General features: G+C 49.4%; 2 protein-coding genes across 2 annotated transcripts; both read left to right on the top strand.

The window, feature by feature from the left end:
• The first annotated feature begins 7,987 nt into the window (after positions 1 to 7,987).
• LOC105464079 (late lactation protein A-like) lies at positions 7,988 to 12,069 on the top strand. Its single transcript, XM_024787451.2, has 4 exons — positions 7,988 to 8,347; positions 8,980 to 9,050; positions 9,555 to 9,665; positions 10,517 to 12,069. The coding sequence occupies exons 1-4, from the start codon at positions 8,244 to 8,246 to the stop codon at positions 10,861 to 10,863; spliced, it is 633 nt and encodes a 210-aa protein (XP_024643219.2). The 5' UTR covers positions 7,988 to 8,243; the 3' UTR covers positions 10,864 to 12,069.
• Positions 12,070 to 27,273: 15,204 nt separating this feature from the next.
• LOC105464108 (odorant binding protein 2B) lies at positions 27,274 to 30,506 on the top strand. The gene is given in 7 exon segments (XM_071077423.1): positions 27,274 to 27,458; positions 27,724 to 27,794; positions 28,080 to 28,188; positions 28,926 to 28,977; positions 28,980 to 29,096; positions 29,521 to 29,548; positions 30,049 to 30,506. Coding segments are annotated over 7 exon segments (642 nt in total). The 3' UTR covers positions 30,129 to 30,506.
• The last annotated feature ends 38,209 nt before the right edge of the window (positions 30,507 to 68,715 follow it).

The raw sequence follows: 68,715 nt of genomic DNA, 5'->3' as shown, positions 1-68,715 counted from the left end.
CCAGAGATATACACCCTGCCGAGGACAGTGTACAGACTAGATGTCAAAGCACAGATATGCTCAGGTCAAGCTGTTCAGATAGAAGCAAACACATTTCCCAGACCCCAGCAGCATCACTCTCCACCTGACTGCACCCTGGTCCCATTTATTCTCGAACCCATCTCTCCCAGACCCGACAGCATGACTCTCCACCTGACTGCACCCCGTCCCTTTTATTCTCGAACCCGTGTCTCCCAGACCCCACAGCTTGACTCTTCACCTGACTACACCCCGTCCCGTGCATCCCCGCACCTGTGTCTCGGCCCTCACTCACTCCCTCACTTCCTCGTTGGGTCAGGAACCAACAATCCACTGTGTGCCTGGTGCACTGAGCCTTGTCAGGGGCCTCTGGGACGAATGCCGGGACACGCAACTGGGAACTCCCAGTGCACACGTTGCTCTCCTGCAAGATGCTTGGCTCTTATCTGCGGGAGCCGACACCCACCCCTACAACTGACTGCACGCTTAGAAAAGTCACAGAAGGCCCCTCACCAACCCAGCAGCACCGAAGCCACATCCCACTTGCCTGCTGGCTCCTGAGCCTCCCACTCTGTGATTACTTGCTCCTTCTGTTCCCTGCCTTGAATCCACTGGTTCCTCTCCACACGGGCCTCTTTCCTGTCACCTTCCTGTCAGCAAGCACATTTCCTGTCATTTTCCTGTCAGCAAGCACATGTGTCCAGCCTGATCTTGCTGATGTGCTCCAGCTGGCCCTGGACTCGAACCGCGCTGCTGCAGCTTTCCATCAGTGTGGCATCTGCGAGTTACCTCCTGGGAAATGCCAGGTGATGGTAACATCAACTAGGAGGCACCGCTGAGAAGCAGAACGCATAGGTGCGGTGCCCAGAATGTCACGTCCTTGAACAGATGCTCCATGTCTACTCTCCTGGCAGAGCTTCGTTGTAGGAAGGCGGCCATTCCCCCAGTGCTGCTACTTCCAACACCAGGGAAAGCAAGCCTCAGAAACGAACGATGTCAAAGAGGCAGGACCCACCAGCAGGGCTGCCGGCAGCCGGATGACCACAGCCCCAGCGTTCCCCAGCCACCATTGCTGACAGCCCAGGCTCCAGAAACGCACAGCTTCAACCTTTGGAATAAAAACCCTCCCAAGCCAACTATTATTTTCAACAATGGGATTGGGGAGTGGGGTGTTCTAACCCTGCCTCTCTCGACAGCACAGATCATCAGATCCCAGTTCTTATAGGATTGGGGAGTGGGTGGGGGGATTCTAACCCTGCCCCCCCTTCATAGAAAATAACTGGGGTCTGATGATCTGTGCTAGGTCAGCACTTTGCTTCCGCCACATGCAGTCCTCATCAGCACCAGGAAAAGTCAGAAGCGTTGAGTGATGACACCAATACCAACACGTGCGGTTCTGACAGCTCCGGTAACTGGCTGCACAGATACAACCCGACAGTGGTGAGATCCACGGACATCACCAGTTTTCCCAAGGATTGTGTTCCTGAATCTTCTGCGTTCGGAATAACGGTCTTGTTTGCCAGGGCTGAGCCATGCTTCCCTCTCACCTGTCCTCTGCCTTCACCAGCTTCGTGCGCGTTTCTAGGCAAGTGTTTGTGCAGGTGCTATCACTTATTTCCACAGCGAGAATATACACAGACACCATACAGAAATGGGCAACCCCGTTAGGAGCTGTGCAGGGACATCTAACTCATCAGATGAGCCAAATTCCTGTTGCCATGGAAATTTAACTAAACTAACGTTGCTATGACCTCATCTCTTACTGCACCACTAAAGATCATCCGGGTAGGCCGGGCGCGGTGGCTCAAGCCTGTAATCCCAGCACTTTGGGAGGCCGAGGCGGGCGGATCACAAGGTCAGGAGATCGAGACCACAGTGAAACCCCGTCTCTACTAAAAATACAAAAAATTAGCCGGGCGCGGTGGCGGGCACCTGTAGTCCTAGCTATTCAGGAGGCTGAGGCAGGAGAATGGCGTGAACCCAGGAGGCGGAGCTTGCAGTGAGCCGAGATCGCGCCACTGCACTCCAGCCTGGGCAACAGCGTGAGACTCCGTCTCAAAAAAAAAAAAAAAAAAGATCATCCGGGTAAGAGGAATGTGCCTCTGCATAGCATTCAGCTCAAGTTTACATGTTGGTTTTTCCTGAATATGGTTATGTGAGATAGAAAACAGTAAGATGGGGTGTAACATCTAGTATAGGATCATTGTGTCACCTAGGCTCAAACACTTCAAGATCCTCAGAAAATGAAGTTTAACTCTGGGGACGTGAGTTACATAGTAACTTGTTTTGGATACTGTCTCTTTCGCCATCTAAATGTCAACACCAAAGAAGTTCTTGAGTTCCTTTTGAAATTGAAAGGAATTTACAAACCATAAAAGCCCCAATATTAAAGGATACAATTCAGTCTGTTTAGCATATTCTCAAAGCTGCACATCAACCACTAGTATGTAATTCTGGGACTTTTTCACCACGGACCGAAGAAACCTTGAACCCATTAAGAGTCAGCACCTGCTCCTTCCTTCTGCCAGCACCTGGCAATCGCCAGCCAACTTCCATTTCTCTGGATTTGCCCATTCTGGACACCTGTTGTGAGGAGAATCGTACAGTGCGTGACCTTTGGCGTGACCTTCGGTGCTGGCATCTTTCACGTCCAAGGTGAGTGGAATTCTCACAATGAGTGACCTGTTGACACCTGGACTGTTTCTACTACTTCGAATGCTGATGCTATGAAGATTCTTGCATAAGATTTTTTTTGTAAAAGTGTTTGCAGTTTTCTTGGGCATATGCCTAGGAGTGAAATTGCTGGGTCATCCGGTGATTTCATATTTAACTTTTCTGAGGAACTGCCAGACTTTTCCACATCAACTGTACCATTTTACTTCCCCTCCCACTAGCAATATGTCAAGACTTCAGTTTTCCCAAATTCACCACGTCACTGTCCAATACTGGGGTTTTACCCCTCCCGGTGGTTGTGAAGTGGTATCTCACAGTGGTTTTGATTTCCATTTCTAAGATGATGAATTCTGGTAACCATCTCATGTGCTTTTTAAGGCATTTATATGTCTTTCTTTGGAGAATGTCTATTCAAATCCTTTGTCCATTTTTAAATTGGATTGTTATTAAAAGTTTTTAAATATATTCTTGATATCAGGCCCTCATTGTGACAATGTATCCTGTTCTGTGGGTTGTCTTTTTACTTTAATAGTATCCTCTGAAATGAACATTTTAATTTTGATACTGTCTTTTTTCCTTCAGTTGCTTGTTACAGCTTTAGACGTCTCAGCCAAGGAAACATTGCCTAATCCAACCTAACCGTTTCTCCAGAATTCTCCTCTAAAGGTGTCATGGGCTGAACTGTCCCCTGCCCCCCCTCCAAGATTCCCATGTTAAAGTCACAACCCCAGAAACTCAAAATGTCACTGTATTTAGATACAGGGCCTGTAACTTGGCAATTTAGGTCCCATGAGATCTTAAGAGTGGGCCCTGATCCAGTATGACTGGTGTTCTTTTAAGAGAATTTAGACACGGTCCTCAGTGCTGCACGCACATAAGAGAAACCTGTGAAGACACAGAGAAGATGCCATCTACACAGCATGGAGTGAGGCCCCAGAGAATCCAACCCTGCCCGCACCTTGATCCCAGGCTTCCAGTCTCCAGGAAAAAGGAAACAAGATGCTATTGTCTAAGTCGCACGGTCTGTGGTGTCCGTTATGGTACCCAGCAGACTGACAGAATGGGTCTCACAGTCGGCTCCTTACATTGGATCCATGTTGAGCTTTGCCTGTAGGGTGAGGAAGGGTCCAGTCCATCCTTTTCCATGTGGATACCCCAGTTGTCCCAGCACCATTGAGTTGTGAAAGGAAAAAAGAAAAGCAACCCTTACCGTCCTTTCTCCACCAACAGATTAGAAGATACACTGAAGAATCATGGACAATTTTGTCGGTTTAAGCCAGTGGTTTTCAAACTTTTAAGTCTCAGGAACCCTTGGCACTTTATTAAAGAGCACAGAAAAGCTTTCTCATCAGGCCGGGAGTGGTGGCTGCTCATGCCTGTAATCCCAGCACTTTGGGAGGCAGAGGCAGGTGGATCACTTGAGGTCAGGAGTTCGAGACCAGCCTGGCCAACATGGCGAAACCCCATCTCTACTAAAATACAAAAATTAGCCTGCATGGTGCCGAACACCTGTAGTACCAGCTACTAGGGAGGCTGAGGCAAGAGAATCACTTGAACTCAGGAGGCAGAGGTTAAAGTGAGCTGAGGTCACACCACTGCACTCCAGCCTGGGTGGCAGAGCAAGACTCTGTCTCAAAAAAAAAAAAAGTTAACAATTTAGTTTATTTTACAACGATAAAGTCATTACATCTTAACACAGTCTTAAAGAAGAAACCATTTTCCAAAATAAGCAGCAGCATGACAACAGTTTGTGCTGCTGTGAAAACACCTAACATCTCTGCACCTCAGACAGCAGGGTTCTCATGCCTGCATCTGTGCTCAGTGGGCTGCAGAGCCGTGGCTGAAGTTTATGAAGAAAGTCCGACCCCATGCTGATATACAATTAGGAAGCAGTATCTTCATTGTGTTTTCAGATCATTTTAGGTATTCTCTGCTGCCAAATGTAACAAGTAGCACTTCTGTACAGGCTGTCTGCAACGCAGAGACTGCGCTCTGGTCGACAGGTCTTTCTGCCCCAATTCCTTCTAAGTCCGTCCTTTTACAAGCACACGATTTTGTAATCACACATTGGTTAGATAACACTGGTTCAGAGTTATGAGCAGCTTCCACATTTCGTTATATGTCCAAAAAAAAAAAAAAAACACATCAATATCGTCACTGATCACATGAGAAAGAGGTGGACACGAGATTTTTATATTTTAATATTCCCTGGAAAGCTCAAATGTCTATCATTGGGAATAAGCTAGAGTGACTGTCAGCTTCAATAGGCCCTGGTGCGCCTGAACCAGCCCGGGGCCCCCCAGTGCCGTGGAAAGAGACAGCCGTGGCAGATCTCACAAACTCATGTCCAGGTGAGCTCCCCGCTTGCGCGTGGCAAGGACCACGCAGGGGCATCTTGGGGTCTGCAGGAGGCAGCGGGACTGCGGAGTCTCAGAGCATACTGTCTCCAGCTTCGCAGCTGGGGCACTGCTCTCCAACGCCTGCACCCACGGGTGCTTCCTGATGCACCTCATCCTCCCCACATTACTGTCAGAGTGAGGAATGTGCTCAGCCTCGGGCCCTGAGACTGTCCTCTCCTTACTCAGCCTGTCTTCCCATCCTTGCGGCATCCGGGTCACCTCTTCCCCCGACGGCCTTTTCCCATCCTCTGCCCGCTCTTCCTTCGCGTTGTCTGTCTTTGTCTACATCATTGGCAGGAGTTCCTCGTGCACTCTGCATGCTGAAACCGTGCAGCCGGACACACGGCAGGGCTTTCCCTCCCGTCTGGCTTGCCTCCTGCCTCTGTACAAGACATGACCCTTCCACCACTTTTGAACTTGCCTCTGGGTCACAAAGGGATTGTCCCATTGTTTCTACCAAAGGTTTTTAAAGTTTTGTTTTTCACATTAAGCCTGTTAATCTGCCCGGAATCAACTGTGTGCCGTGTGAGGTAGGAAGCTAAATGGATATGTCCTTTTCATGCGGATAAAAGCTTCATTTATTCCATATTTTCCCCTCAGATGTTTTCGCTGTGCCCCTTATTTTCCGATTCCATTTCCAGTCTGTTTCTGGGCTCTCTCCTGTTCTGTTGACCTGTCTGTGCAGCCTCGTGACAACACCACAGACTTAATGACAGTGGCAAAGGACCTCCCACCCTGCCGGGCGTGTGCCCCCGCCCCCCGCTTCCCTGAGTCACATGAGCTTCTCTTTGGCCTCCATCTGCAGTGTCTGTCACCTCGCCTTTCCTAGTGGTGTTGAACTGCTGCTTTTTTCATTGTTTTCTTCACCAGTCTTGCCAGAGGTCTACCCGTTGCATTGCATTTTCCTCTAAGAGCCAGTTTTGCGTTTGCGGTTGCGGTTCTTCTTTATTTTCTGGTCCATGGATTTCTCTTTCTTATTTCTGTCTTCTAAATTCTTTAGGTTATATGTTACTGTTTTATATTTGAATGCCTAACTTACTTTTTTACCATGTAATAGATGCATTTGAGGCTGTAGACTTGAAGTTTATATTTCTCTTTATGTAACACTCTGTTCGTTGTTGATTCTAGTTTATTGCCTTATAGCTAAAAAGGGCAGGCTCTGCTGTGTTGATTCTGTGGAATTCCCCATATTGCCTGGTATGTGGCCTATTTTTTAAACTATTGTATGTGTACTTAATAAGAATTAAGTATTAATTACAATTAACAATTAAGAATTCTTCATTGTAACAACTATAAAAATATAATTGTTTAGCTGTTGGGGCAGTGCCTTTGTATACTTCACAATTTTGGTTCCAAACCTTCAACATTGGTGTGAACTTTTAAAACCCTCGCCCTCTCTTTCTAATGGAGAAGTACTGGCGTCTTTCGTTCCGACTATGGTAATTTGGAACCTGGCCTTGCTCATTTCAAGGTGAGGATATTGTGTCTCTGCATTTCTGCCTTTCTCCACTATCTTGTTGTCATTGTCCTCTGTCTAACAGTGTTTCGTAGCCTCTGCCCTGGGTCCCAGGCTTCTGCTCTGCAGTGATGCGGAGGATGTCACAGATAAAGTCACCCCTTCCAATGATGGTGTGTCTCAGCTTCTCTCCAGGCTGTGTCGATGTCCTCTTGCCTTCCTATGCCCACAGTGCTCCACTAAGTTATAAGAAGTAACAGCCCTGGGATGTGTCAGGAAGGGTTTCTCAGCCTCCTTTCTGGAATCAGGGAAGCTGCTCCCATCACTGCCAGGAGCTGGACCCAGGCCCTCTCTGCCTGCCTTGAGACTTGGAGCTGACAGGCCCCTGCCTCTGCCCCATCACCAGCCTGTGCTTCTCCTCCATTCCTGGTTTCATGTGAGTGAGTGAGTGTGTGTGTGTGCATGTATATATGTGCACACATGCACACACACACACACACACCCGCCTTGGTCTTGTCTGTCTGACCTATTGCTGCTGTGTGTGGGGAGCAGAGCGGTTCCTTATTGCACACCATGCTCAGCAGTGTGGACACGCTCTTTAAATGCACACGGTACCGTGTTCACACAGGAGGGTCCCACTTTTTCCACGATGAATCTGAGGCCAAGTAACCTGCCCAGAGATGCAGGAAGTTCAGCCGAGACCCAAGCCCATGGGCCTCAGACTCCAATCCGCAATCCCTTTGGCAGTGTGCACGTCAGCGCGTGTGGGATGGCTGGAGGGTGCCTGTTACTGCTGCACACGTGCCCCCAAGGAGGCCTGCACGCCCTTCACTCCCTTCAGTTTCCTTCCAGGTGAAATCTGCAAACCCGCTCCTCTGGACCTGGTCCTGTCCGGATGATCCTCTGGGATTAGCAAGCTGTTATTCAACAGCCTCCAACAACAATGGCACGTTATCTACTCCATTGCAGAACCGGCCGTGGTTTACATCCAGGAAGGGATTGGTCAGTCACCTGTGCCAGGTCCCCAGGGGACCCTGAGTCCAGTGGTATATAGGGCGGCTGTGGGAGGAGTGGCACAGCCTCTCCCAGCCCCAGCAAGCAACCTGTCAGGCGGCCGTGGACTTAGACCCCACAGATGAAGGCCCTGCTCCTGGCCGTCAACCTCAGCCTCATTGTTGCCCTGCAGGCCCACCACCTCCTGCCTCAGATGAGGAGATTCAGGATGTGAGGCCCGGATGGGGAGGGTGGGCTGGAGGGGGCCACAGGGCGAGGCTGACACTGCTGGAGGGAGACCCCATCCCCCCCATCCAAGGAGACCCTCATTTTCAGGTTGAGCATTAAAGCCCTGCCCTGAAGGATGATGAGATGGGACAGCAGGAGTCTGGTCTGCGGGGGCCGGGGTACAGAGGGGCAGGGCTGGGAGGGTGGGGGTCTGGCTGACTTCACTTCTCTCCTGGGGGTGAGGGTTTCTGTGGTCCTGGCCAACTTGCGGGGGCTGGAGCCACATTCAGGTGGGCCTGGCAAGGATGCTGGGTGTTTTCTGGGTGGGTTAGAGTGGGGAATGCTCCCTGTCTCCAGCCCTTGGGGTGCGGTAGAGTCTGGGGGCTGCAGGCCAGGGAAGGGGGAGGCTCTGGAGCGATTGGCCTGAGCCTGAGAGGAGCCTTCTTCAGGTGTCAGGGACGTGGTATCTGAAGGCCATGATGGTGGACAGGGAGCTCCCTGAGATGAATCTGGAATCGGTGACACCCTTGACCCTCATGACCCTGGAAGGGGGCAACCTGGAAGCCAAGGCCACCATGCTGTGAGTGTCTGCCAGCCACCAGGCAGCCTGCAACCTGGTCTAGGGCCTTCCCTTTCCCCACCCAGGAGAGCTCTGGTGCTGGGGATGTGGGCAGACCTGCTGGGAGGCCCCTCTTAGCCCCTCCTGAAATGCTTGAGGGCAAACTGTACCAGTGAGGTGCCTTGGCTGAAGGGGGCCTGAGGCGGCAGAGGCCCCTGTGGGCTATCAGAGGCGGTGCTGGGTACCACCCACCACCTCCTCCGACTAGGGAATGTCTGGTGCCGTGCAGGCCCCTTTGGGAAAAGGTGTTTACCCCCAGCCAGAGTCAGAGCCGGCAGGCAGGGCCCGCAGTCAGAGCTACAGGGAAAGCCCTGAGGGACCGTCCCAGAACAAACCTGCCACACCTGGTGTTTGGGGCCAGGTGTTCACATTTCTAATGTAAATTGACCAGTGGGACAGGAGGGTGGGCTTTTAGTGGAGTCAGAAGGCAGCAAAAGGCTTCCCAGGCCAAAAGCCCACCCCAAGAAGGCACTGGCTGCCCGCCCACTTCCAGCGGGTGTTCCGGCTCAGGCAGGGGCATTGCAGCGCGGTTGCTCCAGGGCCAGGGGAGGCACAGGCCAGGGCCGCTTTGCCAGGGAGCTTCTGTTTTCCAGGATAAGTGGCCAGTGCTGGGAGATGAAGGTCATCCTGGAGAAAACTGACAAGCCGGGAAAATACACAGCCGGTGAGTCCCGCAGCCTGAGCCACAGTCTTTTGCTGCCTTCTGACTCCACTAAAAGCCCACTCTCCTGTCCCACTGGTCAATTTGCATTAGAAATGTGAACACCTGACCCCAAACACCAGGTGTGGCAGGTTTGTCCTGGGACAGTCCCTCAGGGCTTTCCCTGTAGCTCTGACTGTGGCTCTGGTGGAGCCAGGAGCAGGGTCGTATTTGGTTGTGGGGTCCTGCACCCCAACTCCCACCTCTGCAGACCTCGTACCCAGAGGAACCCCTGGTGACTCACTGGTTTGGGATGTGGCCGCCTCTCGGGTGCATCAGGTTCCTGGGAAGTGCGGGTCCCATGGCCTGGGGCTCAGGCCTGGTGGGGACCCTGGGTCGGAGAGCTCTGGGAGGCTGGGAGGGTGCAGGAGCAGTGGGGCTTGCTGGGCCGGGTGCCACACGCTGTCCCGGGATCCTCTCTGAAGGCCCTGGTGGCTAATTCAGGACTGTGCTGCTGTCCTCCTGCAGACGGCGGCAAGCACGTGACATACATCATCAGGTCACACGTGAAGGACCACTACATCTTTTACTGTGAGGGCGAGCTGCACGGGAAGCCGATCCGAGGGGTGAAGCTCGTGGGTGGGTCCCGCACCCACACCCTGCAACCCAAGCCTCCACCCGCCCTCCCTCCTCCCGCGGCCTCCTGCACCCTCTTCCCCATGGGAGAAGCCACTGGGACCCAGGAACCCACTGCAGTTTCCTTAGGATGAGTTTTCCTTATAAAGGCCCCAATTCTCACCCCTGGAGTTCAGGATTTCGGATGCCACGGCCTAGGTCTCTGCAGTGAAGGCAGGAAGGAGCCGCGGCTGTTGGCACAGGGGCTCAGAGGTCACACGTGTCCCACAGCAAGCCAGGCCCTCCCCCGGGGCAGCTCCCTGCAGCGTCATCCTTGAGCGCATTCCTGCAGGGTGTCCAGCAGGGGAGAGGAACCGGGATGCGAGCAGGAGTCTGTGTGGAAAGAATGTTCCAGCTCCCAGGGTTGAATTCCGGATGCCGTGGCTCCCACAGACAGTGACATGTCAGTGCCATCCCTGTCTGAGGACGAGGCCCGTGAAGGCTCCTGAGTTCTCCCTGGATCCAGGGTTGTGCAAATGACAGAGGAATGGGACAGGCAGTGCCCTGGTGACCCCGAGGGGAGAGGCACTTCCTCCAGGGTGGGCCTGTCCTGCCGTCCATCCTCACTCCGGGAGATGCCTGGGGATGGACGGAGAACCCTTCCCATTCTCCCAGTTCTGCAGCCGCGGGAGCCTTCTCAGCTGCGTACGACACCCTGGTCCCACTTTGCCAGCCTGAGGGCCTCTGGGTTCAAGTACCCCCATGGTGGGCGAGGTCCCCCTCCCCAGCCCAGCTCAGGCCTCCAGGCTGTGACGGGGTGCCGTCTGCCCATGCTGCCTCGGGCGCCCACATCTTGTCCTGGCACCAACCTGCAGAGACCCCGAGAACAACCTGGAAGCCTTGGAGGACTTTGAGAAGGCCGCGGGAGCCCGCAGACTTAGCACGGAGAGTATCCTCATCCTCCAGGCAGAGCGGTAGGAGGCACAGCCCTGCAGAGCCCCCCGTGTCCCTGCGTGGGGACATCAGCAGAGCCGCGTTGCATGGGCGTGTAACTGTGCTGCGTCTAATTCTGGCTTTGTCCTTCCTGGGGTGGTGGAACTGGTGGCTGATGAGGGGCCCCGGTCCTGACTGCATTCCTGGGGGTCTCCTGACTTGCCTGTGCTTCCTTCTCCTGCAGAAGCCTGCTCTCCAGGGAGTGATTAGGGTGAGTGAACAGCTTTAGAGGACATTTGAGAAAATCCAGCCTTGGGCCCAGTGGCGCTTCAAGAGACCCTGGGGTCTCTCCCACCCACTGCACTCCTACCTGGGTGGGAGACGCCCCACCTAGGCCAGGCAGGTGGGAGATCTTCTCCTGAGCTGCCGGCACTCAGGCACCAGCCTCTGCTCCTGCCTTGGGAGTGACTCCTGGGAAGCTGAGAAGCCCACAGCGCTGAGCCCGCCTTTGCTGGCTGCTGGTGGAGACGGTGTCTACCCTGCAGCCCCCTGGGCGGGAGCAGGTGGGAGATTCAGGTTCCTCCTCAGCACCACTCACCCTCAGCCGTCCTTGTGACTCCTCTTACCTGATGTGACTCCTCTTACCTGCTCAAAGATTCAGCAAAGTGGCAGGCGTGCCTGTGCTTGCTGTGTTAGATGGGCCCCTTGCTGGCTGCACGAGGGGACCAGAGGTTCGGAGACTCACCCGAGGTCACCTGCCCAGGTGTGGGCAGAGCCAGAATCCCGGACAGCATCGCTGTCCTTCCCACACCCTCCCCTTGGCCTGCAGTTGCCCCCAATGCCTCTTCACTCGGCAGGGAGCTCTGTGGGCAGCCTGTGTGTAGGGGGGTCCCTGCTCCATTTGTTCCAATCTGGAGGCTGGAGCCCCTACCTACAGCCAGAGAGCTTGGTGTGTGCCCCCCGCACCATTGCCCCCGAGAGCCTGCATGTGACCCCCCCACCGTAGTCCCTGAAAGCCTGGCATCTGCCCCCACACCCTAGTTCCTGAGAACCTGCATGTGTCCCCACCCCACAGCCCCCAAGAGCCCATCTCAGTGTGTGCCCCCCACACGATAGCCCCCAAGAGCCAGCATATGCCTCCACCCTGCAGCCCCCTAGAGCCCACATGTGCCCCCACACCATAGCACCTGAGAGCTCACATGTGCCCCCACACTGCAGTACCCAAGAGCATATGCGTTCCCACGTCACATCCCCCCGCCACCCTCCCTGTCGTGGCCTCATTCACCCTCCCCCGCTTACCAGGGCAGGGGGCACCTTGGCTCCTCAGCAGCCCAAGGACGGTACCACCCAGCACATCCATCATTCACAGGAACACGGAAAATCTCCCCACCCCTGCAGAACCCGGCCAGCCGCACCCCTTCCTACCACCCCCCACCTTCCCCCTGCCCTGCGTCCCCTCTCCTGGTTCTCCATAAAGAGCTTCAGACTCCGCCTGTCTGTGGGGTTCCTCGGGGTGGGGGATGCTGGCTGGGTGCTTCTTGGGTGCAGGGAGGGGGTGGGAAGCGGGAGGAAGGACAGGGAACCAGCCTGGGCCCAGTTCTCCATGGTGGGTGCCGCAGGCCAACAGTGTGAGGGGCCTGGAAGGGCCTGGCAGGGGGCTGTGTGCTGGCGACTGGGCCTGAAGGTTCGGGGGTGCTTCCTGCAGGTCAGCCGCCCACGGAGCTCAGGCTCTAGGGGTGGGTGGGGGCAGGGCTCTGCTCCTCGGTCCTGCACAAGTAAGACCAGAAGGCCTGAGACCAAGCTCAGCTGCCATCCCAGAGGGGGACTGGGCAGGGCCACCAGGGCCCTCAGCACTGACGCTGAGTCCGTGAGGCTAGACATGGGGAGAGGGGACAGCAGCTCAAGGCAGGGTGTGGCTCAGGCTTGAGCTCACCGGGGAAGCCATTCCTGTCCTCCGGGGAACCACATCAGCATTGCCGCCAGGGCCTGGCTCCACGCTGTCCCTCTCTGTGCCTGGGTAGGTTTGGGACGGGAAGTTCCCAGCTTGGGGCAGCCACCGGAGGTCCCACCTTGCACAGGCGCCTTTCCTGACCCTGGCGGTTTGTAGAATTTAAAGTTTCTTTCGATGGCGCAATCTCGCAGTGGGCTGGGAGCGAGGAGAGGCAGACTCTTAGTGACCTGCTTCTCCCCAGGAGAGGGCGGCTGTCGGGCAGCACCACACTGGGTGGCTTGCTCCCGGGACAGGACAATAGCCTGCGGAGCTCAGGGGAGGGAGCAGAAAGGGTAGCGGGTGACCCGGCTGCCTGTGGCCAGCTAACATGAGTCATTTCTCTGCTCCAGGGCATAGCGGCTGTCCCTGATTGTCTGGTACCTGGCCTTGGGGCAATGAGGGCTGGTGGGGACTGGCCCCCGAGTGGGGCCATCTGAATAGGGCAGGGTGGCTGTATGGACCAATCAGCTGCTCAGGAAGGGGCCAGCCCCTAAACAGGGCCTCAGCGATAGGTCAAGACTGCATTTTAAAAAAACTCAGTTCTGGCCAGGCATGGTGGCTCATGCCTGTGTTCCCAGCACTTTGGGAGGCAGAGGTGAGAGAATCACTTGAAGCCAGGGGTTGGAGACCAGCCTGGGCAACATAGTGAGACCCCATCTCTACCAAAAAAAAAAAAAAATTAGCCAGGCTTGGTGGTGCACACCTGTAATCCCAGCTACTAGGGAGGCTGAGGTGGGAGAATTGCTTGAGCCCAGGAGGTCGAGGCTGCAATGAGCTATGATCATGTCACTGCATTCCAGCCTGGGTGGCAGAGCAAGACCCTGTCTCAAAAAATAAAATAAAAAATAAAAGAAACCCAATTCCATTTGGGTTCCACTTTCTGCATCTCAAGATGAATCTTGGTTCTTATGAGGTGTCTGAGGTTCTCACTCATAGCAGATGCCACCTATGCCCAGCTCCATCTCCCGTCTGCCGGGCTCCAGGGGTGACATGGCTGCAGCGGGTGTCACCTGCAGCAGGCAGACGTGGCCACGCCGACCGGCACGCCCATCTCAGGTGTGCAAGTCTCTGCACCAGTCTTCAGACGCCACACAGATGAGTGCAAGGAGCTCGTGTGAGCACCTGTAGCTCAGAAAGTGCCCCGTGCCCCACATGACAGCCACGGGGAAGCCAGAGCCCCCCTCTCCCGCAGGGCCAGTGTCAGAGCCCAGGCCCAGGGACAGTCTGGACAACTGTGCAGAGAGGAGAGGATGATGGGGCAGCAGTTACAGAAGACAGGCACCCAACCTGGGTGCACCCCAGAAGAACTCTCATGTGGACCAGAGCATGACTGCGCGAGAGCCAGAAAGGGAGTTTGGAAGGCGCTGGACTGGAATCCACCTCTTAGGGAGGTGAAGCGTCTGGTTCGGAGGGGCTGTTGGGAGAGGACGTGTTCCTGGAGGACTGGTGGGGAAGAAAGCGGGCTGTGAAGAAAGTGGTGAAGAAAGAGGACCGAGGGCCCCTTGGAAGATGTTACGGAAGGTCAGAGGGTGTCCCATCAGCCCTAATGGCTCCGTTCTTCCCAATTTCATCTCAATTCATGTGTCAGCTGTTTCGTTATCCCGCTGCATTATTTTAAAAGTGTCTGCTCTAGGGGTGACGATGACATCCTTAATTCACAGTGGACTTGAAGCAAGCATTGTGTCCTTTACTTAAAACGTGAAGACCTTGTGACGGCACAGGTGCGTCCTCCCTGCTCTGCCTCATGTCATAGACCTTGTGACGGCACAGGGGCTTTCCCTCATGTCATTGCTGACACGCATCACATCTACATATGCTGGAGACGCCACGACACAGCACTGCAGAGCTTGCCTGAAGCCGTCGCACGTGATGGAGGTGTCTCAATTCTTCTCTTAGCTGTTCTCTTAGCTGTACCTGGTGAATTTTCATTCCATATGTTGTGATTTTTAATTTTGGAATTTCCACTTGGTTACTGTTTGCAGTTGCTGTTTCCCTGCTGAGAGCACCTGTCTTTTCGTTCATTCTGAGCACATTTATTTCCCCCACATGCTTCAGTATTGTGGTCACTTCTTTGGCATGTCCCAGTCAGCTGCCTCCAGGTTGGCTAAAAGCCAGTTCTCTTAAAAATGGTCATATTTTCCTTTCTTCGTGTGTATAATAATTTTGGATTGTTTCTTGAAGAGTTTGAATGGTGTATAAACTCTGGGTTTTGTTATATTCCTGTGAAAAGCGCTGGGTTTTGTTTTTGGTTTTTGTTTTGTTTTTTTTTTTTAGATGGAGTTTCGCTCTTGTCACCCAGGCTGGAGTGCACTGGCACAATCTCGGCTCACTGCAAGCTCCACCTCCCGGGTTCAAGCAATTCTCCTGCCTCAGCCTCCCGAGTAGGTGGGATTACAGGTGCCCGCCACCAGGCCTGGCTAAATTTTGTATGTTTAGTAGAGACGAGGTTTTGCCATGTTGGCCAGGCTGGTCTCCATGGGGGAAAGAAAGAGAGATCAGACTGTTACCGTGTCTATGTATAAAGAAGAAGACATAAGAAACTCCATTTTGCGCTGTACTAAGAAAAATTCTTCTGCCTTGAGATGCTGTGAATCTGTAACCCTAGCTCCAACCCTGTGCTCACAGAAACACATGCTGTGTTGACTCAAGGTTTAACGGATTTAAGGCTGTGCAGGATGTGCTTTGTTAAAGAAGTGTTTGCAGGCAGTATGCTTGGTAAAAGTCAATGCCATTCTCCTGTCTCAAGTACCCAGGGACACAATGCACTGCAGAAGGCTGCCGGGACCTCTGCCCAAGAAAGCCTGGATATTGTCCAAGGTTTCTCCCCACTGGACAGCCTGAGATATGGCCTCGAGGGAAGGGAAAGACCTGACCGTCCCCCAGCCGACACCTATAAAGGGTCTGTGCTGAGGAGGATTCGTGAAAGAGGAAGTCCTCTTTGCAGTTGAGATAAGAGGAAAGCATCTGTCTCCTGCTCGCCCCTGGGAATGGAATGTCTGGGTGTAAAACCCAGTCGTACATTCTATTTACTGAGATAGGAGAAAACCTCCTTATGGCTGGAGGTGAGACGTGCTGGTGGCAATACTGCTCTTTAATGCACTGAGAGGTTTGTGTATAGTCAAACATAAATCTGGCCTACCTGCACATCAAGGCACAGCACCTTTCCTTAAACTTATTTATGACACAGAGATCTTTGCTCACATGTTTTCCTGCTGACCCTCTCCCCACCATTACCCTGTAGTCCTGCCACATCCCCCTCACTGAGATAGTAGAGATAGTGACCAATAAATACTGAGGAAACTCAGAGACCAGTGCCGGTGCGGGTCCTCTGTATGCTGAGTGCTGGTCCCCTGAGCCCACTGTTCTTTCTCTATACTTTGTCTCTGTGTCTTATATCTTTTCTCAGTCTCTCGTCCCAACTGACGAGAAACACTCACAGATGTGGAGGAGCCGGTCCCCTTCAGGTCTCAAACTCCTGACCTCAGGTGATCCGCCCGCCTCAGCCTCCCAAAGTGCTGGGCTTCCCAAAGTGAACCACCACACCTGGCGTGGTTTTTGTTTTGAAGCAGGAAGTTATCTGACCTCCAGCTGTAAGCTCTGCCTCCTCTGTGGTGCACAGCAATTCAGTTCACATTTCAGTCAGTTCTTCTAGCCTTTGCTGGGCCGCTTCATATCTTACCTGTGTGTTCATTTTTTAGGGGTTAGCCTGAGATTTGGACGGTTTCTGCATAGAACTTGGGGCTCTCTCTTTGGCTCTCTTCTTCCTTGAATTTCTCTCTTCACTTTCCAGCAGCTGTCATTGCCTAGGACTCTGTCCTCTGGTTCTTCAAGCCAGCAAAATTGCAGGCTGTCTACCAGAGTTTGATCTGCTCCATGTGGCACAGACAGGGCCTGTCCTCCAGATAAAAGCAGTGAGAATGGGAAACTCATCCCGTGCTGTCACCTTCTTCCAGGTGCTGACCGACCTGCAGTGTCTGTTTGCCCTGGGAGAGTGGTTTCCGCATTTTGTCCAGAGTTGATCATTGCTACTTGAGGGAGGCTTGGTCAAATGGGAGCTCCTTGGCCACAATGGGAAGTGGAACTCACCATTTAGCAAAAGAAATGCATTTCACAATCCCAGTAGGAGAGGGCACGCTTGAGCTAAGTAATGGCCTAAGTCACCGATGTCTCCCACTCTGCAGGTAGAGTCACTTGTTACTACCGATGCAGGAAAATTTTACTCAGCTTATCTTGACTGGGAAAAGGTACCATCATGTGTATAGAGTCACTGTAAAGAGAACACAGGAAGGGAGGATCTCTGGTGGGGTCTTCCTCGGCCCTGTGTAGAGCACACTCAGATTGCTCTGCCCTCCAATCTGGCTGTGCTGGGTTGAGGGCCACAACAGGGACATTACCAGCCTGCAATGCAATCTGCCTGGTGTGGGCTGGGCATGCTTCAGCATCCAGAGAAAACCTTCAAGCGAGGAGTCATGGGGCATGCAGCCGAGAGCTGCCTGTGCACACGAGGAGGATGCGTCTGGGAGGACACGGTTGGGGTCTCACATGACTGTCTGTGCTCCACCCCTCAAGTTGCACAGATATACGCAGCCCCATGGGACCATTACTGAAGCTTCATCGGCCATTGCATTTCTGGGCTCCCTTCACCATCTGGATTGTTTGCCCAGTGGGGAAGCTGCACATTCATCTCCAAGGTGTCTGAGACCTGAGTCAGAGCTCTCGTCAGGCTCTGGTCACTGTAGTGGCTTTGTCATGGTCACCACTGGGCAGGGAGGTACCCATGGGTGCTTCCTTGAATCTCCTGAATTTTAGACACACTCCTCTCTGCTCATCCTAAGTAGGAGCCACTTCACCAGCTCACAATAATCAGGGTCAACTACCCACCAATATACACAATCAGGGTCAATAATTACCCAGCAATATATACAATCAAGGTCAATAATTACCCACCAATATATATAATCAGGGTCAATAATTACCCAGCAATATATACAATCAGGGTCAATAATTACCCACCAATATACATACTCAGAGTCAACTACCCATAAATATATACAATCACCAATATACATAATCAACCAGGGTCAATAATTCCCCACCAATATGCATAATCAGGGTCAACTACACACCTATATACATAATCAGGGTCAATAATTCCCCATGAATATGCATAATCAGGGTTAATAATTACCCATCAATGTACATAATCAGGGTCAATTACCCACCAATATATGTAATCATGGTCAACTACCCACCAAAATATATAATCAGGGTAAAGTATCCACCAATATTCCTAATCAGGGTCAACTACTGATCAATATACATAATCAGAGTCAATTACACACCAATGTACATAATCAGGGTCAACTACCCACCAATATATGTAATCAGTATAAAACACCCACTGATATACAGTAACTCCGTTCTTTACCTGCTCATCTGTGGGCATTAGGATCCCAGCATGGCCTGGTGGAACCATCACAGCAGGTTTCCTGGGGCACTCACTGTGCTTCCTGATAGCAGAGCTTTCCCTCTTGGTAACCTAACACTCTAATCTTACATGACCTAAGGCTGCAGGGATGGCAAGTTTATAGCTTTAAATGGTTCTAGTAGGAAAAATAAATGCTTAAGTCAATGGCCCAAGCCCCCACCTTAAGAAGAAATGATCACATTATGCCTAAAGAAAGTAGAAGAAAGGAAATAATAAAGAGAAGAAATTGACAATGGGGGAAGCAGGTGCGATGGGTGAGTGTGCACCCCCACATTCTGAATCCTTGGCCATTTGGGTTCTATGCCAGCTATGGGTTTATTGCTCCTCAGTTTCAAATTTCCTCTTAATTATCCTGCGTGTGACTGGAGCTGGACCCTGTCGATGTTTCTCCTTCGTAGCTGGTGCACTGTTAGGCCTTGTTAACAGAGGGCACAGGGGTCGAGGGAGGAAGGGGCTTCCCTTTAGATTCAGGAGACTTCTTCATTCTCTATCCTGAGGGGCTTGGCTGGCAAGCAGGATGCCAGGTGGCGCTCAGCCCCAGTGAAGTCAGCAGCAGACCCTTGGGTGGCTTTGGGTGAGTTCTTGGGTACCCAAAGTCAGCAAACTTCTCTGCCATCCCAGGACCACAGACATACCCTCTCCAGGGAGGCCTCAGCACCTTCCAGGTTATTCCTACCCCAGTGCTCTGCCTCAGCCCTGGGGTAGAACTGGTAGAAATAACATTTCTGTTATTTCTGTGGTTTTAGAGTCCTCTTTACCTGTTGGTAGCCCCTCTCCTGTTACCAGTTGGGAATTCTTTGCAGTAATTTGCCTTTCAAATGACTGCGCGACCTGTCTCCAACACCCTCTCTGTATCAACCATGGCCTTTACTTTCTGAATTTGGACACGCTGATATCTGGGGCCTTGCTAACCCTGGAGGAAGTGCTTCTTCTGGAGTTGGCTAATTTCTAGAAATAGCAGATGACTTGTCTGTAAGTGTGCCTTCCATATGCAAACCAACCTGTTCAGATCCCACACCCTCCCCAGGGCAGGTACCAGACAGCTAGGGACAGCCAGCCCCTACACCCCAGGGCCCGGGACATTATTGAAACCAGCCCGCCCTGAGCCTGTTTACTCTGCTTCCTCCGTTCCTTCCCGTGGGAAACGTGGGAACCGCAGTGCAGGCTCCGCCCACACTCTCCTCCTGCTCCCAGTTCCTCCAGACAGGCCCTGGTGCTTCCGGGAGGCCCCGCCCCTCGTGTTTCTAGGGGTCTGAGTATAACAAGCCTCCCTCCCAGTCATTTCTATGGCTGTGTCTTCCCCCACCAGCCTGCAGCACAGAGTCCTTTCTTCATATTATATGGGGCCATCCTGGCGTCCCAGCCCCCGTGAATGAGGCCACAACGCCAGCTCAGCCAGTCCTGGAAGCCATCGTGAGAGCTGCTCTCCCGCTCAAGTCCATGTGTGAAATATGGCATTTTGGATACATCGTCACCAGCGAGCCAAGCTGGACACTAGTTAAAGCAGTGAGGACAGGTTTTATTCAGCAACTTCTGAGAGCCGGGGACAGAGTGGTTCCGTGTTACTTTGTGCAGGGGTGAAGGGGTGTTGTGAAGGGAGAGTGGGAGGGGGTGCGGGAGGGAGTGAGGGCTCCAGTGAAGAGTTACAGAGGGCTGGGCAGGGTCAGTGCAGTGGGGCCCGCTGTGTGGCAGTTACGGAAGGAGGACTCTGTGCCCCAACAGAGTCTGGGAGATGGAGGCCCATTTTTCCTGAAGGTCACATTTCTAAGGAATGGCTCTCAGGTCCTTAAGAATGACACTTTTTTTTTTTTTTTTTTTTTTTTTTTTTGGAGTCTTGCTCTGTCATGCAGGCTGGAGCGCAGTAGCACGATCTTGGCTTACTGCAACCTCTTCTGCTTCCCGGGTTCAAGCGATTCTCCTGCCTCAGCCTCCCGAGTAGCTGGGATTACAGGCATGTGCCTCCACGCCCGGCTAATTTTTGTACTTTTAGTAAAGACAGGGTTTCACCATATTGCCCCGGCTGATCTTAAACTCCTGACCTCAATTGATCCACCCACCTATGCCTCCCAAAGCGCTGGGGTTACGGATGTGAGCCACTGCACCCAGCCTGAGAAAGACACTTCTGCATTGCAGGAGAAACACTGACTTCTCAAAGGGGCGAAGGAAGGAGTCACAGGTGTAAGCCCTTTTTAGCAAAAGCTCTAAGAAGGGGCGGCTGGATGCTGGCTGGGACACACAGCAAATTAGCCTGCAGCCCCAGATATCAGCGTGTCCAAATTCAGAAAGTAAAGGCCATGGTTGACACAGAGAGGGTGTTGGAGACAGGTCGCACAGTCATTTGAAAGGCAAATTACTGCGAAGAATTCCCAACTGGTAACAGGAGAGGGGCTACCAACGGGTAAAGAAGACTCTAAAACCACAGAAATAACAGAAATGTTATTTCTACCAGTTCTACCCCAGGGCTGAGGCTGAGCACTGGGGTAGGAATAACCTGGAAGGCACTGAGGCCTCCCTGGAGAGGGTATGTCTGTGGTCCTGGGATGGCAGAGAAGTTTGCTGACTTTGGGTACCCAAGAACTCACCCAAAGCCACCCAAGGGTCTGCTGCTGACTTCACTGGGGCTGAGCTCCACCTGGCATTACTCTCAGGTAAGCATTTAGGGTGCTGGGGCCACCCCAGGGATGCATCTCCTGCTGCTGGATGCCATGAGAGCTTGGTGATCTCCTGTCTCCTGGTGCAGGGGCTTGGGCGGAGCCAATCCATGCCAAGAGCTCTGCCGTGCTCAGTACATATGCACTGGTACGCTCAGCTTGGGTCCACATTGGAGCACGGTTCTCTTCGTGTAAAGCCCCTAGAATATATCCCCACACAACTGTCTCGGGGGAAGATGTCTGAGAAAGCGAGGTCTCGTCTCCTTACACAAAGGAGGAGGTGATGATTCTGCCCAGGTGGGTTCAGGGGGATTGGGGAGGGGATCACGATTCTCACTTCCATCTGAGGTCACATGAATGTCCTAGTTCTGCGTGTCACGGCCCCACTCCTTAAGCAGTGACCCGACTTTCACATAAACACTTGGCGACTTTAGAACCCAGCTCACCGTGCAACCCACACTACTAAATGTGGAGTCGGATTTTCAGTCATTGCCGCTCTGTGGCTGCAAGAATGAAATATTCAAGGCCAGGATGGAACATCTGCAGTGTCTTGCCTGTTACTCAAGCTTAGACCTTGGCATTTCCTTTCTGAAAGCCCCAGAGCAGTCAGGGCAGCCCCCGCCCCATTCTCCTTGCAGTCGTCATTACCATGTTTGTGGCCAAGCCCAGTAGCCTGTTGGCTTCCCAAAGCCTTGGTTCTAGTCGGTGCCACATCCCAATGAGCAACCACAGCAAACAATGTAGGGAATTGTGGTGTCACTTCATGCCATGCCCATGAGAATCCCATTTTCCATCAACGAGATGCCCTCCCTGCATCTTTGCATACCCAAGCAACCTGCACACATGCCCATAGACATGAGAAAGCCCTGTGGTTGGCAAGGGTGGGAAGAATAATTCCAAAGTTCCATTGAGTGTAGGGGAGAAGTCAAATAATTCCAAACGCTTTCCCTCCTTGAGCTGCAGGAGAAAGCCATGAGGAAACGCATCCTCTGGTTGTGGGGCTGGGGCTGGGAATAGTCACACCCCCTTCAGCCGAAGGTGCATGGCATCTTAGAATGCTTTCATTTGTTGGTCAAAAAACCCACAACTGCAACCGAGCATGCAGGGTTTGCTGAGAAAGCCTCAGATGCTTCATTCCAGCTCTTCTTTTCAGTATGTTTCATGGGGCTAAAATGAAGGTTGGCAGGGCTGGCTCCTTCTGGAGGCTCTTGGAGGGGAATCTGTCCCTGCCTTTTCCAGCTTCCAGAGGCCTCCACATGCCTTGGCTCGTGGCCCCTCCTCCACCTTCAAAGTCAGCAGCACAGCCTCTTCTGCTTCTGTTGGTAAAGATTCTCTCTCCCCGCCCTCCTCTCTCTCCCTTCCTCGCTCTCCAGCCTCTCTCCTATAAAGGCCCCTGTGATAACAGTGGGTCCACCCAGATAATCCAGGGTAATTGCTCATCTCAGGTCTCTCACTGAATTATATCTGCAAAGTCCCTTTTACCATACACACATCCACAGGGCCAGGGATGAGGGTGTGGACATCATTAGGAGACCATTATTCAGTGTACCACATGGGGGAAATTGACGGTCAGTAGGATTGCAAGTAAATGAACAGGGTGTTTCTGGGAAGTGATGTGTCCTAAATGGAACACAGCTCAGCGGAGTGACAAAGAGAGGAGGGGCTGCATCTTCCCATTGCGTAGCCCAGAGAGGCTTCTCTGGGGAGGTGATTTTTAGAATTTTTATTTGGTATCTATTTTACATGCTATCATGCTCACTCTTTAAAAGTGCCCAATTCAATGGGTTTCAATAAATTCACAAGGCTGTGAAACCATCACCACTATCTAATTCCAGGAGATCTCCATCATCTTACAAAGGTCCCCATGCCCATCAGCTCTCACCCCCATTCTTCCCTCCCCACCCTGGAACCTCTCATCTACTTCCTGTCTCTGTGGACCTGCCTGTTCTGGACATTTCATAGAAATGGAATCATATATATGTGTTTGTTGTGACTGGTTTCTTTCCCTTAGCGTAATGTTTCAAAGTTTGCTCACGTGGTAGCATGTGTCGGTATTTTATTTCTTTTTATGACAGAATCATATTTCATTGTGTGGATAATACCACCTTTTTTATCCTTTCATCCATTGGTAGACATTTGCATTGTTTACACTTCTTGGGTTTTGTAATGTTGCTAGGGACATTTGTGCATAAATATTTTCGTGGGAACATATGTTTTCATTTGTCCTGGGTGTATACCTGGGAGTGGAATTGCTGGGTCATATGGTATTGAATAATTCTATGTGTAACTGTTGGATAAGCTGCCAAACTATGTTTTTCTGAGCAGCTGTGCCATTTTACATTCCCACCAGTGGTGCATGAGGGTTCTAATTGCTCCACATCCTTGCCAACCCTTGTTATTATCTGGTTTTGTGATTCTAGCCATCCTAATGAATATGAAGTAGTATTTAACTGTAATTTTGATTTGCATTTCCCTAATGACTAATAACATTGAGGATATTTTCATATGCTTATTGGTCATTTTTATATCTTCTCTGAAGAAAGTCTATTCAAGTAATTTCCCTTTTTAAAATTGGGCAATTTGTGTTTTTATGTTGAGTTATAAGTGTACTTTATATATTGTTGATATTAGACTCTTATCAGATATGTGATTTGCAAGTATTTTCTCACGCTCTGTATCTTGTCTTTTCATTCCCTTGATAGTGTCCATCGATGTACAAAAGTTTTTAATTTTGATGAAGTCCAACTTGTCTATTCCTTTGGTTGCATGCTATTTGGGTGTATTGAGAAGAATTCATTGTCAAAGCCAAAGTCACAGAGATTTACATATCTTCTCTTAGAGTTGTACAGTTTTAGCTCTTACGTTTAGGTCTTTGATCCATTTTTGGTGAAAGCTTGTGTGTGGCGTGAGGTCTCACCTCATTCTTTTGCATGTAGACATCCAGTTGTCCCAGAGCCATTTGTTGAAGACTGTTCTTGTCTTGGCATCTCAACTCGTTTTTGTACCTGTGTTTGTGGGGTGTTGATTTTCTTCACTTCCTTGGAATCCTTCTTTACCCAAACATCATTTTCTCTGGCCCTGTGGAGTTCCACCCTCTGCCTGCATAGACCAGTATTTAGCTACAGTCTTGAGGACCCCTCTGCACGTTTCGGGAGCTCTTCCTCTGCACAGTGCTCTCCTGTCTGCTTCCTTGTCTCCCACATTCTAGTCGTCTGCGATGCCCAGAGTCCAACCTGCATCCTGCCCACGCCGTCTGACTCCTTGCTCTGTTGGGTTCCTCTCTCTGTGGTGGCTTGAAATTCCCTACAGGCATAAAGCTGCCATGATCCAGCTGAGCTCGTTAGCTCCCACTCTCAGGGATCACAGCCTGCGCTGTCTGAGTTCGGTGTCTGAACACAAGCGTTTCGCACCTGGGGGCCAGTTTCCCTCTGTTTGTGGTGGGACAGTTAGGTCCATCCCCTGTTCTCCTGGATGCCCAGGTAGAAATCAACGCGCCCTCCTGGGTTATTGCCGCGTCTTTCTGACTGCTTTCTTTGCTTCTGTATTGGGCCCCCAAATATCCTGGGTTATTGCCGCGCCTTTTCTAACTGCTTTCTCTGCTTCTATATTCGACCCCCAAATCTGTGCTCAGTGCAGCAACTGGAGAGACCCCTTAAATACGGAAGTTGCAGCTTTGCCTTTGTCGGAGCTCCCCAGGGTCCTTCACTCAGAGTACAAGCTGAAGTCCTCGTCGTGGTCCTCATGCCCTTCACAGCAGTTCCGCCCTCTCCCCAGGTTCACATATGGCCAGTCTCCCTGGATCATTTGCTGTGGCCACTCTGCCATGTGTTCCTGGAAACCGCCAGTGCTCTCCCACCTCCAGGCTGGCACTGGATGCTCCTGCCACCTGGACTCCTCTTCCAGCTGACGAGCTCGTAACTTGCTTCCTTCAGGTCTTAAATTCGATGTTTGAATGCCACCTTGGCGAGGCTGTTCCTCATCATTTCATTTAAAGGACCAATAACCCCTTGTCCCAGCACTCCCTGTCCAACTTTCCACTTTGCTTTTTCCATAACACTGATTTCCATTTAAAATAATATATAATTCTATGAACCAGTGACCCATAGGATCCAGAGACAATAAATTGAACAGGGATTGCTTGCACAATGAACAATCAGCTATAGAGGTTTAAAGAGAACCACAAAAAATGGCTCAGGATTGCAGGAGGGCAGTTAAGGAAGACATAAATGGGGGCAGGGATCCTTTCCACAAGCCTGGGTTCAGATCTCATGGGAAAAGGTGTGGTTCTCCCAAGGGATGCTAGAGAAGTTTGCTGGGTTGCCCGGCCACAGCTGGCCTATGGTGAGAGCAGAGGCCAGCAGGCAGGGAAATGCAGTCTGCGTCTGGCAAGCAGGAAGCCTCTCTTCTCTCCCAAGGCAGGTGGGCTGGGGCTGGGAAGCCTACAAAAGTCACTGGGAACCCACATGTGCGGATGCCACTGAATCTCCATAGGAAGCCATCTGGGGGGTCCCCTGAATTCAATGTGGTGAGTGCCGCCAGATGTTCCTGACTTGTGCCACTGCCATCTGTATAGTAAGAGAAAGAAAAAGAGAGAAATGGAAGCATCCTAGAACCAGGCATCCTGGACCCAGCCTGGGAGGCACTTTCCCCTACGCCTCTACTAACAAAGCTTAGCATCGCGCCAGGTGCACAAGAGAAGCGCCTGCTGGCTCCAGCTCCATCACCTCGGAATCGGCCATGAAGGGTGCATTTGGTGCTGGAGGCAAGATATTGATAGCTGGCACCACAATTCACTTATTTATTTTGTTCATTTTATGTCCCCTGCACCTAGAATATGAGCCACACGAGTGCAAGACATTTGTTTTATTCACTGATGTATTCCTTGTGCCCAAAGAATGAGAGGTATCTAGAAAGTCTGCAAAAATCAAACATAAAAATGAACTTTTATCATTGTTATTTTGATGGATATTGGAGGCATTTCCAAGATTTGTAAGTAAAGATTGAACCCATCTACTGATTCATATGTGGGAGTGTATCTGTTGAAATGATGCTTCTGAGTGGAGTTGCTGAGTCTTTGGCTCTAAATTTTTCTTTTTTTTTTTTTAAAGCGTTTATGCTCATTGTGGTTTTTAAAATAAACATTTAATCTTGAGACACTGTAGATTCCCAGGCAGTTGTAAAAAGCCACACAGCGCTATCATGTGTATCTTCACCTGGCTTGCTCCAGCCCCAACCCCAGCAATGACAGACCTGTTATCCACTACTGCAATCTGCTCATTTCAAGAATGTCATCTATTGCAATCATAAAATTGTGGGATTGTTGGCTTTTTTTTCCCCATGCAGCGGCATCATTCTCTGGAGAGTCATCCCATTGTTGCATTTATCAGTAGTTTATCCCTTTTTACTTCTGAGTAGTGCTCCGTGGTATGTATGTACCACAGTCTGTTTAACCATTCACCTGTTGGAGGACGTCTGTGTTTATAGATTTGGGCTATGACACATGTACAGGTTTTTGCATTGACATCAGTTTTCATTTCTCTGGGACAAAGTCCCAGGGGTTCTATTGCTGGGTTCTATGCTTGTTGCAGGGTTAGCTTGTTTTTGTTTTGTTTTGTTTTAACCTGTCAAGCCATTTTTCAGAAGCTTTCCAGTTTCCATGCATCCTCACCAGCTTCAGTGTGAGCACTATGATCTTATCTCAGCCACCTTGATAGGTATGTACTGATATATCATGGCTTTTATTTGCGTTTCACTGATGACTAATGGCATTGAGCATCTTTTCATGTGTTTATTTGCCATCTACATCTCTCTAGTCAAGTGTCCCTTCACATCTTTTGTCTACATTCTATTTTTGAAACTGTTGAGTTTTGAAAAATTCTTTATAAAGTATAGAAACTAATTCCTTGTTGAACACGTAGTTTGTCAATATTTTCTTTCAGTCTTTAGCTCCTCTTTTTATTCTCTTAACAGGGTCTCTTACAGAGCAAAAGGTTTTTATTTTGATGAAGTCTATTTTATTAATTTTTCCTTTTATGGATCATATTTTTGGTGACAAATCTAAAACCTCCTGACCCAGCTCCATATCCCAAAAGTTTTCTTATTGTTTTCTAAAGCTTTTATAGTTTTAAGTTTTATGTTTAAGTCTATGATCCATTTTGAGTTAATTTTCATACAGGGTGTGAGACGTAGGTTGTGGTTCTTCTTTTTGTTTGGTGGTTTTGTCTGTGGATGTCCAGTTGCTCCAGCCCATTTGCTACAAAAGCTATCTTTCATTGAATTGCTTTTGCATCTTTGTAAAAACTTAATTGAGTATATGTGTGCAGGTCTGTTTGAGGATTCTTTATTGTCTGTCCCATTGATCTATGCATCTGTCTATCTGCTAGCTATAGAATGAGTCTTGAAAGGGTAGCCTGTAGCAGGGTATGGTGGTGTGCACCTGTAATCCCAGCTACTTGGGGGACAGAGACAGGAGACTCGCTTGAACCTGGGAGGTGGAGGTTGCAATGAGTCGAGATTGTGCTACTGCACTCCAGCCTGGGTGACAGAGCAAGACTGTGTCAGAAAAAGAAGATGGAGGAGGAGGAGGAGGAGGAGGAGGAGGAGGAGGAGGAGGAGGAGGAGGAGGAGGGGAGGATGTATGTGAAGGCCATGGTGGTCGATAAGGACTTTCCGGAGGACAGGAAGCCCAGGAAGGTGTCCCCAGTGAAGGTGACAGCCCTGGGCGGTGGGGACTTGGAAGCCACGTTCACCTTCATGTGAGTGTTGCCCACTGCGGGGCCCCTCAGGCCACTATCTCCCCTCCCCAGACCCACCTGGTGCCCATTGCCCCATCCTGGTTTTGGGTATTGGTAAGAATCACCCCCTGCCTTGGAGGGAAACATCCCGGGCATGCTAAAGCTCGGTGGGGAGCGGGGGAGCAGTGGAATTTTCAGGCGCCAGGTCAAGGCCATGCACCAGGTGAGCTGAGGATGGCCCAGGTGTGTCCTGGGAGCCGCTGCCCACGTGTCTCCTGTTTTCCAGGAGGGAGGATCGGTGCGTCCAGAAGAAAATCCTGATGTGGAAAACGGAGGAGCCCGGCAAATTCAGTGCCTGTGAGCTCCTCCCCCACCCCACCCCCACCCTCCCCCACCATCAACCCCAGCTGCACCAGCCCCACCACAGGCAGAGAGTGCCCGGGCTGCCCTTTTGCCAGGGTCCCAGCCTTGCCCACCTCCAAGGAGGGGCTGGCCCGTCCTTCCCCGGAGGCTAGTGGCCCTGACGTCAGACACCAGGTGTGTCCAGGGCACCTGGGTGACCACTGAGACATTCCTGAGTGTTTCTTCGTGTGGTCCTGAGTGCTCTCTCTGTGAATGACCCATCTTCTCTGTCATCTACAGATGGAGGCAGGAAGCTCATATATGTGCAGGAGCTGCCCGGGAGGGACCACTTCGTCTTTTACTGCAAAGAGCAGCACCGTGGGGGCCTGTTCCACATGGGAAAGCTCATGGGTGAGGGGCCCGCTGGGGCCTGCGTGTCCTGCCCCACGGTCTCTGCCTCCAGAAGCCAGTGGAACCAGCATCACCACGCCCTGGCACGGGGGGAAGAGGAAGCCCCCTGTGCCGGCCTTCATGTGCCGCGCACCGCTGGGCAGGCGGTCCAAGTACCTGAAGTGGGAATGGGGTGGGCCAGGCAGGGACAGACACGGCCTCGGTGACATGAACCTGCCAAGGACTGCTTCTGGGGTCTCCAGTGTAGGAGGGTCACCTGAATGGGGAGGTAGCATCCTAACAGGGCTCTTCATGGCGCAGGGAGCCTCCAGGGTGGGAAGGTGGCCAGTGCCTCTGGGACACAAGGTCCCTCCAGGTGAGGGCTGTGACCCTGCAGCGTGGCTTTGGGAGCTGCCGAGGTCCCCTGGGGTTGCTGAGTGGCTTGGAGAGTCCCCGCCACTGTCCCCCTTCCTGGGGATCTCTCACCTGGGTGGTGGCCATCTGCTCTGTCCCCAGCCCCACCCCAGAGCTCTGGTTCACTCTTGGGCCTCTCCCCCTGTCCTGGTGCTGGGCAGTGGCCGTCTTCTCTGTCCCCCAGTCCCACTCCGGAACTCCCGTCCAGTCTCGGGCCTCCCCTCCCCCTTGTCCGGTGCTGGGTGGTGGCCGTCTCCTCTGTTCCCAGCCCCACCCCTGAACTCTGGTCCACTCTCGGGCTTCTCCCCCTGTCCTGGTGCTGGGCCGTGGCTGTCTTCTTTCGGCATCTGCTCCCTGCAGGGCCATGTCGCTGTCCCCACCTCGGCTCACCTGTAGCCATCTCACCTGCAGGTAGGAGTCCTGACATCAACATGGAGGCCCTGGAAGAATTTAAGAAATTCGTGCAGCACAAGGGACTCTCGGAGGAGGACATTTTCATACCCCTACAGACGGGTGAGAGGACAGCTGTGCCCAGTCCCCCGTGTTTCCCCCTGTGTCTCTCTGTGACCTCCAGTGTCCCATGACCCCTGTGTCCTCCCATGTACCCCGCATTCCCCGTGTGCCCTGAGTCTCCTCACAGGGACTCCCGGGCCCCGCTTAGGGTTCTTGTCATTGAAGAGTCTGAACTCTGGGCTGTGATGGGGTCCGGGCCCTGCTTAGGGTCCTCATCCTTGGAGGGTCTGAGCTCTGGGCTGTGATGGGGTCCGGGCCCTGCTTAGGGTCCTCATCCTTGGAGGTTCTGAGCTCTGGGCTGTGATGGGGTCCGGGCCCTGCTTAAGGTCCTCGTCGTTGGAGGTTCTGAGCGCTGGGCTGTGATGGGGTCTGGGCCCTGGTCCAGGGCGTCTTCTCATCCTTGGGTTTTTCTTGGTCTCTGCAGGAAGCTGCACTCCCTAACACTAGCGTGAGTGAGCCTTTGGGAGGACACTGGACAAGCCCAGAGTCCTGGGTTCCCAGGGTTCAAAGGTCCATCTGTTCTGGCTCCTGCCATCCCACACAAACAGGGAGACCCCCCGGGGTCAGGCACGAGGTTGGCACCTCTCAGAGTCTGCCCACCCACAATTCCTGGGACATTTGGGAAGTCCTTTGTTTCACCTATTCCCGCGCCTGCCAGCCCGAGTGAGCGTCCTCCTCGGCCCTTCCACAGCGAGGCCTCCCTTGGGCTCCCTCAGGTGTCAGCTCGGCCCATCGCCCCCTGCATCTGTCCCCACTCGGTCGTCTTCCCCCAGTCCACTCACTGAGGATGCTCAGAGGCCTGCCCGGTCATTGGAGGAGCTGAGGTCACTCTGGAGCCCCAAGGCTGCCCAGCAGTGGCTGATGTGGGGGCTGCAGATCCTGGGGAGGGAGCTCTGGGCCTGGCCTCTGCCCTACCCTATGGCCTCCCTAACCTCTGCTCTTCCTAGCACAGCAGCCCCTAGTCTGCACCCAGAGTCCACCCTGCTGCCAGACACGGAGCCCGGACTGCCTGGACCTACCCTCCAGCCATGACCCTTCCCTGCTCCCACCCGCCTGACTCCAAATAAAGAGCTTCTCCCCCAGCTCTGGGCAGGCCTCTCTGTGGGGATGGAGGGACTTGCACCGGCTCCCTGGGAGGCCTGCTGGGAGGGGGAGCCACAAGGGAAGCTGGGGAGACGTTGGACCTAGCAAGCGTCAAACCACGAGAGGCATGACGTCAAACAGGCCTGCGGGGCCACGTGATGTCCTGGAGGGGCCTCCTGTAGAGCCACCCTCAGGTCTCAGGTTTAGCTTAGGACAGGCAGGGCCCTGGGCAGGAGCGTTTGGAAAGCCACTGGGGAGGACAGGAGTGGGGACACAGTGTCAGAGCTGCAGCAGTGGGGCCACTGCAGGGCTCCTGTCCCAGGGGTCTCAGAGGGATCCTCCGAGTGGCCCCACTTTAGCAGCCTGGGTTCAGTGGCAGCGCTGGAGAGAGGGGCACTGGTGCCTCCATCATCACCCCCAGAGCAAGGCAGAGCAAGCCCCGGTCTCCGAGATCCTCGGCCCCACCCTGGCCTTCCCATGGTTTGTTCAGGGGCCATGGTCTGTACAGACACTGGGGCTGCTGGGACATGAGGAGGCCGACCGCAGCGAGGGAGGAGAGACCACTGCACCGCAGTGATAAACACGCCCCAGGAGCCACAAACCCAAGCTGGACAGGCCTCTCGGGGGTTGAGCCTACAAAGTGACCGCCTCTCCCCAGGGCCGCACCAAGTAACCACTGCCTGCCTCCCGCCCAGACCAGCATCCTCACCTCCTCCTCTCCCACCTGGACGTGATTCTTGGCTTAGACTACAGGGTGGTCCTGAAGTGAGCCAGGCCAGCAGGGCCCAGGCGAGCCGAGATGGAGCCAGCTTGGGTGTCCACAGGCCACATGTGGAGGACAGGGCAGACCTCACCCCACAAAGATGGGTGAGCAGTAAGCCATCTCCCCCACCCAGTGCTACCATGCAGATTCCAGAAAGGTTAGGATGTGTGTACAAATTCAAGATTGGTTGGTTATTTGCTATAAACTTAAAAAGTTAAAAAAAAAATACATATATATGAAATTGGCTGGGTGCAGTGGCTCACATCTGTAAACATTTTGGGAGGCCGAGGAGAAAGGACACTTGAGGCCAATGTTCAAGACCAGCCTGGGAAACATAGCGTTACCTCATCTCTATTTGTAAAAAGAGGAAAAAATAAATAAATAGTAAAAATATTTACCTGGTGGAAAAGGATTTTTGATACATCTAAGCAGTGGGGAGAGTCTCCTTGGGAAAGACAGAGATTGGACTGCAGAGTGCTGAGCGTGGGTGCAGGGATGATGCTGGCAGGAGGTAGGCACATGAGAAGCTGGGAAGTACGTTCCTGCCCACTTGGAGGGCCTAGCATGGGTAACTGTGGGTTTCCCTGCATCCCTGCCTGAGCTGTTGGTCCATTCATCTGCCTTATCCATCCAATGTCCTGGCCACCTTGTGATGGGTGGACCATGGACCTGTAGCCCTGGGAATGTAGCCCTCGAGGTGGGGGGCTCTGTCCTGGCAGACGTGGGCCCCATCATTCGTTTCTGCTCCCAAGAGCCCCGGCCCCATGCGACTTCCCCTTCCAAGCTCAGCACCCCCCAATTCCACCCACAAACTCTCCGGTCACTGAGTCACATGAAGCCTCTTCCCATGGCTCATAACCATGGGGCCTTCACAGACACCCAACATCTCAAATATTTGAGGACAGTGTCCCGAATAAGTCAGGAAAACTTTCACTCCCAACCCAAGCATGGCAGAGGCGCCCAGCAGAATCTCTCCAGGAGCAAAATGAGCCTTTCAGTGTTTGAAAATCAAGAAATCGGCCAGGCGCGGTGGCTCAAGCCTGTAATCCCAGCACTTTGGGAGGCTGAGGCGGGCGGATCACGAGGTCAGGAGATCGAGACCATCCTGGCTAACACGGTGAAACCCCGTCTCTACTAAAAATACAAAAAGAAATTAGCCGGGCGTGGTGGCGGGCGCCTGTAGTCCCAGCTACTCTGGAGGCTGAGGCAGGAGAATGGCGTGAACCCGGGAGGCGGAGCTTGCAGTGAGCCGAGATCGCGCCACTGCACTCCAGTCTGGGCGACAGAGCGAGACTCCGTCTCAAAAAAAAAAAAAAAAAAAAAGAAAATCAAGAAATCACAGATGCGAAGGAGGGCAGTGGAGCTTTTGCGTTCTTTCAAAATGAATTTTTAAATATATGTACAAAGGGACACATGTATCCCGGAGACGGGGCACCAGACGGGTTCTCTCTGACATGACTTGTTCACTAGGGGCCGAGTGTCCAGGCTGAGAGCGAGGGCCCCAGGCAGACTGAGAAGTGTGACATGGGGCTCGTGGGTCACCAGCCTTCCGGAAAGTGCTCAACCTCTGTTTCTTTGTTCGTAAAACAAGGACCACAGGAGCACTCACCAGCAAGGTTGCTGCGAGGACTGGGCACACATCTACACACAATCTCACACATGCACACACATATGCACACACACACACACCCCTACACACACCTATACATGCTCTCACACATGCACACACACACTGCCACATTTTCTCCCTCTCACACACACAGTCTCACACCCACACACACACCTACCTACTCACAATGCACCCCCTGGTATACAGGCCTGGTACAGCCTAAGTCTACATGTCTGTCAATGGTGTCCTTCTTGCTAGAGGGTGTAATCCGCATGCCTGCTGTGGTCTAACTCCATGTCTGGACTCAATATTCGGAAAACAAAGATGCTGGAGTCAGCTGTGATGGCGGGTACCTGTAGTCCCAGCTCCTCAGGATGCTGAGATGGGAGGATCGCTTGAGCCTAGGAGTTTGAGACCAGCCTGGGAAACAGCAAAACTCTGTCTCAAGAAAATAAAAAAAAAATGTTTTTAAAGACATAAGCAAGCAGTCATTATCCATGGAAGGATTTCAAATCACACCACTCCATATAGCAAAAAATAATTAATTTTGTTTTTCTAGTGTGAGTCCCCCAGAAGCAGATGAGACAGACGGAAGCTCAAGTGGTTTACGTAGGAGGTGGTCCTGGGAGACTCTGGTAGGGTGGGGGAGGTGACGTCGGCAGGGAAGGCCGCTGGTGAGGGGTCCAGCATCAAGATGACCACTTGCGACCCACTGGGGCTCAGTCCCTGGTGTTGCCATGGTTTATACCAGCTCCAGCCTGTCATGGCATGGGGATGTTTCCATAGGGCACTAATTCCTGGCACTTCCTGCTGCTGCAGGGCAGGGCAGCTTTGGTGGAAAGACGAACCTTCGAGAGAGAGGAGCTGAGAACACTGAATACAACACTCAGTTTCACTAAGTCTTCTGTGTGTTATTCTAGTTCATGCATAACAGTTGGCTTTTTAAGTGCGGTGGAAATGTGGCCGGCGTGGCCTGCTATGGTGAGACCCAAGGGGCTATGACGGACCCCATGGCACCCGCTGCAGTCCAGCCCTGGCAGCTTCAGAACACTCATGCCCCACACTGAGCTCACACTTAGCTGCCACCGAGTCTTCAAGGTAACATATGCCTGTGATAATTTCTAAAAAAAACAAAAAAGACGGAAGTCTTAGAACAGAAACATTCTTGGGCTGGGCGAAGCTCCAGCTTCGGTAGTCAGTGTCAGTCATGGCTGATGTCCATCCTTTCCTCCTCGCCGCTGGCCAGGGGCTCAGCTGGACGAGGTCACTTCTCCAGTGGGATAGCACCGACCTTCAGGGTTCTGAGCCCCCGGCTGTGCACCTTGGAGATCTGTGTTCCTGCTGTGCCAATTCACAGGCCTGGAAGCATAGAGGGTGCCCAGAGAACCCCGGAGTTCTGTGCATCCACCCCCTGCCTCTCCCATGGGACGGTGCACCTGCTGCTTGGTGACAGCCAGACTCACTCATCCAGCAGTAGGTTAGCAAGGCTATCACACTGTACAGACAAAAGAGAGATGGGCAGAAGTTTAAAGTTCTAATTTGCCTACAAAAGTAAAGGTGGCATCTGGCTCGCTCCTGGGCCCTAGGGAACACTGAGCACCTGCCCAGAGGATGCCAGTGATGGTGGGGCTGGAGCTGCCCGTCTCGCCTGGCATTGCCAAAGGTTCAGTGGGCAGAAACCCTCAGCCGTCTGAAGAAGCGGTGCATTTCAGATCAGGCCCCAGCAGGAAAGTCCCATGAGGCCCTGGTGAGAACCGGCCAGAGGACATGGGGTCCCAGTCACCTGTTGGACACCATGGTGTGGGCAGGTCCAGGAAGCTTTTCTTCTCCTTTTTTTTTTTTTTTTTTCTTTTATGAGACACTGTCCTTCTCTGTTGCCTAGGCTGGAGTGCAGTAGCGCAATCACAGCTCACTGTAGCCTTGATATCTCAGGCTCAGGCAATCCCACCTCAGCCTCCTGAGTAGCTGCCACTACAGACGTGCATCACCATGCCCAGGTAATTTTTTGTTTGTTTGTTTGTTTTGTTTAGAGACAGAAACTCCCTATGTTGCCCAGGCTGGTCTCAAACGCCTAGGCTCAGATGATCCTCCTGCCTTGCTTGGCCTCCCAAGGTGCTGGAATTCCAGGCATGAGCCACCGACTGTGCCTGGCCTCTTCTCTTCTTGTTGGTATTTGTCTATTACACACAGTGAACAGCAGGAGAAATATACCCAAAGGCTGGTGGCAGTGCCCTCCCCTAACTCACCCCTAACCCCACCAACAGACTCCAAACAGAACCAGAGCCCAGAGGTTTATTCTCTCAGTGCAGGGGGATTCTGTTGCCACTCGCTGCCATCTCTGCAGGATCACTCCTATGCATCTTCCCTTGGACCTGACTGTGCTCAGTGCCAAGCCCCCGCCCATCCGCTTCCTGGTGAGCGCCTCTCACTGGCTCCTCTCCTTGGATGGGCGCTTGTCTCCCCCAGGTCACTTTACTTTGTTCTGTTCCTGGCCCAGTGCCGCACTCTTGGATATCAGCCTTTTTTTCCGAACAATTCATGGATGCTTGTTCTTCCTTTCTGGCAGCATTTAGAAGTTCGTTTTATTTAAAAACAAAACAAAACAAAAAACAACAATTAAAAAAAAAAGCTTTATATTCTTGATCTTTCGAGATCTTTCCAGGATCATTTATTTTCATCTTTTAAGTCCAAGAGCTTTCCAGGATGGGCAGGCCTGTGTCTCTCCTCACCTGCCTTGCCTGAATGTGTGAGCGCTTGCGCGTTCCTTCTGCTCTGGGAAATGTTATGCCATTCTTGGTCTCCTGTCCTCCACCCGTGCGCGTCGCTGCTCCTGGAACGCCCTGGGTTTGCAGGGAAGGCTCCCGCGCGCCCTGCCCCCTCCCGCCCGCGGGCTCTCACTCAGCTCTGGCTGCGAGCTTCCTCTTCGCAGTGGCCTTCACCTTCTGTCTAGCTGCGGTCTTTCCTGCATGGTCTCACTCATTTCCCCGTTTGTAAAGCACGTGTTTCCGAGCCCAGTCTGCTTTTGTGCCGTGGCCGCCTGTCCTCAAGGGGCGCGTTTGGTGCCCGCGGTGGCCTCCGTTGCCGTAGCGGCGCTCTGGTTTCCGCTCTGTGGGCCGCTCGCCAGCTGTGTTCCTTTGCCCGTCCCCAGGCTCAGGTCCAGGTACTGCTCCTCCCTGCAGGAGTGACCCGATTGTCGTGGGTCCCGCAGTCACTGGCTCTGTGGACGTTTTGCTCATCTCCTGCTGAGAAGCCTGGAGGAAGCCTGTCTGTCCCCAGCCTCCTTGGGGCAAAGGCCGGCGTGCCCGGGTCTCAGGCTTCAGGGCATTGCCTGCTTGCTGTTCTCTAGGGGCAGATCAGGGGCCGGCCAGCGGGGCCTTGTGGAATGTCACGGGGATGGCACTGCCTTTCCGTGGGGCCTGTGGGTCACACTCCCTCCAAGAAGGGGAACGGACCCACCCCTGGCGGAGTCCTGGGCCTCCGTCCCTGGCTGCCGGGGAAGCCTGCCTGGGAACGCAGCTGCAGCTGGGAGAGGAAGGCACCGCAGATTCCCACACCGCCGCTCTTCCAGAACTCGCTCCGCCGCCGATTTGGAGCAGCTCACATTTTGTTTTGTTTCTGCTTCCATCCGCAGTATTTATTTCTGCCTCCTGCGTTTCTGTTCTTCTCCAGTCTCCCCAGAGTCGGCTTCTTTATTTCCACCTCTGTAAGGAACCAGCTTCCGCCTCCGAGGAGCGTCCCTGCCTCGCCCTGTGCCGACTCCCAGCTCGCACTCCTGTCCCTGCCTCTCCCTGTGCCGACTCCCAGCTGGCACTCCTGTCTCACGTTCCCTCCTCATTTCGGTTTTGCTCTGTTGTTTGTTTGTTTGTTTATTGAGACGGAGTCTCACTCTGTCCCCCAGGCTGGAGTGCGGTGGCGCCATCTCAGCTCATTGCAACCTCGCCTCCCAGGCTCAAGTGATTCTCCTCCCTCAGCCTCCCGAGTAGCTGGGACTACAGGAGAGGGTCACCACACTTGGCTAATTTTTGTTTTTTAGGTTTTTTTTGAGACGGAGTCTCACACTGTCGCCCGGGCTGGAATGCAGCGGGGCCCTCTCGCTCACTGCAACCTCCACTTCCCGGGTTCAAGTGATTCTCCTGCCTCAGCCTCCTGAGTAGCCGGGATTACAGGTGCCCGCCACCACGCCAGTCTAATTTATTTATTTATTTATTTTGTATTTTAAGTAGAGATGGGGTTTCCCCATGTTGACCAGGCTGGTCTGGAACTCCTGACCTTGTGATCTGCCTGCCTCAGCCTCCCAAAGTGCTGGGATTACAGGCGTGAGCCACCGCACCCAGCCTAATTTTTGTATTTGTAGGAGAGATGGGGTTTCACCATGTTGACCAGACTGGTATTGAACTCCTGAACTCAAGTGATCCACCCGCCTCAGCCCCAAAGTGCTGGGATTTCAGGAACGAGCCACTGTGCCTGGCCTGCTCTGTTATTATTTTTAGTACTGATTTGAACACTTGGTTCATTTATTTCCATGTTTTATGTTTCTTTCTTTCCTTTTTTTGTCTTTTTTTTTTTTTTTTTTTTTTTTTTTTGGAGACAGGGTCTTGCTCTGTCACCCAGGCTGGAGTGCAGTGGCGTGATCTCGGCTCACTGCAACCTCCACCTCCTGGGTTCAAGCGATTCTCCTGCCTCAGCCTCTCGAGTAGCTGGGATTACAGGTGCCCACCACCATGCCTGGCTAATTTTTGTATTTTTTTTTTTTTTAGTAGAGGCAGGATTTCACCATGTTAGCCAGGCTGGTCTTGAACTCCTGACCTGAAGTGATCCACCTGCCTTGGCCTCCCAAAGTGCTGAGATTACAGGCATGAGCCACCGTGCCTGGCCATATTTCCATGTTTTATTTTTCTAATGCTTATGTCTGTAATTTTCTCTAAGTGCAACAAAGGACACCTTTAGCTGCATCCAACAAATGTTGATATAGATTGCTGTCATTGTTATTCATTTCTCAGTAGCTCATAAGTTCCTTTGTAATCCTGAGTATACACTGTCAACTATGGGAATCTATTGATACTTCCTTTCTAATATATGGCTGAAAAGTTTTTGCAAACATTTCTCATGTACTTAAATTAATTTGTGGGTTTTGGTAGTTGCATATTTCCACAAACACCTATTAGATGAACCTAGCTGATCACATTATTTACATCTTAAACGCTCAAATATTTTTCTCTACTTCATCCGTTTGTTTCTGAATATCTCTGTTAAATAATCTCGCTTCAGTTGTTGATTTCTCATGTTCTCCTTAAATTCAATTAGTTTTTGCTTCATATATTTAGAATTTATAATTGTTTTGGTGTGGTCAGCTCAATGGTGGTGACTTTCTTTTCCCTAGGGATGATCATTCCTGTTATTAGCACCAAGCATCTTTGTGTGTTCACATTTGATGTTTCTCCTCATATTTCACAGCAACTTCTTTTGGAAAATATATTTTCCTTTTCATTCTTTGGTTTTTAACATGAGTCTCTTTCTGATTTTTTTATTATTTTATTTTGAAATTCGCATAGAGAAAAAAAGTGTTTTTTTTTTTTTTTTGGATGGACAGTTCTGTGGCTTTTAGCACATATACAGATTTTTTGTTTTTCTTTTTTGAAACAAAGTCTCGCCCTGTCGCCCAGGCGGGGGTGCAGTGGTGCGATCTCTGTTCACGGCAGCCTCCGCTTCAAGGGTTCAAGCGATTCTCCTGCCTCAGCCTCCCAAGTAGCTGGGATTGCAGGTGCCCGCCACCATGCCTGGCTAATTTTTGTATTTTTAGTAAAGACAGGATTTCACCATATTAGCCAGGCTGGTCTCGAACGCCTGACCTCAGGTGATTCATCCTCTTCAGCCTCCCAAGTGCTGGGATTACAGGCGTGAACCACTGCACACGGCCACATGTATAGATTTGTGTAACCACCACTGTCATCAGCACACAAAGCAGATCTGCCACCCCCAGTACCCCCTCCTGCTTACCCTCCACAGTCAAATCCTCCCCCAGCCCCTCACCTCTGGAGACCTCAACCTTTCTTCCATCTCTATAGTCGTGTCTTCTCTAGAATATCACATAAATGGAATTGCATAGTATGCAGCCTTTTTAGACTGGCTTCACTCATTCAGCATATTGCCTTTGATATTAGTCCACGCTTTTGAGCATATCAACAGCTTGCTCCTTTTAATTGCTGAGAAGTATTTCTGCATGGATGGACCACGGTTTGCCCAATTGATGGTGAAGGCGTTTGAGTTGTTTTCAGTTTCTAGCAATTATGAATGGAGCTGCTACACACATTTGTGTACAACTTTTGTTTTTGTTTTTTTGTTTTTGTTTTGTTTTTGCTTTTGAGATGGAGTCTCGTTCTGTCACCCAGGTTGGAGTGCAGTGGTATGATCTCGGCTCACTGCAACCTCTGCCTCCTGGGTTCAAGTGATTCTCCCACCTCAGCCTCCCGAGTAGCTGGGATTACAGGTGCACACCACCAGGCCTGGCTACTTTTTGTATTTTTATTAGAGATGGGGGTTTCACCATGTTGGCCAGGCTGGTCTCGAACTCCTGACCTCGTGATCCACTCGCCTCAGCCTCCCGAAGTGCTGGGATTACAGGTGTGAGCCACCGTGCCCGGCCTTATACAAGTTTTAACTATAAACATGTGCATCCTGTATTTTCATTTCATTTGAGTAAATTAGAACAAGACAAATTACTGGGTCATATGGTAAGTATATATCCAAATTTATAAGAAATCGCCCGACAGTTTTCCGAAATAGTTGTGCCATTTTGCATTCACAGCAGCAATATAAGGGTTGCGGTTGTTCCACATTTTTGCCAGCATTTTGTAGTGTGAGGGTTCTTGGGAAATAGTTTTGCCATCTATTAGGTGTACAGTGGTGTCTCCTGGTGGTTGGTGTGCATGCATTTGCCTGGCGACTGGTGATGCTGCGTTTCGGCTCTCGCGCGCCTATTTGCCATCCAATTGTCTTCTTGGGTGAAGTGTCTGTTCAAGGATTTTGTTTTCTTTTATTGAGCTATTTTCCTTCCTTTCCCTTCCCTTCCCTCCCCTCCCCTTCCCTCCCTTCTCTTTTGAGACAGAGTTTCGTTCTTGTTGCCCAGGCTGCTGGAGTGCAATGGTGGTAATGGTGTGATCTTGGCTCACCGCAACCTCCGCTTCCTGGGTTCAAGCAATTCTCCTGCCTCAGCTTCCCAGGTAGTTGGGATTACAGGCATGCACCACCATGCCCGGCTAATTTTGTATTTTCAGTGGAGACGGGGTTTCTCCATGTTGGTCAGGCTGGTCTTGAACTCCTGACCTCAGGTGATCTGTCTGCCTCAGCCTCCCAAAGTGCTGGGATTACAGGCTGTGAGCCACCACGCCTGGCCCTGAGCTGTTTTCTTTCTTGATCTTGAAGTTTGACATTTCTTTGTGTGTTCTTTTGTTGGGATATGTAATTTGCAGATATATTTTTCAGTGTGTAGCTTTTAAAAAAATATCTTTTAACAGCATCTTTTGCAGAGCAGTTTTTAATGTTGATGATGTCCAACCCATTCCTTCTCCTTGAATGAGTCATCTTTCTGGTGCTCTAGCTGAGAATTCTTTGCCTAACCCCAGGTACTGACAGTCTCTCCTTTGTTTTCTTCTGAATATGTTGTAGACTTGCGTTACATGGAGACCTGTGGTCACGTGGGAGCTGGTTTTCTGTGAGGCAGGCCTGTTGCTCATGTCAAGGACCATCGGTCTGCCTGTGGACCAGCAGCTGTTCCAAACCCAGTGGGTGAAAAGATCGTCCGTTCTCCATAGAACTGAGCCACAGGTTCCGTTAATACATGAGCCCTGTCCGTGTGGCTGTTTCTGAATGTTCTATCCTGTTCCATCGCGTGTGTGTACAGCCCTTTCCAACACACATGCTCACACCCCCTATACACACACATGTGGAGAAAACGATTTCTTAGCAGCCCGTGTAGCTGCTGCCTGCATCCCCTTCCTGGCCTGCCAGCCTCCATCCGCACGTTTCCTCCCACAGAGCCTGCTGGGCTGTGGACAGACACTGCCTCTCGAGCCCCGAAGGTGTCCCTGAGTGTCCAGGCTCCTGCTGAGAAGGGGCCAGCCACGGAGTCTCATTCAGGGGCCGGATGGTCAAAGGGCCTGGAGGAACACCTTTTCCTCGCTGAGATCTGGTAGTGGGCGGGAATCCTGCCTGTCACTGGGAGAAGGTCAGCAGGGTTAGGGGACACCAGAGCCTTTCTCTGTGGCCCCTGGGGGCTGGGACCTGCCCACTTGTCTCTGGCCTGAAAGGGCAGTGGCCCTGCCTCTCTCCACCCTGGGGATGGCAGGACACCCCCCAGCAGCCCTCCCTGCAGGGAATGACTGGGTCGGGCTGACACCTATGGTGCCGCCACCCGGGGGAATTGGGAGTGGGCGGGGAAGGTGGTGCCTGGCCCTGGGAAACACAAGGGTGCCATTGTGAGCCTGGCATCACCTGCAGCCCTGGCCTCCTGCTGGGGTCAGCCCTGGGTCATAGGACAGATGCTTCAAGTTCAGGAGCTCCCCCAGTCCCAGGAAGGAACCCAAGAACCCCTGGCTTAGAGAGCAGTCGGGGCTCAGGTCAACAAAAAAATTTTTAAAATCCTGATGGTTAGGCCTGTGGACCAGGCATCTCTAGCATCTGGGCCCCTAATTCTGAGTCCAAGATTCCCACTGTTTTGCACCCACCGTGCCTCCACACCCTCATTTCCCTCTCTGAAAGCTGGTCAGCTTCCAGCCACACTCATGCCCACCTGGGCCAGAAGACTCGAGCTCCCCTCTCTTTGCCTTTTCCCTGGTAAGCACCCCTGCCTAGGTCCTCCTTCTTTCCTCACTCCTAAAGGGACAAGACTCATTCAATCCTGAGAGTCATCCTCAGCCTCTGGGCCCAGGGATTCCTCACCTTTGGCATGGGAGACCCCTGAGGTCAAGGAAAATGAGTCCCATGCAGCCCGGGGATGAGGCAGGAGCTGATGTTGGAAAGACAGATCCTGGTGGTCAGTCTAAGTGGCAGGGATTGTGGTGCACTGTCATTTATGCATGTCATCAGGACAAAACTGCACTTAATTTTAAGGAAAGGGCTTGGTGATAGAAGTGGTTAGAGGACCTGGAGCTCTCAGTTGTGTCAGAGAAAATGCAGACTCAGCCACACAATCATAATAGTTTCAATCCCATGTTGCTCAGTCATCTAATAAATGAATGGATGAATGGGTGGAGGATGGATGAATGGATGAATGGATGGATGGATGGATGGATGGATGGATGGTGGATGGTGGATGATGGATGAATAGATGGTGGATAATGGATGGTGAATGGGTAGGTGGATGGATGGTGGATGGATGAATGGGTGGGTGGGTGGGTGGATGGATGGATGAAAGGTGGGTGGATGGATGGAAGGTGGGTGGATGGATGGAAGATGGATGGATGGACAGATGGTGGATGAATGGACAGTGGATGGATGGATGATGGATGGTGGATGGATGGATGGGGAGGTGAACAGATGGATAATGAATGAATGGATGGATGGTGGATGGATGCATGGTGGGCAGATCACTTGAAGACAGGAGTTCCATATCAGCCTGGCCAACATGGTGAAATCCAGTCTCTACTAAATATACAAAAAATAGCCAGGCATGGTGGCTGGCGCACGCTTGTATCCCATCTACTCAAGGGGCTGAGGCAGGAGAATCACTTGAACCCGGGACGTAGAGGTTGCAGTGAGCCAACATTATGCCACCGCACTCCAGCCTGGGTGACAGAGTGAGATTCTGTCTCCAAAATAAATACGTAAATCCTGTCCTTATCATATGCTGAAACTCACAAAGCAATAATGTCAATTCTATAATTATGAAATTGCAGGGGACACATTTCCACTATTACTTTGGGGACATTATTACATGAGAATTTTTGTTGGTCAGGGATCTCAAATTCAAATGCCCACAAGCAAGTAATTAAAAGAAAAAAAAAAGAGGCCTAGAGACCAGGTATGAACTACTGAGACAAAGAATAACAACAGAGGAGGGTAGAGATTAAATGTGAATACTGAGGGTGCTGAAGAGCAAGTCTAAATGCAGTCATCCCACCGCAACACCAAAATCCGAGAATGCAAAAGTCCCTCATATAAAATGGCACAGTATTTGCATATAGCCCACGTACATCCTCTCCTATAATGTATTTATTTATTTTAGACAGAGTCTCGCCCTATCACCCAGGCTGGAGTGCAGTGGCATAATCTCAGCTCACTGCAGCCTTAACCTCCCAGGCTCAAGCAATCCTCCCACCTCAGCCTCCCAAGGAGCTGGGACTACAGGCATGTGCCACCTTGCTGACATAATTTTTGTATTTTTTGTAGAGATGGGATTTCGCCATGTTGCCCAGGCTGGTCTCGAACTCCTAAGCTCAAACAACCCACCTCCCTCGGCCTCCCAAAATGCTGGGATTATAGGTGTGAGCCACCGAGTTCAGCTTCTCTCCTATACTTGAAATCATCTCTAGATTACTTGCAATACCTAATAAAATGCCTATACACCAACTGATTCTCATGAATTGAATGTAGTACGTGGCATTCAGGACACTCAATGTTGCTTTTCAGAACTTTATGGATTTTTTCCCAAATATATTTCATCTACGGTTGATTGAATTCATGAATATGGAACACACAGATAAAATGGGTCCATTGTACAGAGGATGATGGAGACTAAGGGGAAATATTGAGGATAACAGAGGCCAAGTGTAAATACTGAGGAGGGTGAAGAGCAAGTGTAAATACCGAGGAAGGTGGAGACCAAAGGAAAATACGGAGAACGATGGAGAGCAAGTATAAACTTCAGGATGATGGAGACCAGGTGTAACTACTGAGACTGATGGAGATGTAAATGTAAATTTGAGGATGATGGAGACCAAGTGTAAATCCAGAGGGTGATAGAGGCCAAGGGTAAATATAGAGGATGATGGAGGCTAAGTACCAATACAGAGGATGATGAAGACCAAGTGGAAATACTGAGAATGACGGAGACCAAGTGAAAATACGGAGGATGATAGAGGCCAAGTATAAATACTGAAGAGGAGACCAAGTGTAAATACCGAGGAAGATGAAAACCAAGGGTAAATACTGAGGAGGATGGAGCCCAAATGTAAATACTGAGGGGGGTGGCAACCAAGAGTAAATACCAAGAAGGGTGACGACCAAGTATAAATACCAAGGATGATGGAAAGCAAGTGTAAATGCCACAGATGATAAAGACCAAGTGTAAATACAGAGAATGATGGCGATCAAGGGTAAATACCAAGATGATAAAGACCTAGTGTAAATACTGAGGAAGATGGAGAGCAAGTGTAAATACTGAAAAGGATGGAGACCAAGGATAAATACCGAGAGTGATGGCGACCAGGGAGACCAGTAGTGATGGCGACCATGGCGACCAGTAAATACCAGGGAGGTTAGAGAGCAAGTGTAAATACCGAGGAGGGTCGAAAGCAAGTGTAAATCAAGGAGCGTGAAGATCAAGTGTAAAATACAGAGGATGATGGAGACCCAGTGTCAATTTGAGGATAGTGGGAACCAAGTATAAACACCAAGGAGAATGGAGAGCAAGTGTAAAATACCGAGGATGATGGAGAGCAAGTTTAAATGTGGTGGATGATGGAGATGAATTGTAAACACCGAGGAGGATGGAGAGCAGGTGTAAATACCTAGGAGAATGGAGAGCAAGTGTAAAATACTGAGGACGATGGAGAGCAAGTTTAAATGTGGTGGATAATGGAGACAAATTGTAAACACCAAGGAGGATGGAGAGCAGGTGTAAATACCTAGGAGAATGGAGAGCAAGTGTAAAATACTGAGGAGGGTGGAGAGCAAGTTTAGATGGGGACAATGATGGAGATGAATTGTAAACACCGAGGAGGATGGAGAGCAGGTGTAAATACCTAGGAGAATGGAGAGCAAGTGTAAAATACCGAGGAGGGTGGAGAGCAAGTTTAGATGGGGAGAATGATGGAGATGAATTGTAAACACCGAGGAGGATGGAGAGCAGGTGTAAATACCTAGGAGAATGGAGAGCAAGTGTAAAATACCGAGGAGGGTGGAGAGCAAGTTTAGATGGGGAGAATGATGGAGACGAATTGTAAACACCGAGGAGGATGGAGAGCAGGTGTAAATACCTAGGAGAATGGAGAGCAAGTTTAAATGGGGAGAATGATGGAGACGAATTGTAAACACCGAGGAGGATGGAGAGCAGGTGTAAATACCAAGGAGAATGGAGAGCAAGTGTAAAATACCGAGGAGGATGGAGAGCAGGTGTAAATACCGAGGAGAATGGAGAGCAAGTGTAAAATACAGAGGAGGTTGAAGATCCAGTGTAAATACTGAGGAGGGTGGAATGCAAGTATAAATACAGAGGATGATGGAGACCAAATGTGAATACTGAGGGGGTGGCAACCAAGTATAAATACCAAGGAGAGTGGAGTGCACGTATAAAAATACAGACGGCCGGGTGCGGTGACTCACGCCTGTAATCCCAGCACTTTGGGAGGCCGAGATGGGCGGATCATGAGCTAGGAGATCAAGACCATCCTGGCTAACACGGTGAAACTCAGTCTCTACTAAAAAAATACAAAAAAAATCAGCTGGGCGTGGTGGCGGGGGCCTGTAGTCCCAGCTACTCCGGAGGCTGAGGCAAGAGAATGGCTTGAACCCGGGAGGCGGAGCTTGCAGTGAGCTGAGATCGCACCACTGCGCTCCAGCCTGGGCAACAGAGAGAGACTCTATCTCAAAAAAAAAAAAAAGTAGAAGGATGGAGACCGTGTGAAAATACCAAGGATGATGGAGACCAAGTGTAAATACCGAGGAAGACCGTGCTTGCTTCAGCAGCGCTTGTTTGAAGATACTGTGGAGGCTGGAGAGAAATATAAAACAGGAGCCTGCAGCCCGGGCAGCGGTTATTTGGCCTCCCTGTCCTCCAGAGCGAAAAACAGCAAAATCGACCACAACAGCCATGATTTACTGAGTTCCTGCTCTGTGCCAGCAAAGAGTAAGTCCTCTGAATACTACCAGGGAAGTACCATAAAATCAACCCATTTTAGAGATGATGGAACTGAAGCTCAGAGAGTTAGTCACTTGGCCAAGATAAGAAGCTCAGAGAGTTAGTCACTTGGCCCAGGTAGGAAGAAGTTAGATTCAGGATATGAATCCAGACCCTATAATTCCAGAGTCTTGCACCAACCACCATGCTCTTGGGCCTTTGAACTGACCAGAAAGAGTTCGTAATCATTGATTGCATTTGGTGCTGAAGCAGAGCATAGGCACCAGCAAGTATGGAAGTCGTAAGTATTTTGCTGGGTACGTCACCCAAAGGGAACACATGTGGTAACCAATACCCACAAAAGCTAGAACATTGCCAACTCTGTGGGCACCACCCCAGATGCAGCCCACCCAGTGGTCAAAAAACAGATAAAATTTACCATCTTAGCCATTTTTAAGGGTGCAGCTCAGTAGTATAATGTATATACTTATGTAGTTGTCAAACAAGTCTCCATAACTTTCGTCTTACAAATCTGAAACTTTAAACTCATGAAACAACAAATCCCCTTTGCTCCCTGCCCCAGCCCCCAGCTCCTGGTAACCACCATTCTACTTTTGTTTCTATGAATATGATAACTTCAGGTACCTCAGGTAAGTGGAATCTCAGTCTTTGTCTTTTTGTAACTGGCTTATTTCACTTTGCATGATGTCCTCAAGATTCATCCATGTTGTAGCCTGTGTCAGAATTTCCCTGTTAAGGCTGAAAAATCTTTTCTTATACATATATACCACATACCATATTTGCTTATCTGTTCATCTTTCGATGGACATTTAGGATGCTTCTACCTCCTGGCTACAGTGAATAGTCCTGCTGTGAGTATGGATGTGGAAATATCTTTTCTAGACCCAGTTTTCAATTGTTTTGGCAATGTATGCAAGAGTGGGATTGCAGGATGATATGGTACTCCTCTTTTTAATGATGTGAGGAAGCTCCACACTTTTTTCCACGTAGGCTGCACCATTTACATTCCCACCAACAGAGCGCAAGTGTTCCAACTTCTCCACATCCTTGCCAACACTTGTTATTCAGGCTTTTTTGATAGTTGTCATCCTAATGGATGTGAGGTGATTATCTCATTGTGGACTTGGTTTGCATTCTCTGATAATCAGTGATGTGAAGCATGTTTTCATGTGCTTCTTGGTCATTTGAAAACCATCTTTAAGGCCAGGTGCGGTGGCTCATGCCTGTAATCCCAGCACTTTGGGGAGCCAAGGTGGGCAGATCACCTGAGGTCAGGAGTTCAAGACCAGCCTGGCCAACATGGTGAAATCCTGTCTCTACTAAAAATACAAAAACTAGCCAGGCATGATGGCAGACGCCTGTAATCTCAGCTACTTGGGAGGCTGAGGCAGGAGAATCACTTGAACTCGGGAGGCAGTGGTTGCAGTGAGCCAAGATCATGCCATTGCACTCCAGCCTGGGCGACAAGAGTGAAACTCCATCTCAAAAAAAAAAAAAAAAGAAAAAGAAAAGAAAAGAAAACCATCTTTAGAAGAATGTCTACTCAAGTCCTTTACCATTTTTTTTTCTTCAGCACCTTTTTTACTCATTTTTTAAGTGGGAATATTTAATTGTTTTCTTGTTGAGTTGTAGGGTTTATTTATTCTAGATGAAAATCCATATCAGAGATATGATTTGCAAATATTTTCTCTCAGCTTGTAGGTTACCTTTTCACTTCGCCGTTAGTGTTTTTTGATGCATGAAAGTATTTATGATTGATGTACTTCTGTCTGTCTGTTTTTGCTTTGGTTTGCCTGTGCTTTTGGTGTCATATCTGAAAAGTCAGATATGCAGTTTCAAATATTCCTGTATTTTCTTCTAGAGGTTGTGCAGTTACAGATATTACCATTAGGTTCTTATTTCATTTCTAGTTAATTTTTGAATGTGGTATAAGGCAAGGGTCTCCCTTTATGCTTCTGCAAATGAATATCATTTTCCCAGCACCATTTGTTGGAGAAACTGTCCTTTCCCCAGTGACAGGTCTCAGCACCGTTGTTGAGGATCACTTGAACATATACACAAGGGTTTATGTCTGGGTTCTCTGTTTTATTCTATTGGTCTATATCTTTGCCTTTGGCCAGTACCACACTGTTTTGATAACTGTAGTTTAGTAATATGTTTTGAATTCAGGACGTGTGAGTCCTCCACTTTGTTCTTTCTCCAAATTGTCTTGGCTTTTTGGGGTCCTTTGAGATTCCATGTGAATTTTAGGGTGAATTTTTATATTTATGAAACACATACCATTTGGATTTTGATAGAAATTGCACTGAATCACTTCAAGTGGTAGGGAAAATTGACAAGATTAAGGTCTTTGAATCCAAGAACACAAGATATCTTTCCATTTATTTGTGTCTTCTCTAATTTCTTCCAGCAACATTTTATAGTTTTCAGTGTACAAGTCTTTGAGCTTGTAGGATAGGTTTATCCCTTAGTATTTCATTTTTTTTGATGCCATTGTATTGAAATTATTTTCTTAATTCCTTTTGGATTATTGATTGTTAGTGTATGGAAAGGCAATTGATTTTTGAATGCTGATTTTATATCAGCAACTTGGCTGAGTTCATGTACATTTCTAACTTTTTTTGATAACTTTGGGGTTTGCTAAATATAAGATCATGTCATCTGCAAACAGGGATGATTTTACTTCTTCCTTTCCAATTTGAATGCCTTTGCCTTCTTTTTCTCACCTAACTCATCCGGTTATGAGTTTCAATACTAACTTGAATAGAAAAGACAAGAGCCAGCACCCTTGCTTGTTCCCACTCTTGGAGGAAAAGCGTTCAGTCTCTCACCATTGAGTATGACATTAGAAGTGAACTTTTCATAAGCAACCTTCATTGTGTTGAGGCAGTTTCATCCTCTTCCTATGTGTGGAGTGTTTTTACTGTGAAAGGATGTTGAATTTTGCCACATGCTGTTTCTGCATCAGTTGGCATTACCATGGGGTTTGCCCTTCATTCTGCTAATGTGTCTGCATGGTTCATATGTTGCTTCATCCTCAGAACATACTCTCGTGTGTCTGGCTTCCTGCATTCAGCTCATGGGATTCATAAATGTCTGTGTTTCAGTCTGGGTTGACTCCATTCTTTTCTCTCTCTCTCTCTCTCTCTCTCTCTCTCTCTCTCTCTCTTTCTCCCTCTCTCTCTCTCTTTCTCTCTTACTGTCTTTCTTTTTTGACAGAGTCTCACTCTGTTCCCCAGGCTGGAGTACAGTGGCACGACCTTGGCTCACTGCAACCTCTACCTCCTGGGTTCAAGTGATTCTCCTGCCTCAGCCTCCCAAGTAGCTGGTACTATAGGCACGCACCACCATCCCTGGCTAACTTTTGTATTTTTAGTAGAGACTGGGTTTCACTATGTTGGCCAGGCTGGTCTCGAACTCCTGGCCTCAAAAGATCTGCCCACGTCAGCCTCCCAAAGTGCTGAGATTACAAGCATGAGCCACCCCACCCCGGAAGCCTCCATTCATTTCTGTTGCTCTGTGTGTCTGTTTTGTGCACTACAACCTCGCTGCCTTGACTCCTGTAGCATCATAAGTCTGAATATCTCATAGCATAAGTCCTCCAAATTTGTTCTTATTCAAGATTCGTCTGATTCTATTTTAGTCCTTTGTGTTCCTCAGATTCCACATAGCAATATCTGCTGTTGTATTTCATAAAGAATGTATTGCATCTATACATCAATTTGGGGAGAACTCAACTCAGTAATACGTGGTAGGGGGAGCCCCACAATGTGAAAAGGAAGGAATAATAAGCTGGGAACAAATACCTGCAACTCTCATCTCAGGAAAATGACTCACATCCCCAATATGTAAAGAGCTCCTAGAAATTAATAAGAAAAAGATCAGCAAAGGAGAGTATGAGATCCTTTACAAAAAGAAATACAGAAGGCTTTAAGCATATGAACATATGTCCATTCTCAATGATAATATACAACATTGTTTAATCCAAAGGTTTGAAAATATACTCTGAAGTTGTGTAGAAATAGGAACTTTTATTCATTGCTGACAGAAATATAAGTTGTCTGCCAATGGATGCAGTTTGACCGTATCTATCAAAATTACAAACTGGCCAGGCGCAGTGGCTCATACTTGTAATACTAGCACTTTGGGAGGCCAAGGCAGGAGGATCACTTGAGGTGGGGAGTTCGAGACCAACCTGTCCAACATGGTGAAACCCCATCTCTACAAAAAAAAATATAAAAATTAGCTGGACATGATGGTGCTCCTGTAATCCCAGCTACTTGGGAGACTGAGGCAGTTGAACCCAGGAGGCAGAGGTTGCAGTGAGCCGAGATCGCACCACTGCACTCCAGCCTGGGCAACAGAGAGAGACTCTGTCTCAAAACAACAACAACAACAAAAAACCCCACAAAATTACCAATGTATTTACCCTTTTGTTTATCAGTCCCAGCATAGGGAATTCATCTCACTTAACACTTCTACACTTGACATATGTTCACAGTTATTGATTGCGGCTTTCCTCACAAGAGCAAAAGATTAGAAACAACCCAGTTTCCTCCAGCAAGGATCTAGTTAAATAAATGATGACCATCCACATGACAAAATACAATGTAGTTGGGAAAGAAAATAAGAAAGAGTGAAAGGAGGGAGCCTTTTGTATCACTTTTTGTATCACTCTGGAAAGATCTCTGGCTAAACCCAATTGCTACCAGGGCTAGCACTTACTATTCTGTGCCTGAGACACCCAGTTGGATTTTGCCAGCACCTTGGGAGATTGCTTTACCAACATGTCCCCAACACCTGGGTCATCACGGTCACTATGGGCGAGGCCAGAGCTCCTGGCCCAGCTCAGCCACTGACCAGAAGAGAGACATTGGCCATTCCTCCCATGGGGGACGTAGCCCAGGTCCTGCAGTGAACTCTAACCCTGGGCCTCCAGGTCACATGAAGACAGACAAACTGCAGGGAGTTCTTCTTTGCTTGCCTTAAAGAATCAAGGCCAACTTCATTATGGAACCAGGAAATGGATTTTCTCACATGCCCATTTTATAGATGGGAAAACTGAGGCCCAGTGAAGGGAAAGCCACTGGGAATCATGGATAGCATGGCATGGCCATTCAGAGCAAGGATCCCACATCCCCTCCACCACAGGCCCCACCCAGGCTGGCCTTGAGCTGCTGGACAGGAACTTGTGCCTGACCTACCAATCCAGGCAGCTGCTCCGACTGAGCTTGGACCACGTGCTTGAGACCCACCTCCCCTCATTTAAACCCTGCTCGGGCAGCCTCACACCAGTGGGGACCGTGCTTGTTCACAGCAATTCTCTCAAGCCTCTAGAACAGAGCCTGACACCAGAGGCACTTAATGTTTACTGAATAAATAGATGAATGAATCAGTGTAATCCTCCCAACAGCCCTTCAAGGAGGTGCTCTGAAGAATCCTCCAATGCAAAGAAGTCTTGGATTCATTCATTCATTCATTCATTCATTCATGCATTCAGCACCTGTGCGCTGCTCCCTGTTGTATGCAGACACCTGGAATATGACAGTGAACCTCAGACACCTGGAATATAACAGTGAACCCCAGACCCCTGGAATACGATGGTGAATGCCAGACACCTGGAATATGATGGTGAACCCCAGACCTCTGGAATACAATGGTGAACCCAGACACCTGGAATACAGCGGTGAACCCCAGACACCTAGAATATCACAGTGAACCCCAGACACCTGGAATATGATGGTGAACCCCAGTCTCCTGGAATACAACAGTGAACCCCAGGCCCCTGGAATGCGACGGTGGACCCCAGGCCCCTGGAATGCGACGGTGGACCCCAGACACCTGGAATGCGATGGTGGACCCCAGGTCCCTGGAATATGACGGTGAACCCCAGGCCCCTGGAATACCACGGTGACCACAGACACCTGGAATACGATGGTGAATGCCAGACACCTGGAATATGATGGTGAACCCCAGGCCCCTGGAATATAACAGTGAACCTAGACACTATCCCTGTCCTGAGAGCTCACAGCCCAACAGAGGGGACAGCATCTCACCCACAGCCAGCAGTGGGGGCTACAGAGCTAGAGTCTACTCTAGCATAAGGTCTTGTGCCAGTCACAGAGCTAGAGCCACCTCCAGCTCCAACACTCGGAGAGCTAAAGCCATCTTCAGTGTCGGTTCTTGCACCCCTTCTGGCACCAGGCTAGAGTTAGAATCAGCTCCAGAACAAGAGCCAGTTCTAGATCCAGCTCCAGCACCACTGCCCGGGATAGAGGCAGCTCCTGCCCCGGCTCAGGCCCCAGCTACTGAGCCAGTTCCACAGCCAGAGCCCGGCAGCTTGAGTGTCAGCCACCACTCCAGCTCCAGTGCGGGAGCCTCAGGCCGGCACCACCTTCAGCGCCAGCTCCTGTGCCAGAGCTTTACTGCCCCTCCCTGGGATGACAACATTTAATTTTTATAGTATGTTTCTATTTCACATTCTTTATGGTTTATTATATTTTGTGATTTAAGTTTTAAATACAGGTCAGGTGCAGTGGCTCATGCCTATAATTCCAGCTCTTTGGGAGGCCGAGGCGGGTGGATTGCTGGAGCTCAGGAGTTTAAGACCTGCCTGGGAAACATGGTGCAACCTTGTTTCTACCAAAAAAAAAAAAAAAATTAGCTGAGCTATAGTCCCAGCTCTTCGGGAGGCTGAGGTGGGAGGATCACTTGTGCATGGGAGGTTGAGGTTGCAGTGAGCCGAGATCACGCCACTGCACTCCAGTCTGGATGACAGAGCAATACTCTGTCTTGGAAAACAAAAACAAATTATACACAATGAAATGAAATTTAACCTTTAATCACTGTAAACTGTACAATTCATGGATATTAAATGCATTTACTATGTGGTGTAACCATCACCACTATCTAATTCTAGAATTTTTTCATCACCACGAACAGACACCCTGTACCCATTAAGCAGTCACTCTCCACCCTCACCCCTGACAACCACTCATCCGCTTTCTGTCTCTATGAAGTTCTCTGTCTGGCGTGTGGCCCCCTCATGAGCACAGCTGACCATCCTTCTGCCCTTCCCCACCAAGCTGGAGACCCCTGACAAAGCCAACACGTTTGCAACCATGAACTCTACCGCTGACTACGACTTTGTCCAAAAGAAGCAATCCTTACCAAGGGACTCGGGTCAGGTGTGGAGCCAACTCGGCCCTCCTCCCATGAGGCAGAAGGGACTGGAGATTCCCAAAAGCATCCTCTCAGCCATCTCCTGTGCTGACTCACCACAGGGCTGCCCTCCCCAGGGTCTGGCTGGTGGCTAGGCACTTATAGACTGGAGGGGACCAGGCCAGTCAGCCACCTTCTACCCACTGCAAGCCCAGACCACCCTAGACTCCAGTGACTGTCCGTCTGTTGGATAAAAACTCCAGTGACTCTGTCCGTCTAATGGCAGGAAAAGAAGGAGACTGATCACCCTTCTCCCGGACAGCTCTTTCATTCTACGTCCCTGCCCAGCCAGGTGCCTGCATTCCCCACTCTGCACCCACAAAAGAAGCAACAAATCCCTGACTCCTGAATGGAGCTGCTAAGAAGCCCCAGAAGTAGACGCTGGCCTCAGAAGCCCTGCAGGATCCAGGCTTCTGCTGATCTTGCTATTTCTCTCAGTTCTGGGAATCGACCTCGCTGTCATCCCTGGGGACCTCCGGCATCAACTCCGACTCCAGCAGCACCTCCTCCTCTTCAGCCTCCAGCACACCACGGCTGCTAAACCCACCTTCAAACGCTCAATCTCAGGGCTCTGCAGCCACAGCTCCTCACGCTGCTCTATAACCTGCAGGTAGGCGACACCGCATCATCCACATCGGCCTGGACAAGGACAAGGCAACAGGTACAAGAGCATCCTGGGGAGCCAGGCAGGCAGGCAGTCCCTGGTCCCCTCACTCAGGCCTCGCTGGATACAGACAGACCTCTCCTGCAGGACCGTTTTGACAAGTAGCCAGTTCTGGGCCATCCAGGCAGCATGCCCAGCCTGAGAGGAAGCAGATGGCCCCCACAGGCCTTATCTAGAGCCAGAACCAGCTCCCAAACCAATTTAGAATTGGAGCCAGCAGCAGACACAGAGCTAGACCCAGTGCCAAGTCCAGTCGAAGAGCCAGTGGCAGTACTGGCTCTCACATCGGCTCCAGAGGTAAAGCCCAGGCCAGCACCAGCTCCTGCACCAGCTGCAGAGCTACAGACAGCCCCAGCACCAGCTTCAGAGCTACAAGCAGCTCCAGAAACAGCTCTAGCACCATCAGCGGAGGTAGATCTAGCTCCAATATGAACTTGAACATCAAATCCAGAGTCTGGGCACCTTTATCACAAATTGCTGCACTAGCTGCAGTGGTAGTTCCAGCACCAGCTCTAGAGCTTGAACCGACTCTAAACCAAGCACAGAATTAGAGTCAATGCCAGGTTCATACCATACCCAACACCAGATTCCGAGGAAGAGTCAGGTCCTGAACCAACTCCAGCACTAGCTCCAAGCTAGAGCCTGTGCTGCCTCCAGAGCCTAAACAAGAGCTCTAGCTCCAACACCAAAGCAACTCCAGAGATACAGGCAGCTCTCTCAACTCAGATACCATATCTAGAGCTAACCACAGCTGCAACAAGAGCTCTAGCTCCAACACCAATCTAGAAATCGCTCAAACACTACCACTCCCAGCAACTCCAAGGATAGAGGCAGCTCTAATGCCAACTCTGATGCCATCTCTAGAGCTATGACCTGCCCCAGCACCAATTCAAGGAGAGAGCCAGTGAGAGTTTTCCTTTTAGATACAGCTCCAGAACCTCCTGTAGCATCGCCTCCTGACCTAGAGCCACTCCAGCATCCACTTCACAGCTAAGGCTAGTGCCAGCTACACGTCAAGACCTGACTCTACCATCACCTCCAGAGGCAGAGCCAGTCTCTGGCCCAGAACCACAGCTAGAATCAGCTCTAGCACCAGCTCCAGTGCCAGCTCCCAAGATACAGCCAGTGCCAGCCCCAGAACCAGAAGCTTCATGACCCTCACCTGTCAAGGCATTCTTTTTTTTTTTCCTGCCTATTTTTCTTTTATCCGTATACTTTATAGTTACCTGTATTTTATGTTATCAAATTCATATAAAATAAAGATTACCTTTTTTTTTTTTTTTTTTGACGCAGAGTATTGCTCTGTTGCCAGGCTGGAGTGCAATGGCATGATCTCAGCTCACTGCAACCTCCGCCTCCTGAGTTCAAGCGATTCTCCTGCCTCAGCTCCCGCGTAGCTGGGATTACAGGCGCCTGCCACCATGCCCGGCTAATTTTTGTATTTTTAGTAGAGACGGAGTTTAACCATGTTGGCCAGGCTGGTCTCGAACTCCTGACGTCGTGATCTGCCCGCCTCGGCCTCCCAAAGTGCTGGGATTACAGACGTGAGCCACCACGCCCAGCCTAAAGATGACCTTTTAAAACATATTCAGTTGTACAACTGAATGGTATTCACTGCATTCACCATCCTGGGCACCATCACCACCCTCTAGTTCTAAACACTTTCATCACCCCAAATGGAAACCCCGCCCCTGGTAAGTAGTCACGCCCCGTCTCCCACTCCGCGCCTCTAGCACCAGAGCTGGCCCCTGAGCTGGCATTAGAGCTCCCCCTGCTGTCAGCCTGGCATTAGCGCTCCCCCTGCTGTCAGAAGGTAGACAAACCTCTGCCACCCACGTCTGTTTGTCTACCTTCTCTGGATTTTTCATACAAGTGGAATCATATCACGTGTGGCCTTCGCTGAAGGGTTTACTGCACTTAGTAAGATGTTTTCAAGGTTCATCCACTTTGTAGCATATATCAATACCTCATCTTTCCTTATGGCTGAATAATATTCCACTATATGGACAGACCACACTTTTTTTTTTTTGAGACAGGGTCTCACTCTGTTGCCTGCCCATGCTGGAGTGCAATGGTACAATCACGGCTCACTGCAGCCTCGACAACCCAGGTTGAAGTAATCCTGTCACCTCAGCCTCCTGAGTAGTTGGGATTACAGGCACATGTCATCACACCCGACTAATTTTTTTTTTTTTTTTTTTTTTTTTTTGGTAGGGATGAGGTCTTACTGTGTTACCTAGACTGATGTTGAACTACTCCTGACCTCAAGTGATCCTCCTACCTCATCCTCCCAAAATGCTGGGATTACAGGCATGAGCCACCACACCCAGCTTGTATTCAATTCTTTTGGGTATATATACCTAGGAAAGAAATCACGGAGTCAAATGGTAGCACTACGCTGAATTTTCTGGGGAACGGCCAAATTGCTTTCCATAGCCACTGCACCATTTTACACTTACTCCAGCAAAATATGAGGCTTTGGTTTCCTCAACATCCTCTCCAGCAGTCGTTACTTTCATTTTTTAAAATACAGCTACCTAGTGGGTGTGGAGTGGGATCTCATTGTGGTTTTGATTTACATTTCTCCAATATCTCAGGATGCCAATCATCTTTCCCTGTGTTAATGGTCACTTACTTGTACATCTGCTTTGGAGAAATGTCCATTAAGTTTTTCACCCATTTTTCATCAGGTTATTTGTGTTTCGATGTTAAGCAGTAAAAATTCTGTATATATTCTGGATATAAAACCATGGTCAGATTTATAATTTGCAAATATTTTCTACCATCCTGTGGGTTCACTTTTCACTCTTTTCAGGGTGTACTTAAGGGGCTTTAATTTCAATGAAGTCTGATTTACCTGTTTTTTTTCTTCTGTTGCTTGTGCTTTTTGTATATTTAAGAAACCATTTCCAAATCAACGGGCATAAAGATTTGCTCACATGTTTTCTCTAAGAGTGTCATTTTTATTCCCCCTGCCCAGGCTGGAGTGAGTGCAGTGGCGCAACTTTGGCTTACTGTAGCCTCTGCCTCCTGTATTCAAACAATTCTCGTGCCTCAGTCTCCCGAGTAGCTGGGATTACAGGCATGTGCCACCATATCTGGTTAATGTTTTTGTATTTTTAATAGAGATAGGTTTTGCCATGTTGGCCAGGCTGGTCTTGAACTCCTGGTCACAGGCATTCCACCCTCCTCAACCTCCCAAAGTGCTGGGATTACAGGCATGAGCCACCACACCCGACTGAGTGTTAAAGTTTAATTTCTCAAATTTAGGTCTTTAATTCCTTTTAAGTCAATATTTTATATGGTGTTAAGTAAGGCTCCAACTTCCCTCTTTTGCCTGGGGATATCTAGTTCTGCTGGCACCATTTGTGGAAGGGACTGTTTCTGCCTCATTGAATGATCCTGATAGCCATGTTGAAAATCAGTTGACATACACGTACGGATTTATCTCCTGATTCTCAACTGTATTCCACTGATCTGTATGCGTGTTCCTCATCTCCGCTGAAACTTTGCTGAAATTGTTTATTAACTCTAACACTATTTTTATTCCATAGAATGTTCTACACATAAGTTCATGTCATCAATAAATAGAGATACTTGGCTGGGTGCAGTGGCTTATGCCTATAATCCCAACACTTTGGGAGGCCAAGGCGGGTGGATCACAAGTTCAGGAGTTTGAGACCAGCCTGGCCAACATAGTGAAACCCCATCTCTACTAAAAATACAAAAATTAGCTGGGCGTGGTGGTACGCACCTGTAATCCCTGCTACTCGGGAAGCTGAGGCAGGAGAGTCACTTGAACCTGGGAGGCAGAGGTTGCAGTGAGCCGAGATTGCCCCGCTGCACTCTAGCCTGGGCAACAGGGTGAGACTCCATCTCAAAAAAAATAAATAAATAAAAAATAAAAAACATAAAACAGAGATACTTTTACTTCTTCCTTTCCAATTTCAGTGCCTTTATTTCTTTGTCTTGCCTAATTGCTCTGGCCAATCTTCCATCACGATGTTGGAGTGAAGTGGTGAAAGCAGGCATCCTCGTCCTGTTCTTCATCTTAGGTGGAAAGCTCTGTCCTTCACCCCCGAGTGACAGTAGGTGTGAGTTTTTTGTAAGCACTCTTTATCCTGTCGAGGAAGTTCCCTTGTATTTCTCTTTTATTGAGTGCTCTTATCATGACAGTGTTGGATTTTGTCAAATGCTTTTTCTGCATGAATTGAGATGGTGGGTTTTCCCCCTCATTCTAGGGAGACGGTGTGTTATAGTGAAGATTTTGAAAAGTCTGAGAAAGATTGGTGTTACATGTTAAATGTTTGGGAGGATTCACCAGTGAAGTCACCTGGTTCTGGGTTTTTCTTTGTTGGGAAGTTTCTGATCACTGACTCAGTCTCCTCACTCTGACAGGTCTGTTTAGATTTTCCGTTTCTTGACTCAGGTGTGGTAGTTTGTACATTTCTAGGAATTTGCCCATTTCATTTATGTTAACCAACTAGTTGGCCTCCAATTGTTCCTAGCATTCTCTTTATAAATCCTTTTTATATCTGTGGCGTCATTGGTGATGTCGCACTGTCATTTCTGATTTTAGTAATTTGAGTCTTCTCTCTTTTTTTCTTAGTCAACTGGCTAAAGGGTTCTCAGTTTTGTAAACCTTTCATAGAAGGAACAGGTTTTCACTGATTTTCTCTAGAGCTCCTCTGTCCTCTATCCCATTTATCTCTGCTCTAATCTTTCCTATTTCCTTTCATCTGCTAACTTTATGGGGTTTTGGGGTTTTTTTTGTTTGTTTGCTTGCTTTACGACAGGGTCTCACTCTGTCACCCAGGCTGGAGTGCAGTGGTGTCATCTTGGCTCACTGCAGCCTTGACCTCATGGACTCAAGTGATCCTGTCACCTCAGTCTCTCAAGTAGCTGGGACCACAAGTACATGCTAATTTTTTGAATTTTTTGTAGAGACAGGGTTTCACCATCTTGCCCAACCTGGTCTTGAACTTCTGAGCTCAAGGAATCCTTCTGTGTCAGTCTCCCAAAGTGCTGGGATTACAGACAGGAGCCTCTGTGCCTGCAAGGACATCTTCTAATCAACCCCGGGCAACAACCAGGGCTTCCCTTCCTAGGCGCTCACTCGCAGAGTGGCTAAGCACTTACAGACTGGAGTGGACAAAGCCAACCAGACACCCTCCACCCGCCTGTCATCCCAGGCCACCTCCAGATTCCAGTTTCACACTGAACCTGTCCTGCTGCTGGGTAGGACACCTCCTGGTCACCAGGCTGACCTGGCCTCTGTGGACTACTCACTGCCTCAGGTGCCTTTTGCTCCCCGGGATCCAAAGGAGTAGCTGACTTTTTCCAAGTAGCACTGCCCATGCGGATGGAGCCCTGACACCAAGGGATGGCTGCCCTCTGTGCTCTTCCCTCACACCTTCCCAGATATGAGTAACAGCCACCTGTGCCAATGAGCACCCTTAGAACACCCATCCACCCAGCAGGTGTGACCGCTGCAAAGCTGAACCTTCCATCTGACCGCCAGGCCCCCAACTTGGAGCCTAGGACCAGCAGCAGCCCCTACTCCAAGTCCTAGAACCAGCTCAGATTTCACTGTCAATCCAAGGAGTCTGGACTCCACATTCTGGGACTCCAGCTAATTTTATGCATAAAAATTATGGGTCCAGAACTTGTGCATTTTTAGAAAAATGGGTTAACCTAACTAAAGAAAACTTAGAATTAAGATGGCTACAATGGGGAAGTTTTAATTTGGATAAAATTGTTTATTTATGAGGCATATTAGAAGAAGGGGAATAAAAAAAACCCACGAAAACAGTAGAATGTATTCTTTTACTGCTATGCATTTACTCTAAAAGAGTAAATGAATCAAAAATTGACTCCTTAAAAGATTCTTTGCAAAAAGCAAATGAAAAGCTTAAGCAACAGACTAAGGACATGATGAAAGAGGACTATACTGTGACTGACCTCATCCCAACTGTTCCTTCTCTTTATCCTTCTCTACCTACATACTCTGAGTCCACTAACCTTTTTGCTAAATTACCCTTTCAGGCCAGGCATGGTGGCTCATGCCTATAATCCCAACATTTTGGGAGGCTGAGGTGGGTGGATCACCTGAGGTCAGGAGTTTGAGACCAGCCTGTCCAATATGGTGAAACCTTGTCTCTACTAAAAATACAAAATTAGCCAGGGGTGGTGCTGTGCGCCTGTAATCCCAGCTACTCGGGAGGCTTAGGCGGGAGAATTGCTTGAACCCAGGAGGCAGAGGTTGCAGTGAGCCGAGATCACGCCACTGCACTCCAGCTTGGGTGACAGAGTAAGACTCTGTCTCAAAAAAATAAAAAAATAAAAAATAAATAAATTACCCTTTCACCCTGAAGATGATTAAAAAAGAAAGGAAAAAGGAAGTTAGGCACCTTACAAAGTGAGACCTTCCGATCAGTCAGGACTGCCTGCAGGAACTACTTTCACTCCATAGCCTAAAACCGAGCTTAGAGCCATTGTGAGGGACTTCCCTGATCCAAGAGAAAATCCTCAAAAATTTACTGAGGAATTTAGAATCCTCATAGGAGCTTATGATCCAGGACTTCCTGACCTTTACTAATGTATTCCCGTGATAGTGGGGCCTGGTAAAGCTTGGAAATGGATGGCAACAGCAGAATGGGACAAACCTGAGGAGGATGGTAAAGACCCTTCCAAAAGCTCCTCACAAGAAGGACCAAAAGTCACTGGAAAAATTGCTGAAAACCTTTTAAATTCAATTCCTAAAATGTTTCCACAAAAAAATTGACTGGTCCATCATACAATCTTGTGAACAACAACAAAAAAGAATGAACCTGTTTCGGATTACAGAACTCACTTAGAAATGCTGTTTGTGAAACATTCTGGGATCCAAGTACCACAAGAAGTATTTCCTACAGGGACTGAAACGGCATTAAGTGCTCTATTTGTAAATGGACTCCATCCCGGACTCAGCAATTTAATTAAAATACGTAAGTTGGGATAGGAAGTTACAGATATGACTGAATTGTTGGCCTTAGCTGAACATTTTGAGAGGATCTAGAGCAAGAAAAAACTCAAAAGGCTAACAAGCTTATGGCCCTTCAATGACAACAGTTACAGGGACCGGGACCCAAGGAACCAATCATTTTATTTATTTATTTAGAGCGGAGTTTCGCTCTATTGCCCAGGCTGGAGTGCAGTGGCAAGATCTCGGTTCACTGCAACCTCCACCTCCCAGGTTCAAGCGATTCTCGTGCCTCAGCTTCCCAGGTAGCTGGGATTACAGGTGTGTGCCACCGTGCCTAGCTAATTTTTGCATTTTTAATAGAGACAGGGTTTCAGCATGTTGGCCAGGCTGGTCTCTAACTCCTGACCTCAAATGATCCGCCCGCCTTGGCCTCCCAAATTGCTGGGATTACAGGCGTGAGCCACCGCGACCAGCCTCCTTCTCATTTTAAATTACAATCAGGAGGTCCTAGAACAAGAAGTTCTTTACCCCAAGATGTCTGCCTGTATTGCAAACAACCAGGGCACTGGAAAAGGGACTGTCCGCTTTTGTATCAGTCCACCAATGAGCCTCCCTTTTGGCCAAACTGTTTTACCACTAGAGGGAGCCCAAGAGACCTTAGTCCTCCTGATAAAAATCAACCTTGATGAGGTTCCAAGGGATTCTCCAGTAGATTGCTCTCCTTAACACCTTTAAATCAACGTGGAGAAGCAGGTTAAAATAAATGGGGAGTTGTGTACAGTCCTTGGGGGTATGGGGGCTACTCTATCTACCATAAACTCCACTTTAAAAAGCCAACAAGGCCGGGCGCGGTGGCTCAAGCCTGTAATCCCAGCACTTTGGGAGGCCGAGACGGGTGGATCACGAGGTCAGGAGATCGAGACCATCCTGGATAACACGGTGAAACCCCGTCTCTACTAAGAAATACAAAAAACTAGCGGGCGCCTGTAGTCCCAGCTACTCGGGAGGCTGAGGCCGGAGAATGGCGTGAACCCGGGAGGCGGAGCTTGCAGTGAGCTGAGATCCGGCCACTGCACTCCAGCCTGGGCTACAGAGCGAGACTCCGTCTCAAAAAAAAAAAAAAAAAAAAAAGCCAACAAACCCCTCGGAGTAAAAGGGTCATTTCTGTGGTGGGAGTTTCAAATCAAGTTCAGGAGGTTCCCATATCTGAACCAATCCAATTAACTTTGGGCCCCTTTTCAGAAAAACACTTTTTTACTGTGTTATACTGCTCCAGTAAACTTGTTAGGGCGAGATTTACTTTCAAAGCTAGAAGGGCACATACAATTTTTCTCAGGAGAAATAATCTTAAGAGTTTCCTGATTCTCCTGAACTAGAATCGTATGCTGTCTACAGGCAGAAATCTGTAAGATAGAAACTCAGGCCCGTAATATCCCTGATCTTTCAAAATATCTAAATGTTTTTGGACCTCTTCCCCAAATTATATGGTAAGAATTAAAAGCTTGGAACCTATAAAAGTACAAAGAGATCATTCTAAACCTTTGCCTCTATTACCCCAATATCCTCTAAAACCTGAAGTAATTCAAGGGCTCTCGCCAATTATAGAAGATTTAATTAAACAAGGACTCATAATCCCATGTACCAGCCCTTGTAACACTCCAGACCTACCAGTTAAAAAACCAAATGGATGAGGCTGGAAATTTGTTCAAGATTTACGGGCAATTAATAAAATTGTAATAACAAGATTTCCTGGAGCTCCAAATCTTGATACTTTATTATCTACAGTGCCAATTAGTTCCAACTGGTCCACAGTAATAGATATCTGCTCAGCCTTCTTTAGCATTCCAGTTCATAAAGAAAGTTTGGTTGCTCGTGCCTATAATCCCAACACTTTGAGAGGCCGAGGCGGGTGAATCACCTGAGACCAGGAGCTCGAGACCAGGAACTCGAGACCAGCCTGACCAACATGGTGAAACCCCGTCTCTACTAAAAATACAAAAAGTAGTCACGCATGGTGGCAGGCACCTGTAATCCTAGCTACTTGGGAAGCTGAAGCAGGAGAATCGCTTGAACCCAGGAGGCAGAGGTTGCAATGAGCCAAGACCATGCCATTGCACTCCAGCCTGGGCAACAAAAACTCCATCTCAACAAAAAAAACTCCATCTTAAAAAAAAAAAAATGGTCAATACTTGTTTGCCTTTACTTGGAAAAATAGACGATACACCTGGGCTGTAATGCCACTAGGGTTTACCAAAGCCACTTCATATTTTTCCCAGGCATTGCATCAGGACTTAATAACACTACAATTTCCTCAAAATTCTACTCTCATTCAGTATGTAGATGACTTACTGTTGTGCTCTCCCACTAAGGAGTGCTCTGAAATGGACTCAGTTTACCTTTTACAGAAACTTGCATATAAAGGTCACAAGTCTTCAATGGGAAAATCTTCAGTTTTCAAAAAAAAAGTCTACTATTTGGGACATGACTTGACTGCTGAAGGGATTTCCTCTCACCTGAGAGGATAAAAACTATTCAAAAATTTCCTTGATCTGAAACCAAAAGACAATTAAGAGGCTTTTTCGGACTTACAGGATATTGCAGATCCTGGGTTCCAAATTTTTCCTTAATAGCTTCACCATTGTATGAACTCACTAAAAATGCCGTACCAGAGCCTTTACCTTGGGAAGATAGTCATGAGCAGGCTTTTAGCCAAATGAAGTTGGCCTTACAACAGCCCCCAGCTTTAGGACTTCCAAATTACCCTAAGCCTTTCACCTTGTTTGTTCGTGAGTGTGACAATCAGGCATTAGGAGTCCTTACACAAGAACATGATCCTAAACATAGGCCCATTGCATACAATAGCCTGCAATTAGGCCCAGACTCTAAGGCTTATTCTAACTGTTTAAAAGCAGTAGCAGCAACTGCCAAGCTGGTAGAAGCTTCCTCAGATCTGGTTTTTAGGAAGTGAACTTAATTTGCAAACCTCACGTGCTGTGGAAAGTCTGTGAAATTCCAACCAAACCCAGCATTTTTCAGTAAGTAAACTAACATCTTATGAATTACTGCTATCTCCTAATCTTCATCTAAAATGTTGTAATCTACTTAACGCTGCTATTCTGTTACCTCTGCCTGACGATGGTGAAGACCATGATTGTGTAAGTGTAGTGTCAGAAATAGTGGCCCCTCGTGTTGATTTACAAGATACTCCACTTGATACTCCTGAATTAATACCTTTTGTTGATGGGTCCTATCCTAAAAACTCAGAAGGAAAATACCAGGCAGGATATGCTGTTACCACCCAAAATGAGTTAATAGAGAAGGAAACTCTTCCGTAGTTTAAGTCAGCCCAACCTGCAGAGCTTTTTGACCTGACCCAAGTTTGTCATATAGCTAAGGACAAGTCAGTAAATACTTATACAGATAGTAGATATGCTTTCGGAGTGGTACGTGATTTTGGCATGATATGGAAACTACAAGGGTTTCTCACCTCTAGTGGGACCTCCATCAAAAATGGACTCCTAGTAAATAAGGCCCTTTCTGCTATCCTGTTACCATTGTAGACTGTTGTTATTAAGATTGAAGCTCATGGCCGGGCGCGGTGGCTCAAGCCTGTAAACCCAGCACTTTGGGAGGCCGAGGCGGGCGGATCACGAGGTCAGGAGATGGAGACCATCCTGGCTAATATGTTGAAACCCCGTCTCTACTAAAAAATACAAAAAACTAGCAGGGCAAGGTGGCGGGTGCCTGTAGTCCCAGCTACTCGGGAGGCTGAGGCAGAAGAATGCCGTGAACCCGGGAGGCGGAGCTTGCAGTGAGCTGAGATCCGGCCACTGCACTCCAGCCTGGGCGACAGAGCGAGACTCCGTCTCAAAAAAAAAAAAAACAAAAGAAACAGATTGAAACTCATACTTGTAGAACTGAACCCAAATATCAGGGGAATGTTTTAGCAGATTTTTCTGCTAAATCAGCTAGTGCTGAAAAAGAATGTAAATTTAATGTGAAGCACAGACTCACGGAGGGCCCGGATGGCCGCCTGGTCCTTCCTGAGTCTTTGAAGCTTCCATTGTTGAAAACTCTGCACTCCGGCCGGGCGCGGTGGCTCAAGCCTGTAATCCCAGCACTTTGGGAGGCCGAGACCGGTGGATCACGAGGTCAGGAGATCGAGACCATCCTGGCTAACATGGTGAAACCCCGTCTCTACTAAAAAAAATACAAAAAACTAGCCGGGCGAGGTGGCGGGCGGGCGCCTGTTGTCCCAGCTACTCGAGAGGCTGAGGCAGGAGAATGGCGTAAACCCGGGAGGCGGAGCTTGCAGTGAGCTGAGATCCGGCCACTGCCCTCCAGCCTGGGCGACAGAGCGAGACTCCGTCTCAAAAAAAAAAAAAAAAAAGAAAGAAAACTCTGCACTCCACAACTCATCATGGAACAGACAAAATGATCCAAATTATGAAAAAATACTGGTGGGGTGACTGTTCCAAAATCGCTAAAATGGTTTATAATCAATGTTTGACTTGTCAAACTCATAATCCTGGAAGAACAATCAAAACTTCAGGTCGTATATTTCCACCACCTGATGAACCATTTCAGCGTTTACGGATGGACTTAATTCCGTTGTGACCCGCAATGGGGTATCAGTATGTTCTTGTAACAGTTTGTATGTTTTCTGGTTGGATAGAGGCCTTCCCATATAGGAAAGCTGATGCTGTGACTGTAGCTAAGAAATTATTTTAAAATGTCTTTTCTTTAAGGCGGATCCCTCTAAAAATCTCCAGCAATAGAGAAACTCCTTTTACTGGGCAAATTATAAAGCAGTTCAATAAGGTGTTACTGACAGGGTGCAATTACCATTGTCCCTATCACCCTCAGTCTTCAGGGAAGTTGAAAGAACAAATGGCAAATTAAAACTGAAATTGGCAAAGTTAACTGAATCAATTGGGTTGCCTTGGCCAAAGGAAATAACTTGAATTGCAATCAGATCCACTCCCACTGGAAAACACAAATTGACCGCTTATAAAATAGTCACTGGAAGGCCTATGTCCCTAATAACAGCACTTCGTGCTTCTCCTGATCTCTTGAGCTCTGATATGACTAAATACTGCAAGACTTTAATGTATTATACCAAAGTATACTTCCACCAGGTATGGGAATTTTTCCAGATCCACCAACTGCAGACAATCAAATCCTCCATGATCTGGAACCTGGAGACTGGGTCTTCTGGAAACGACATTAGAGGAAGACCGCTCTTGAACCTCGTTGAAAGGGACCATACCAAGTTCTCCTCACCACCCACACTGCAGTGAAGCTTCAGGGCCTTGAACTTTGGGTCCACGTCTCATGAGTCAAAAGGGTCCCTTCAGACCGGGTGCGGTGGCTCACGCCTGTAATCCCAGGACTTTGAGAGGCTGAGGCAGGCGGATCACGAGGTCAGGAGATTGAGACCATCCTGGCCAACACGGTGAAACCCCGTCTCTACTAAAACTACAAAAAATTAGCTGGGCGTGGTGGCAGGCACCTGTAGTACCAGCTACTCGGGAGACTGAGGCAAGAGAATGGTGTGAACCCGGGAGGCAGAGCTTGCAGTGAGCCGAGATCGCGCCACTGCACTCCAGACTGGGTGACAGAGCCAGACTCCGTCTCAAAAAAAACAAAAAAAAACAAAAAAAAACAAAAAAAAAAGGCCCCTTCAGACTCCTGGAACTGTACACCTGTTGGAGACTTTAAAGTAAAGCTGACCAAGGAAATCTCTCCTCAGAAGCAGACAGCATCCTAGTGTTGGACAGCTTTCCCAAGATTATGGATCAAGACTTCTTGCCGGGCGCGGTGGCTCAAGCCTGTAATCCCAGCACTTTGGGAGGCCGAGACGGGCGGATCACGAGGTCAGGAGATCGAGACCATCCTGGCTAACACGGTGAAACCCCGTCTCTACTAAAAAATACAAAAAAAAAACTAGCCGGGCGAGGTGGCGGGCACCTGTAGTCCCAGCTACTCGGGAGGCTGAGGCAGGAGAATGGCGGGAACCCGGGAGGCGGAGCTTGCAGTGAGCCAAGATCACGCCACTGCACTCCAGCCTGGGCGGCAGAGCGAGACTCTGTCTCAAAAAAAAAAAAAAAAAAAAGACTTCTCAATCATCAGGAAAGCCTTATGTGTTTTTCTGTTTTCCTCATCTTCTGCCCTAATCCTGTCCTTTTGCCTACAGGCAAACCTATGGCACCATAATCAGTGGATGGCTTTAGCTCAAGTTTATGCTCTAGCACAAAACAAGAGTAATTGTTGGGTTTGTGGGCTAATGCCAAAAAACCAGGAAATGATTCCAGTGGTGCCCATGGCCCCTCTGTGTTCCCAATGAGAGTTACCTGAAACTCCAAGGGAAGAACAGAAAGTTCTTGATATTCTAAACATCACTGCTACTTGCTTCCTACACTCACTAAAACCAACACTCTAACTTTTTCAATTGATAACTCGATCATTACCAAACATAAAAAAACCAATCCAAGGCTGGGTGCAGTGGCTCACATCTGTAATCCCAGCACTTTGGGAGGCTGAGGCAGGTGGATCACCTGAGGTCAGGAGTTCGAGACCAGCCTGCCCAACATGGTGAAACCCCATCTCTACTAAAAATACAAAAATTAGCCAGGCATGGTGGTACACGCCTGTAATCCCTGCTACTGGGGAGGCTGAGGCAGGAGAATCACTTGAACCTGGTAGGCAGAGGTTGCAGTGAGCCAAGATCGTGTCATTACACTCCACTCCAGCCTGGGCAACAAGAGCGAAACTTCGTCTCAAAAAAAAAAAAAAAAAAATCCAAGTGATGCCAGCAAAAGGTATATTGTGCTTCCAGGCATCTCGCACTCAAGATTTGGGAATTATTTATGTTGATACAAGTGGTTGCTTGTATAATGTAACTGAATTAAATCCAGTAGGATCTCTTTTTACTAGATGTGGTTATATACCCTTACAACATGCTATAAAAGGGCCACATAAAAGTAAACTTCCCACTGGATGTTGTTCAGGAGGTATGCAGATTTATGGTTGAACAAACCTGACTGATCTCTGCTCAGATGCAACTAGGTGACCCTCTTTTCCAATCCCCAAAGGTCTGTATTGGGTCTGTGAAGAATCTGCATATTCTGTTCTACCTCCTCACTGGTTTGGTTCTTGTTATTTGGCCTGGCCTGCTCCTGCCTTTCAAATAGCTTCCCCTGAAAATTCTCATGATGGCCCTTATGATCGGAGGCCACAACGATCAATAACTGAAATTAGCACTAGACGAGGATACGCTAGTTTCTCTTTTTTTTTTTTTTTTTTTTTTTTTGAGTCAGAGTCTCACTCTGTCATCCAGGCTGGAGTACAGTGGTGCCATCTTAGCTCACTGCAAGGCTCTGCCTCCCAGGTTCATGCCATTCTCCTGCCCCAGCCTCCTTAGTAGCTGGGACTACAGGCGCCCGCCACCACGCCCAACTAATTTGTTTTTTATATATATTTTTAGTAGAGACAGGGTTTCACCATGTTAGCCAGAATGGTCTCAATCTCCTGACCTCATGATCTGCCTGCCTCGGCCTCCCAAACCAAAGTGCTGGGATTACAGGTGTGAGCCACCGCACCTGGCAAAGGATAAGCTAGTTTCTTTTTTTTTTTTTTTTTTTTTTTTTTTTCTGAGACGGAGTCTTGCTCTGTCGCCCAGGCTGGGGTGCAGTGGCCGGATCTCAGCTCACTGCAAGCTCCACCTCCCGGGTTTACGCCATTCTCCTGCCTCAGCCTCCTGAGTAGCTGGGACTACAGGCGCCCGCCACCTCGCCCGGCTAGTTTTTTTTTGTATTTTTTAGTAGAGATGGGGTTTCACCGTGTTAGCTAGGATGGTCTCGATCTCCTGACCTCGTGATCCACCCGTCTCGGCCTCCCAAAGTGCTGGGATTACAGGCTTGAGCCACCGCGCCCGGCAGGATAAGCTAGTTTCTACTGAAGAAAGATTCCAGTGGGGTTCCTGCGGGCGCACTCTTGGTGGTAGTGAGATACCAGTTGTATGGAATTTAAAGCTAATTTGTAAATTGGGAAAAATCTTGGATTTTTTAATCCAATCAGACCTCCCAGGGTTTCAGATGGGTAGAAGCTACTCTCAGAAAGGCAGATGACAGGGCTGAGCACGGTGGCATGGCTGTAATCCAGCACTTTGGGAAGCAGAGGCAGGCAGATGTCTTGAGGTCAGGAGTTTGAGACCAACCTGGCCAACATGGTGAAAGCCA

The sequence above is a fragment of the Macaca nemestrina genome, chromosome 14 (genome assembly GCF_043159975.1).
Source record: "Macaca nemestrina isolate mMacNem1 chromosome 14, mMacNem.hap1, whole genome shotgun sequence".
NCBI lineage: Eukaryota > Metazoa > Chordata > Mammalia > Primates > Cercopithecidae > Macaca > Macaca nemestrina.
The sequence above is the reverse complement of the archived record's forward strand: the minus strand, read 5'-3'. Positions and strand labels throughout refer to the sequence as shown.

Coding starts and splice junctions, on each gene's coding strand:
- LOC105464079 (XM_024787451.2), top strand. CDS start 8,244: ATGATGGTGGACAGGGAGCTCCCTGAGATGAATCTGGAATCGGTGACA. Junction 8,348..8,979: donor GAAGCCAAGGCCACCATGCT/GTGAGTGTCTGC, acceptor TCTGTTTTCCAG/GATAAGTGGCCAGTGCTGGG. Junction 9,051..9,554: donor GCCGGGAAAATACACAGCCG/GTGAGTCCCGCA, acceptor GTCCTCCTGCAG/ACGGCGGCAAGCACGTGACA.